General features: G+C 41.8%; 1 protein-coding gene across 2 annotated transcripts; it reads left to right on the forward strand.

Moving 5' to 3' along the window:
• The first annotated feature begins 14,502 nt into the window (after window positions 1-14,502).
• Window positions 14,503-56,213, forward strand: sfswap (splicing factor SWAP). Of its 2 annotated transcripts, none has more exons than XM_070850329.1 (19): window positions 14,503-14,857; window positions 16,364-16,527; window positions 18,727-18,861; window positions 20,741-20,817; window positions 23,500-23,725; window positions 23,909-24,009; window positions 24,873-25,011; window positions 27,401-27,662; window positions 27,807-27,962; window positions 28,120-28,213; window positions 33,118-33,199; window positions 34,132-34,235; window positions 34,324-34,453; window positions 37,957-38,153; window positions 44,178-44,590; window positions 45,997-46,128; window positions 46,460-46,600; window positions 49,766-49,838; window positions 55,480-56,213. In XM_070850329.1, exons 1-19 carry the CDS (start codon window positions 14,658-14,660, stop codon window positions 55,543-55,545), a joined length of 2,892 nt encoding a protein of 963 aa, XP_070706430.1. In that variant the 5' UTR covers window positions 14,503-14,657; the 3' UTR covers window positions 55,546-56,213. The 2 variants fall into 2 exon arrangements, with proteins under 2 accessions (XP_070706430.1, XP_070706431.1); XM_070850330.1 differs by having other exon boundaries at window positions 27,810-27,962.
• The last annotated feature ends 15,876 nt before the right edge of the window (window positions 56,214-72,089 follow it).

Consider the following 72,089-nt stretch of genomic DNA (forward strand, 5'->3'; position numbering starts at 1 on the left):
CTTTTCAGAAGCAAAGATCAATGCAAAGTACAAATTCCTCTGAGGTCTCTGCTCTCCTGTACACACACACACACCCGTACACGTGCCAACACACTCACAACATGTGAATTACTGAGAATAATGTCACATTGAACATACATTTTCAAAAAAGCAATGAAAGCGCTTAAGGATGTGGAAGAATTTGTGACAAATGTTATCTTTCCATAAGAGAGCAGGTCTAGACCAAACCCTCTGATTAAGATTCAAGAGTTCACTGTGGTGGAAAAAAAACTAATTACATTTACTCAAGTACTGTACTGAAGTACAATTTTAAAGGTACTTAATTTGAGTATTTCCATCTGATGCAGCTTGATACTTGCATGCGCTTTTATTTGACAGCTGTTTGTTACTGGTTACTTTTAAGGATCAAGATTTTAAACAAAGAAAACCTGAAAATAAAATGCATTGTTGAATATCAAACTAGTTGCTCCTGGACTTTTCTGCTTGTGACTCCTTACAAAACAAAAACAAAGATTATACCAATTTTTTTTTAAAAAGAGCACCCGTTACAAGTGATCACACTCACTTTTGTTCATGCTGTTCTTGACTCTTTGATAGTTTAAAATACTTTTTAACGACTGAGGTTGTGCGTGGTGAATGTTATGTCTTGAGGGCGTACAAAACTATGTGTATTTGTTTTCAGGCTCTTCTCAATATAATAATACACTGTTTCAAACAAGTAACCACAATAAGTTGAACATAAATGTGGTTGTACAGATATTTCTTCAAGCAAAGTATAACAGGGTGTTTGTTTGTGTGCTCATATATGTGCTTCATAAATGTTTCATGACCACAACACAGCTGTAAGATAAAGTAGTGAACAGCTGTGCGCTCATTTAAAAGTAAATCAGAGCATCATTAAACTTTTTTTATCTTATACTTTTGTTTTTCTGCTAAACAAATAGAGAATAGCTCGCTGTGTATTACATTTTCATAATGCATAGCAAGATTGAGCTATTTATGAGACTTAATTACACCATCAAAACCAATTAAAATTCTGCTCTCCGTCTCCAGTAATGAGGTGTGCCTTCCAAAAATGCATTATTGACTACAGACAGAACAAATTGACTCATAAATCAGCTTCTGTGGGGGGGCCGCTGCCATCAGCTGCAGGACACGTAAAACACGACAAAAAGGATCAGGACAACAGGTGCCACAAACGCAGCACAGGAGGCGCATGTTTTCTGCTGCCAGGCAGCTCATGTCATTATGTTGTTAGAGAATTGACAGTGAAAAGCACTAGAGCTTGGGACACGTCATTCTCTAATTCTGAACTTAACCTCCACCCACCAGTCTGTTTTCTGATTTCTGAGTGGAGCAGCATGAACACGTTGTCCACATGCTTGGAGACATCCTCTCTGCCGCCCTCTCTCTGGACCATCTATCAGATCTCAGACTTATTAGGTGTCAGATACCGTGTGCTTAATCATTGCCGCTAGTCTTATTTTCTCTGTGTCAGTTTGACAAATGAAAAAAGGAAAATGCAGACTTTACTTTATTCCAGGTGATTAATTCAGCTCTTGCTGTTATGCTATGGGCTCAGGATTTGCTGACTGATTGAAACCCCTGTAGGCAGTAGTGATTACAGTATTTACACTGTTTGCTCGCTCATTATATGTGCACACTTCACCTCTCAACAGTTTCAGCGAAACTACAACAAAGGTATAAATTAAATGGTAACAAAGAGAAATTTAATGTTTTACTCAAAGTGTCCAAAATGCCAATTCAGTGCTAAGTGGTGAGGTGCTTTGTCAAGCATATACAGCAAATAGCACGTGTATATCCCATAATCCCAACTGTAGAAAGGAAATGATGCAGGAAAATCTACCAGCTCCCTCCCCTCCACCCCCCCGTAGCCCCGAGCAGATGCTGTTTCTGTTGCCTGTGGGTCCAGATGGAGCCCGGGGACTCTCCCCTCTCTTCCCCTCTCTTCCCCTCTTCAGCCTAAGTGCACTGTGGTGGAATCATATCCTCATTAATGTTCATATGGCGGCTCGCAGCATCCAGTCCACACAAGTGACCATTTCTCACAAACTGCTGGGGGAGGAAAAAGAAGAGAAATGAGTGGCGCAGAAGAGGGTTTAATGCTTTCCATGTGTGTAACATCTGTGCCTATCGGAGCTGATAGAACATAAGAAAAAAAGTATGGTGCTAACCACTTTCACAAAGCAGTGACACAAACAAACAGGCAACAATTAAATGCTGTTCCTCTACATCTAATTAAAAAGTTGAGCTTTGCAGCAGCTAAATGGTAATTTGCCAGATTCAAGTCATGGTAGTGTGTTGCTTTTTTTCCCTTTTGAAGCACATTTAAAAAGGTGTGGAGTTTTGAGTGCAGGTTTGTTGTCATTCAGCATTTCCAACCAACACACTTGAGGCTCAGCAAACATGTTGAATGCGTTTCCTACCTCGTAAAACATTTGCAAAGCCTTGTTTTCATCAGCTTGTGGCTCATATGCCTCTGCTTTTACTGACAAATTAAAACTTTCATTGCTGCCACTGGCTGTTGACAAGCATAACATCCACTGAAGTCAATCGAAATATGTATCACATAACCCATTACTTACTAAAAACAAGCCTTACCACTAATGGCCAAGAAAGTGCCCACTGGGAGTCTTTGGGCTCTTGTACTGCTATGGAGCAGATTCTTTTTTATTTATTTTTTGTCTCTAACGTGCTCAAGGACACAAGAAACACAGCAATGCACCAACAAAGGCAGAGAAGAAGAAGACTTAGTGAGTAAATGTGGTTGTAAACAATGCAGGTTTTAGAATTTAAAGGCTCTGTAAATATCTTGTATAGAGGAAAGAAAAGGATTCAGCGTATTTGTTAGATCTCAAGGATCCACATACAGTGTACACAAAATGTTAACATAACGTTTGTTTGCTGACAAGAACCCGCAACCACATATGAGAGTAAAATGAAATACATTTATTTCAAGTATTCAATCGGTATAATGTTGACCAGCAAATCAAAATCCAATCGCTGACATCTGTTTAATGCATGTGATTGATGGACAAACAAGAAAATAAATGAGGACAGATCAATACAAAGTCCCCTGTCAAATCCATCTCGGGGAGCAACAAATTATGGCGACCGATGGAAGACACCTGGTCATGTGTAACAAAGTTTGTTTGCTGAGCAGACTGGCATTTGAAGGAGACACACTGTGTAATAAATTATCCAGACGCACCGAGCTCTAATTTGCTCTGTAGGATGAAAAACAAAAAAGAAGTGGAAGGGGACTGAGGACGCACTGCACACAGAGCAATTGGTTTCAAGTTGACTAGATCTGAGCAGGGACCTCATCGCATTTCATAAAATCAATTTGCAAAAATCCATTGCAGCCATTCGATAGTTGCCTTTAGAATCTTTTACACTGAGGTACAAAACAAGCTGTCAGGCCTGTCACAGGGAGTTGAACCAGAGTGGTGAATTAATTCTTCAGCTAAATATTCCCAGCAGCAGCAGCTGTGCGGAGACACCATGCGCTGGCTGCTTTATACAAACTGTGTAATAGAGTGTGGGTGCAAGACAATAAATCATTTTTCATGACACTTTCAACAGGTAGCTATCCAGAGTTGTTTGTGGAGGAGGTTGTTTCTTCCACTCCTTGTGTGTCCTCAGAGGAGGTATACTGCTCATTCCACGGAGTCCAATTGCTGTTTCCTTCCATGGCTGTACGCTGCTTCAGACCATTAGCAAGCTTCAGTTGTTATTGGAGATCTGAAAAACATTTCTTTTACCCATGGTTGGTGTGAGTTTGCAGGTATTCAGTGTGTTCACTGTAAAAAAAATGGTTGTTTTTGAAGAAGCACTGGCCTTCAGCTTGCTTTCAGGCCTGTGAATGGCCACCTACATCTCCGAGCTGAATTTTAAAAGTCTGTGGGCTGCACGACAAAGCAAGCTCAACATAGCCAGGCTTTCTTAGCTTGAGCTGGCTTGATAAAGCCTAAACTCTCAGTCAGAGATAACAGGTATCACAAAGCCGCTTTCGCTCTCTGTGTGCTCTCTCTCCCATAAAAGAGGCATTTGAAGCATCATTTTATTCCTCCGAAAAATTACTGACTCACTGAATATTTTCTCAATTTAGACTGGAAGAAAATAAAAGGAGAAATAAGTTGTGTGCCACTACTTCAGTCAAGAGGAACAGGTCGTTCTAATGGAGAAATATGAGGAATATACAAACGAGAGGAGGAACTCTCAGTGCATCCTGTTTATGTCTAACATAAGACAGAAATGACAACTCTTAAATGTATTTGATCAATTAGAATATCCTTCCTAGCAATTACTACCACAACTAATGCTGCCACTCTGTGAGCACCACAGCGAGAGCCTGTGATGTCCAGCTTCGCCACTACTTACATATGCTGATTAAGATGTAAACTGAGTGATTGAATTATCCTCAGTGATGTCCAGTATTTGAAATATGCCACCGTTCTGCCCTCTGGCGCGCTCTCTGTCAGAGGCTGTCAGGCCGCCTTTCCATTAGGCTCCAACCAGGCCAAGATGAAGAATGAGTCCTCTGCAGTGCCCTGACCACAGTCCAGTCAGTGCCACTGAATTGTCCTATTCATCATTTGCCGAGGGAAAGGCTCGCCATCTTTCCAAAGATTTCCCCCCAGAAATACTAAGTCACATCTGAAAAGAAACACATTTCCCCAGTATCTATCTGCTGGCTGTTGCAGTCTGGTGATCACCTTTTGGCTTCTCTCTGCCCGTCCCTGCCTGTCTCCCTCTATTTAGCCCTGTATTTATGTCCCTCCTACTTATATTTAAGGCTTTTTGACAAAGGCTGCAGTAGAAGAAACTTTCTTTCTCAAACCCATTCATAACTCTCTGTTTGTGTATCACTCCACATCCACTCCACAAAAATTAAAAAAAAGCTGATTTGGGAGTCATGACTGTTTCTTTAATACTTGAAGACATAAAAGCAGCATAATAATAGTAATTAGGCACAAAACTGCAAAACTAACTCCAACAACAACACAGCCTTAACAAAGCATAACTGTCTTACCTGTGGGAAAATCTCCAGCCAACTCTGTTTACAAATTTTGACAAAAGTTATGGGGATGTCTTTTGTTTTGGTCTTAAGTTTCGGACAAATCGATATTTTTGAAGTTTTTATCCACCAAAATGATCAGGATTCGTTCTTCATGAAGCCAATCCATCCTGAAATATAACTTTGATCTGCTGGTGGCGCCACTAGAAAGTTCAGGGGATGAGCAAAGTCAGTAGGGTTTATCTTCTGGGGACCATGAATGCTTGCAGCACATCAAATAGTTGGACTGACATTACCGTCTCTAGAGCATCAAAACTACTGTGGCTGAAAGTGACTGCTGTCCATGTTCTTCACCGTGCTGCTGCTCTGTGATCAGTGCCAGCGGAGGTGTTTGGTCTCGTGTGCGGTCACAGATACTCCCTGTGATTAAATGTCCTGGTCTTGCATCTCCGAGAGTGAAATGCCAAGTCTGGCTTTCATGGAAGCATTTATATATTCTGAGACAGTGGTTAGGATAAAATGGGCTTTACTCTGCACTAATTTAATCCTGGAGAGAGTTGCTGTCACACAGCATTTCAATTATTCATGGGAAAAGGCCACAGGAAAAGGTCAATTTGCTGAAAGAAAGCTTCTATTGATTATTGAAATGTTAGCTTTCAATGGTTAATATAATAATACGTTTTGATTAGTCCTGAGATAAAATTTTAAAGTTCATGTTTAAGATCTGCGGTGATTTAGTTAGAATCAAATCTATTTATTTGGATGAAGATGATGTATCTGATTAGCTTTGAGTTTGTGGCTCTCGCTCCAAATTATCCAAGTCCAGCAGGAAATGATAGTTAGGGTTGATTTTAGTGTGTAATTTCACTCTTTTGAGCAGGTGTGACATTCTGTGACATTAGCATTACTTAAGAGTCCTGCTCAGACCAATGCCTGGTGCTTTCCAATAGTTGATTGAAGTGCAAATCATGTTTGGTAAAATCAAAACAGCTTGATGATAATGGTACCCTTGTTGACTCTGACCCTGAGGTCCCAACTGTTACCTGATTCTGAGAAAGAAAGAGCTCCCAGAGCCTATTTTGGATCTAATTTGTTCAACGGGGTTTAAGCGGCCCATGTTTATGTATGTGTAGTGGTCTTAATAATCATGAAATCGACTTTTTCTGTCGCTTCTGCGTGAGGACGTGATCAAGAAGCAGGAGCTTCTGTGAAATTATTAATGTATCAGCATTTTTTCACAAAAAGAAGAAAAACTCAATAAAAAGTTCTGCTTTGAGTTGTTAGAGACGAAAGAGAGAAACTTGGAGAAAAAACACAGAGACACTAAATATGTGTATAAGGTTTATATGGAGGTATGGAGGAGTGGATTTACTATGGACACACACACACAATCACACACACACACGCACAAAACAATACACACAGAGCTAAGTTGCAGGATATTGATTTACCCCCTCGACAATCTTCTCGTCTTCCTGTTTTTCATCTTCTCATTATGTGTGAGTTTGTGTCTGTGCACACGTACGCTGCCTTCAGTGTGTGTGTGTGTGTGTTTATGCGCACCCTGAATCACCCGAAGACAAATCATAACCACCTTGATGACAGGCCGTGGTGGCTAATAAAAGCTAAAAAAAAATCTGTCTTCGGTGAGACTTAATCACGGCATTAATCACTCAGATATTGTGAACAAAGCAGATAAACAGCCCTAAAGGTGCCAAGCTCAGAGTTATCTCATCTTCACCATTCTCACAAAAAATCCTGATGGATTAGCAGTGCTTTCTTTGAGAAGGCCATAAATATTCATAAATTAATTTCATACTTTGTTTAACCCCACCTGGAAGGGCTGGTTCTGTGTGAAACAATGATAAGAGCCCAGGGGTCCCATTAAGCCTCTGACTAATCCCAATAAATCCACTTGCCTCTGGAGTACAATCCAAGTTGACAAGCCAGCTCCTAAATAAAAGTGACAACTGCAGCACCAAGACATTTGTCCTTGTTGTCTCATGTCCCGTCCAAGCTGTCACTCATGGAGGAGATCACCTGGATTGATTGCATTCATTTTGATGTGAGCAGCACGTGAGACATGCCTGTTGTCCCCTGGATGTGTAATAGTGCACCAAGCAGGTGATAATGAGAATCAAAGGGTCATTTCTAACAGCGGCGTCTGACATCTGACTGGAGAAGTGCTGACTGCGCTTCCAGCTGTTGCCGCTGGTCATTGTACCAGTAAAACACTCTGGATTCACTCAGGATTAGTCATAAGAATTTGTTTTAAACGCTGCTGGATCACAATGAATAAATTCAATTTTCATATTCAGCATTTTTACGCAAGGCTTTAGATTTTACTTTCCTGTCAGGCTGGTGAATTTTGACACGTTGTGCCAAGCATAACAAGAAAAAACAAAGTGTCTAAATGTAGAGCGATTTGCATTTTTCATTCATGCTGCCGTACATTCGCTTGATACAAAAGGTTATGGATCTCACAGTGGGGAATTGGAAGATTTATATTATTCTCCACAGAGGCGAATCTATCTAATATGACAGTTTAATCCTCTCAGAGAACTATTCAGCAAGATCAAAGAATAGACTTAAAGCATTCAAGTTTCCTCGTGTTGTTGCTGCAGTCTAATGCCCAAATTCTGTGAGTTGATTACTGAGGCATTTTCCTTATTAGGTTATAAAATGTTACTCAGGAGACATTAATGCCATTGTTTCAATTACATTCTTCAGTAGTGTTAAATATTAACATTTTGTCATAATCCGCTAAATCACACTCATGCAGAAAAGACCTATTTGATATGCAAACTAACATTAGGAGACAGCAGGTGTTTCATAATAAACTCTAAATGATATAGTGAAAGTAATGCATCTGTGTCTGACCCGTGTTCTTCCTCATAGTGAGAAATACTGTATACAGATGGCAGAACAACAAAAAGACAATGAACAAAGCAGTGATCTCTTGACTTGATGATTTGAGAAATACAAATAGCAGTAATGAGACTTTGTACTTCCAGTTTTCAGCGTGGAGTCACTGCAGAGCCTGGCTACTGAGGCTCTGCACACCGACTACACAGAAGAGGCACTTGGCTGCATCCTGAAATGTCGCCACTTTTGAACAGTACCATGGGACCTAACAAGAGAGAGTGGAGTGAGTGACTTGCTGAGACAAATGTACTTTTATTTGAGGAATATGAACGCTACAGTCGATGCTGTCATCCTTTTTCATACATTGTGTGAACCTCTACAGAGGCCCACTTCAGATGACATGTGAATGATGTACTAACCAGTAAGAGGAAGCCATCACACAGGAAGCATCATTCACTTAGAACCTCTGCATGGTGAAGTGGTGAGTGTTGCACTGCATATACTATCGGTCAGTATGTTAGTGTTTTGCCATTGCAGGTGTGTAAACGGCTGCATGAGAGGCAAACAAATGCTGTGTATAGATCCACTCCTTTTCACCTCCCACCTTTCATGGCCTCCTAAACTATGGAAAGTCACATAAGTTTGAAATACTAGAACCTGGTCTTTTGAGGTCATTTGAAAATAAGATAAAATAAATAAATAGTGTAGATTTCATGGTGGAATATACATCCTGCTTTTAGTCTGTCAGTCTGTGTTCTGCTGTCATCAGTCCACCCATATACATACTACATATGCTGTGACTTGCTTTCATTGACTGGCATCTATGTATGGGGAGCGTTTTATGTTTGTGAACTGTTTGCACAAAGTTGTCTTATCTAATATGTATTTCCATTCAAATCAATATTCCCAATTTTAAGTGTTGCACGTTCTAATTAGTGATGATAGCTGATTTCCTCTGATATTCCTGCTGATTTCTACTAACTATGACCTCATGTTCTTTTCAGTATTGCTTTCATGTTTATAAACTATTTGAATCATTTTTTCAAATTGTAGTCTTATATTCTGTTTCAGCGTGAGTATGTCCAGAGACCGTAGATTAGAAATAGTCTTTTGGCCAGAGAGGCATAAATTATCCACATAAATGCCATAAGTGTTTTGGGGCTTCGTTTCCTCACTTACCATCTGCCAGCCAGCCTTCAAATGGCTCTCTCACTCTCATGGTTGGCTCTCTGGCCCTGAATGTGTGAAATCAAGTCTTCAAGGTATTTAATTACCACCTAGTGATTAAGAATAGGATATTATGATGCCAAAGAAAGAAGCCAAGCATGACCTTCTCACCATTCATGTTGAGCAACACAGTGGTAATTTGGGCAAATTTGTGTTATTCCATGGTTTCAAATGTGAGTAGTTAAGTATGACTTAACCCAGGTAAACATGCCAGTCTACTTCTATAAGTGTACTTATTAAGTATATCAGTTTACATTCCCTCTCAGCTCCTGCTGTTAAAAACCAAATGACTAACACACACCAAGTACATTAAAATCTTTTATCTTTTATTTTGTTTCAGTGAATGTGTGATTGCACTGATGTCCACAGGTAAATCTTGAATATGAATGTGCAACTGGATGCACGTAGCAGCAGAAACCTCACTAATATGCCGTTTGTATTTGAATAGAAAACACCTCCGTTTCCACTACAGTAGCACAGGACGTTGTCTGAACACTGTGACGCTCTCTGTCCTACTTGTTTCATCCTCTGCTTTCATGAGTGTGTTAGTCTAAACCCATGGACACATTTTAACAAAACACAGCCACGGCTTGTAAATAATGGAGGGGGGAGATAAAAGCTTTGTGGCAAGAGCTCCAAAGCCAATCTGCTCCATCTCCTTTGTGTGACTGCCTGTATAGTTCTCCAGCTCAGTTGTGTACTTCATTAGCTGTAATGAGCTACTCAGGTTTTCTTTAATGCATAATTCGACGTTACATAGAACTTCTGTTTGTGTGAATGCAGATAACTCTAATTATAGTAAATTAAACTGAGTGTATACACACAATCATTGCAATATGCACCACCATTTGTACATACTCATTAATATTCAACTACCACATGGTGTGATGCCACATAAGTGTAGTACATTACATCTGACTGGTATCAAAGAAACAACTATTCGAAGTCCTCCAGCTTCACAAAACTATAAGAAACTTTCGCTTTCGATATCTGTAATGTTTGAGAAATCAGTTACGCTTTAAGCTTTTGCTAAAACTACCAGAAAACAACTTGAGCTATGACGAATGAAGACGATAACTCTCCAGTTCACCTCCACAGTAACTGACATGTGAAATTCTGTTTAAACTGCTGTGATGTTCATAATTTAGGTGATGTCGTCAATGAAATAGCCTCTAAACCTTTGAAATGGTTCTCCAAAGAAGAAGAAAAAAGTTAAACTGCTCTCCCCCCCATAATTTTCATCATTTATACACACACTGACTGTGAAAATGTGATCTGAGGTGGTGACCAAGACGATAGAAGTGCACAGTTCAAAAGGACAAGAGAATCTTCACTGCTGCTGAGATGCTTTTTAAGGTCTTTATGAGTCTTCATGGATGTGTAGCCATTGCATCACTTGTGATCATGTGACATGCTTAGTGCTGCTGTACACTCTCGCTACAAGCTACGCTGAATTGTTGTCTTTCTAATCGATAGTCAATTAAAAATGACAGATTAGGGGGTGTCTGTAACGAATATCTGATCATCATGCTTTCACATCAATAGCAGAATTTCAGTGAACATTATGGCACAGCGCCCTCTATACGGCAGATATCTAAGTTGCAGGTTTGACACCATCATCTCGTTGGGCGCCGATATGGATTCTTTAACAGAAGTAACATAACGTCACTTTTTTAAGTGTGCATCTGCAGGAGAGACCGATCACATGCAGCCCATGTGTCTGCTGGATGACATGTACGACCAGGTGGAGGAGTGTGGCATCAGATTTCTGTCAATAGAATCAAACAAAACTTTTTAAATATCAAACAAAAATAAGAATTTGACAGAATAAAACTCACTAAAGCAAAAACAATGTCATCTTAAAAGTGAAACTTATATCTTCCAAACTAATTATTTGTAAACTATTGTTATTATTCGTGCAAACTATTGGTCCTTTGGTTCACAGATTCCTCTGCTTCTTTCTCTGTGGTCACACTTTTGCCCTCATGCCTCAGCTCTCTCGTTTGACTTTTTATTACAGCTCTGACACAAAACTCTTGCGTGGGTGGTTTTTTTTTTTTTTTTAGGGCTGCGTCCCCTTTGGCTAATGAGTTTTGACAGCTCAGTGCCCTAGACTTTGTTCAGTGAAGCAAGCGTGACTTTTGGTTTTGGCAAACACAGACACACTTCAGAGCAGCACTGGGCATTCACAACCCACTAGTTAACTTCACTGGATACTTAAAGATGAATACAGTGGAAGTATTGAACATGTACTGTATGTGGTCTGTGCAGTACTACACGTAGAAACTCTGCACCGTGGTGGTTCCCTCACAAGAAAATCTGCACCATATCCTGTTTTATCATCAACACTCTCTGTCCCATCAGTCATCTACTCTTGAGGAGATTGGTCCTCTTAATATAAAGTAAAATCTTTCCGATTATTCACAAATTCATTTATAGGCGTTCACGATTTATGTCATAACATCTATTTAATTAGTAAAAATTTCATTCTGAAGATCTTTCTCATAAGATATTCTCAGTCTTTTTTAGAGCATCAGTGTCTTTAAAATATGGTGCTAATGGACCAAACCATGCTCATCAGTAATCATTAGCATCCTCTTAAGACAAACCACCTTCTCTCTGCATTATAACCATTACCTGCTTTGAACTGCTTGTATCTCGTAATCATAATAGCTACTCTGTACACGATCAAACACCAAGTACGATTCCCACAAATCAAAACCCTTTTTATTCCCAAAGCATTTGCAATCACAGTGAGAGATAGGTCACACAGCTTGAGTGTCCCTGCAGCACCCCTTATTAATTGAATCATTAGATCTTACTAGAATGTATGAGTCTCTTGTCTGAGCGATTGGTCACTGAATTAACAAAAGCAATGTTACTATCAAGACATGATTTGTGTGAGAGTTCAAAGACGACAAGATATTCTCTGATCAGCGGTTAACTGTATCACAGTCTCATCATGCCAGTACCCTCAGTCTCATCAGATGTGGACTGACAGTGTCTTTGTTCAGCTTCTGGCTCTCCACGCCAATATCAGTGGGTCGGCTTCATCAGTCCGAGCTGCTGCCACTCTTCTAGCTGTTGTGCTATCGAGCAGTGTAGATCTCCTGTGATGGGGAGGCTTGGATTGAAAGAACAAGGTTTTAGCTTCAAATAATGAGGCAGAGAATGGAGAGAAGACAATGATGGGAAAGGAGATCCTTAGAGCGCTTGGACTTCCAGCATTTTCTTTTGGCTGCCTATAGGGTGCATCTGTGAGCATGCAGAAGCACCTAATTATAGAAGCAATCTCAAGTAAGTAGTGATAAAGAAGAACTGGGTCCTGACTAGTTCATTTTGAGAGACCAGAAGGCTTGGAGCAGTTATCTTTTGCCAATGAAGAGAAAGAGCCTAAGCTCCTGGAGCAAAGCCCTCGTTTGTTACAACCTTGGCTCATGATTGGACACACACACACCCCATATTAATTAATTCAGGGAAAAAATGATGGGATGTGGAGATATGGAAGTAGTCAGCGGTGTAAGCCATGTATGGATGAATCACAGTATGTGTGAGTGTGTTGTAACATATGTAAACCTAAGTGTAAGCCCTTTTGTGCCTGTTACCACTCCCACCTCACAGGTGCAGCTCCTGCAAGACAAAAACAGCAGAGCAGCACAAGAAGTCAGAAGAGTGACAGCTGTCACAGTGCTTATTCAGACCTCTCCTGCCTCTCGCCTCTCTTTTGGCAATGTAGGTCTGATGCTGCATGTGGGTTTGATACCAACGGGAGGGGCTGTGGATGGTGAAATAAAAAGTGAAAAATTATTCATGCTTGTTCCAAATGACAAAAGAAAACAGGCTCCCAGAAGTCTCTCCTCCACTCTGCTAATTCCCACATATTTTTGGCGACTCCATGGAAGGTGACTGCTTCATTTCCACCATCTGTCCTGACAAATTTGTGCAAGAGGTTATTGGTATAAAGGCATGCTTGAAAAGCACATGAACAAAACTGGGATCCCTTGAAAATATTTTCCACTACTGATCTTAATTTATCAGTCTAAAAATATACCTGGTAATGAAACTCAGTGGTTTACTCCAAATCTGGGACACAACTAAATGAATCTACATCTAAATAAAGCTCCACATCCACTGTGCTGCAAAATCCGCTTTAATTTAGAAATGTATAGAATCTACAACTACTACTCTTTTCTCCTCTCACATGCTGAAATAATCCACACAGTTTTGGATGAATGACTGACCCTTTATGATCTAAATCATAACCTGTAGATCTATGAACTTCAACAAAGAAAAGGAAGATTGTTCTGTAATATCTATTCTTTGATAACTAAAAGTTATTTTAAGTTAGTTTCAAGTTTCTGCATGTTATAGAACAGCCCAGTGACATGAACTGACACAACGGTGCCTGAGAGACAGAAAAACCAAGGATGTTTTCAACAGTGGATGAAGTTTTGAAACAGTGCATAGCCTATGCCGATAATATATCTGTTACCTCTTAATGTGCCAAGAACGCCTGCAGTTATTTTACACATGAACTGATGCCTCTTCCAAAAATACTGCATATGATGAACAGCTGCACAACAGGTAAAACTGCACTTTACAAAACATTCGTTGCACTTCATTTAATGACACCGTATACCATCTGTGCCCACTTAGGGTGCCACATGACCTGCAGTTCTGACTTTGCCCACCAGCCCACTCCATAGATACAGACTGCCTTGTCTTTCGGGTTTGGAAGAAAGAATCATATGAAAAAAACCTAAAACAATTACGTGGATTATGGTCCATAGTAATGAAAAGTGCATGATTTGCAGTAAACATGGTTAAAGCATGTAGAACAATATGTATACTAATGAGTAATTAGGCTATTTTCATCACTGCACTGGTGGATGAGCACAGGCCTAATGACCATCACTACTTCTCAGATTTAAACCTAAAGCTTCCTTTAACCAACATTATCTTTATCTGGAGTAGAGGGATAGTTTTTAAACCGTAGTATGCTTCAGCTTTTGGCCCACAATGCTCCTATATATAGATCTATACACGATAAACAGATATAATGTTGAAATGTGGCCTTAAGTTCATTGTGATGTGAGTTTTCAGTTCAGTTCCGCTTCAACAGGACAGTAACGCTTGGGTTCATTCACCACCAGCATATTCGACAAATCTGAAAACGACCACACTTACAAAAATACCCACATGTATATAATTCCTACCTTTTAAAAAAATACAATAGATACAAAAATACAACTTTAAAAAAGTAGTAGATATTTTTAAGTGTAAATATTTGACACTCTCGTTGGTGAGCGATGTGTCGAAACTGCGGAGCGGAACACGAAGCTGCATTTACTTGCTTTCCAACATGGCGACTGACCCCACGTAGAACTCTGTTTTTGGGTACAACATTACGGATTATCTTAATATTTGGACCGCCTGCGAGCTATTTGGTTGTCTAAAAGCCATCGCTGTGCCGTCTTTACTATTCTCTCTTGCAAATTAATTTGTTTTCACGAGTAATCGGGAGATGTATCGTCGCGGAGCGGCCAAGAAAGACCACAACAACAAACCGGCGAAGAAGGATGTGAGTGACAGTGATAAATACGCCGACCTCTTGGTGTTCGGCTATGCCTGCAAACTGTTTCGAGACGACGAAAGGGCTCTTTACCACGAACATGGAAAACATCTTATCCCATGGATGGGGGACAAGAGCATCATGATTGATAGGTCGGTTGAAAAAACTTAGACCGAAACATTATGCTAACCATCTATGCTGTCCGTTAGCCTGTTTCAAAATGCAAGGGACCTCTTGGAGTTTGTCTTGCAGAAGCTTGGAAATACCTGCAACTGGCGACGATTGTTGTATTTCTTGCCTGCTAACGTGTCTTTGGATGTTCTGAACTTGACAACAAATGGTATCTGAAGTTTCTAGAAGAACATGCGAAGATGCAAAGCCCTGCTAGCATTAGCCCTGATGCTGAACTGTCCACTGACTAGCTAAAAGTGCTGCAGCCTAATACAGCAACATGGCTACAAGTGGAGTGGACAGTTCATTTAGTACACCCCTTAAAGAGAGATTAGATTTACATTTCATGACCTTTAGGACAACACAGGTTAGTTTAAGTGGGCAATGCATCTTGGCATGTTGGAAGAATTTCCTCTGGAAACTTCCCCACCAGGACTTAGTTCATAGCTGAATAAAATGGCATTTAAAATTGAGGATGATTCAGAAGATGCTTCTCAGTCCTTTTTCCAAACAGAAGTTTGCCGAAAATACCAGCGAATGACCTGAGACTTTGTCATGCTGTGCTGATATCCACAAGGCCAGAGCAAATTCTAACCAAGACTTAAGTTACTGCAGTTGAGGTGAATCAAAATGAAACAGTGGGGTTCAGTCAGTGTAAGGTGTAAAGAAGCTCTCAGCCTTTCTGCAAAACGTTGCTGCATCAGATGGAGTAATGATTTATTGCCACCGTCATGCAGAACACGTAATGAATTACTCTAACCTTGAAATTAGTGTTTTTATTCTTTTTGAATCACCTCAATCTGCAGTGGCCCAACTTGTGTTTTATTTGTACAGCCTTTGTATGTGTGTCTTTATCACATAACAAGTTTTTTCCCCAGCAAGGTAGGCTAAGGGGTCCTGCCAAACCCCGAATGCCCACCACGGCACCCCATTTCTTTGCCTTCATGAAGAAACTGCAACTGAGAGGTGGCGTAGAGGGACGAACCCTGGAAAATGTCGTCCATTTGGGTTCTTACGGATAGGTATTTATGTGCTCGGGTTTGTGTGAATGTAACTTTCTTTGCAGATGTAGAAGTAATGGTGGGTGTTACAGGGGGGGAAATGAACCCTGTAAGGTAAGAGGCGAGTTGCTTTGTTTGTTTTTCTTTTGTTTGTTATTTTGATGTAGGGTTGTTGGTTTCATAAGACTTGTCCAGGGAGGAAATAGCAGCAGAAAGCTTGCTAGGTATCTTAAGAGCACTATCGACAATTAAGACCAAGGCCTTGATTATCAATTCATTTTGTTGTCAGTATTTTGAGAAATTTCCTGAACATCTAGTATGTCAGAAGTAGACTTCCTCTTGACAAACTTACAGAGGCAGAGCATTGTTGTTGTAAATGTTGGGTTTTAGGTCCCCCCCCCTCCCCCCCCTTGGTAAGTAGGTCCATGTTGTGAATGAAAGTCTCGGTCCACTTCCCTCTCTCTAATCCTTTTTATTATCCAACAGGTATGATGGGCGTGGTCACTTACATGACCTTTCAGAGTATGACAGTGGGTCATGGAATACATCCTACCAGCTGTCGGAGGAAGAGGACAGGATTGAGGCCCTGTGTGATGAAGAGAGGTACCTGGCGCTGCACACTGACCTGCTGGAAGAAGAGGCCAGACAAGGTGGGCAGAGTGCTGGTTCTGACACTGGGCAACCAGAACATTTAACATTACAAAGGTTTTACCAGCACATATGTCACACCTTAATGTGATGTAAGTCTGACTGCCTGTCGGGGATCATGCTAGATGATGATGAAGTAAATTCATGGGATTTCACACGCATGATGTGATGTGGTAATGAGCCACAGCAAGGCCCCAACCAACCATTAACACCCTGCATGTGTTTTAAGACGTGAGGTAACTTCATCACCCACAGTCATGCTGTGGCTGTGTAACTTTTGGCATGGAAGTGAGAAATTTAATAGGTAGGTTGGTTAAAAAAAAAGTAAATCTGACAGAGGTTAAGTTGGCTGAGGTCATGTGTTTGAAAAATGGGAAAAATGCTGTTTGCTGTGTGCAGAATATATTTTTGTATTCCATGTACATACTTTTAAAGCATAACTTGCAAGAATGTGTCTTGAGGCTTGTGTTGTTTCAGTGGCCTATAATAGTAAACATTGGCGTTTATCACTTCTTTCCTGCCGGCATAATATTGCAACACTTACAAATGGCTTGACACTTGTGTGACACTGACAGATATTAATTCCCATTGGAAGCAGTCCTGAGCCTTGTATTTTACTGGCACATATCAATCCCTGCAGGCAGGCAGGTTTGAATTAGTGTCCAGAAAGGCTTTAATCTCAGGTCGCTGTCCTCTTTCAACTCCTCTCTCACAAGCCAGCACTTATATAATAAGCCTTTCTCTTACTATTGCTATGTACTTTAATCTAGTCCTCTTAGAAAATCTGGATTTTTCCAGGACAGATCTTCAACGGTTCCATCCCCTTTAAGGCACGATCAGCTTTCGGGCTCTTTAAAAAGGACTGGCTTTGACTCTGAAGTCAGGAGCTGCCATTTCTATGGAAATTATTTTGACTCTAAGATACTAGCATTTCAGTCCTTTCACATTATAATGAAACAGGCTGTTTTGATGACAAAGCACCCTTGTGAAAGACAGACTTAATGACTGTAATTGAATTAATAAGCCACAGTTTTAAGTGAAATATGGTGTCTTGTGCCCAAACTGACAGGACAGAATGAGTCAGCAAATGATTTGTGTCACACATACGCTTGTGCACTCGCTGCAGAAGGATCATCCCCCAGGCTCGTTTGCCCTTGAATTTTGAGGCCTGACCCCATTCACTCAGGATATTGCCCATCTGTCCAGTGAAAGGACAGCAGGAAGGCATTAGAAATATTGATAGTTTTAGTGGGAATTTTGCCCTTGCTTTCTTTATTAAAGGTATCGTCGCCTTGAATTTCAATCGGAAGGGGTTGGTGTCAGGGGCCTTGTTTATTTATCTGTCAGTCCATGTATATTCATCCAGCAATCAGTAATTAAGTTCTCTTTCTGTCTTCTCTATTGATCAGTGTGCTTGTAGAAGGGCATGCTATAAATTAGATTGGAAGCTATTGTTAATCTAACCATTTAAATGCCAGTAGCCAAACGTTCAGGGCTCTTACATTCAGTGTGTAATACTAGAGAAATGTGCCTTTTTGAATGCTATATCAGATTGATTTCAAAATAAAGGTGCCTACCAAACCTGTATTGCTTAGTCTAGTTAAATGGGACTCTGATTTCTTTGGCCAGATCTGAACACAGCTAATGTACTTGCATACAGACTAAAACCACCACCCCCTCAAAGGGTCTCTGAGTGGTAAAAAAACAAATTATAACCAGTTCCATTATGTGTGGAAACAACCCCAATGTGACCCAACTACTAGGTGTAGTCTAGAGGTTGGAGCTAAATGGTTCCTGCATACAGGGATGTGAATGATAGAAAGCAGTACTTGCTGGCTGGAATGAACTGTGGTCTGACCTGGACATGCAGCACAATTATTGTTGCACTCCTGATACGTTGGCAGAGATGATGCCTTTCAGGACCTTCTTCCTGTGTTTACTGCGCCTCACACACATCAAACCAATGAAGTGTTAATGAACTCATCCACTGATTTGGAGCAGAGAAAACAAGCTACGGATTTGAAAACACCCCAAGAATGAATCAGGCATTTGGTATCAACTTGTGAACCTAATTATTACAATTGATGCGTGATTTGTAATAGTTGGATATTGTAAGCTATCCTGGGCAACACTGAAATGGAAAATCATGGTCTTTCAGTTCAAGCTTTTCTTTATTGTGTTTTTTTTGTTGCTGTCTACAGAGGAGGAGTACAAACGTCTGAGTGAGGCTCTGGCTGATGAAGGCACCTACAATGCAGTGGCTTTCAAATACAGTGCTGACTACTATGACCCCTCTCAACCCACTGAGGAGGAGGACGCCGCCAATAAGGAATTTGGTGAGCATTGACATCACTCAAAAACATGCTCAAGTAGTCAGATATTTAGCTTGTCAATCTCAGATAGGTATAGAATTAGTTAGTCAGGCATATATACTCACAAACACACACTCAGTTTGTGTGGAGGAACAATGTGACAAAAACAGGACAACACAGATTTTAATGGCGGAACTGCAAAGGACAGGAGCTTGTGATTTTCCTTCTCTTACACTGTGGCACAGATATACTTCCTGTAGGTTACCGTACATTCCCTCTGGACTTCGTGTCTTTCAAAGTTATCACATTAGAGTGTACTGCTTCAAAATCTTGCAGCTTTGAAAAAGATCAGCTGCTTCTGTGAAGAACACATCAGCTCTGTAATCCATTTTTTTTTAGCTATTCTAATCCATGCAATCATCTACGGATTCACACCCTCCTGGGGTTGCTGAAGTTGACATTTTGCCTGCAGAGCATACAGCGAACATATCAAACACAGTGGACATTTTATATTTAGCTCAGTTGTAGACAGTCATCCTCACAACAAGAAGGTTCTGGGAACATACTAGTGGCCCCACAGTTATAGCATAAAAATATTTTTCATGTTGTAGCCATGCGTGGAAGGAGGTTTGGTATTTAGACTACTAATCACCTGGGAACACCAGCGTCAACTTTGGCTGTCATCCATCCATATCTGACTATACACACACACACACACTCACACACATATATGATCCTGCAACTTTAAATATTTGATGCAGAGTTTGCTGGGAGCACTTTGTCCGCCTCTCTCTGGGGAGATTGTGGCGCTGATTCCCGGGTATGAAAGCATCTGACAAACCACCAGAAGCCAGCAGAATTTGTCTTTTGGGAATACGTCAGTCAGGGTCATGTCACGCTGGCCATTAACAATCTGGGCTGATTTCAGCTGAATCCATGCTACAGTTAGAGGTTTTTACTTCTAAGGCAGATATGTAGACACATTATCACAATATTAATCAAATAATTGTCACTATTATTAGTACCTGAGTGAAAGTTAATCACAGTATAATTTATTTAATTCTAGGTCTTATTGTTAACCTTCCAGTGAAACTCCACACTAATTGTTAACCAGTCAATTCACAATACACCCATTCATTTCAAATCCTGTCAAAATAAAGTTCACCCACTTTCCCTTCACTGAAATTCTGAACTCCATAAATTTCTACTCATTTGGGACTACTGGCTGTCCTATTCAGGTGTGTACATAGAACATCCTCTGGTCTCCTGGTATGAGGCTGCTGAGTAAATCCATTCTGAATTATCAGACTTGTCCAAATACAAGCTAATCGACCATCATAATCGTGTTATGTAACTAAAGTGATGATTAAGAGCGTGGCTTCTTTCAAAATTGGGGCACTGTTTGGAGGGCCTTTATACGCTCACTGAATTGGAGTCGAGAGTTGAGACATGACATAAGGTGGAGTGAACACATGGGCACTGTGTGGCGTTCAGGCCCTGCCAAAAAAACAGATTTCATAACTGAACCCATGGTACACCTTACATGCCAAGCCATGTGAAAACCACTGATGTTATAGATAATCTTAAATTAAGGGGCTTTTCTCCTTCTTTACTGCCCAAACTCCCTGCAAAACAACACTGAAGATGTTCATCTAGTTCCCAGCTGATCCATACATACAGACAGGAAGAGTGCAGTGACCTACTGTGATCTAGTTACATAGTGGCTGGAGTGGTGGAGGACACGTGGTTCACCCACTTTTTAAGTGTTTTAGGAACTCAAATTAATCTCAAAATCCTGCTCAACTGGGGCACATCAAGCAGCCTATATTTACTTTTTGTTTTAAATGACTAACAAGAGGTCGTCTCATTCTTTTTGTGCAAATATGTGGATTCACCTGGACAGCAGAGGTAGAGCCTGAGGAGAGTGAGGAACCGTTCGTCGCACCCCCAGGGCTCGCTATCCCTCCTGATGTGGAGCTGGTGAGTATCCCGATGGCTTACTGATCGATGCCCTATTATGTTGTAAAACACATGTAATTCAACACAGATGGCCTCTGATAAATACTGCCATTGTGAAGCCTTTCATGTTAAGATTAGAGTTGGGACGGACCCGACCCACTATCCTTATCAAGTGCCAAGACTCATGTGATTCATTCATCAGATACCGGACTGACGTCACCAATCCAGATTCTAGAGGCCTAATGATGCAATTTTAAACCCATAGACAAATGTTGTAGCACAAATTAGTTAATGAATGACTAATTAACCAGTTCTACAAAGATATGAAGTCGCGCCCCGATATTTAATGTCTAGTAGTACTCTGTGTTAGACTATGCAGGCGGAGCTTGTGTAGGACCACGAACTTTAACATAGTTAAATGAGATAGTGAAATGGTAACAGTTAGCTAACTGAACATGTCCTTAGTTTGGGAGTTATGTTGAAAGAAAAGCACTACAGCAACTAGTAAAGCACACCTGTGTTAATGTTGGGGCACCTGTTTACATGTGAAGCCACCTTAACCTACAGTTCAAATAAATTGGAATACATTTTATTTGAATACATTTGTGCTGGCCAGATTATTTGCTCTTGCTATAAGAAGTGCTAAGTGGTTTACTACAGCGTCATGTAACCTCACATATTACCAACAGTGACAGTAATAATCATGCTAGCCTGCACAGAAATGATCACCTGTTCCACTTGATTCTCACTAGCTTTGACATACTGTAGCTGTAGACAACAAGAAGCTGCAGTGTGCAGTGCAGTGATTGGTTTAGATGCTGGATCAATAACCTGACGTGTAATTACAATTCTTTCATCTTTTTAATTGAAGAGTATTTTGACTGGATTCATTTTTTGAATTTAGCTTGAGAGGGAGAGGCCCCCACATTGAGGTCTGGACAGCTAATTGATATGCAGCGATGCACCGATATGACGGCCTGCCTCACATGAGAATTCTAGCTATCTACATCAAATACTCAAGTAAAATGGGTAAACGCTGTTGTGGTGATTATAGATGGCCTATATGGAGTTTTAATCTGCTACCCTGTCATGGAGAAGAACACAATTATTGGACACTGAGAGCAAGCAGAACAGATTGGCATGATAACATTTAATTAGAATCAGCATCAGATATAACAGGTTATGAATATTTCTGGGACTTCATGTATGATCTGTCCATCTTACAATCATAGAAGACTAAGAAGACCATCAAATATTCATATTTTAAACGTTTTAAATGATTAATCAGTTTTCAAAATTGTTGCCAATTAATATTCTGGGGATAGATTAAAGCAGCGCTTTAATAGAAATACCTGAAAATGTAGACTGGCTTGATTTACATGGATGCTACTGGGAAAGCAGATTGTGATACGTTATTAGATGTCCGTCTAATAGATTGCCTTTCAAGCCTATGCTTGCCGCATTAGCACCTCTTCTTCTTTCTGCTTTAATGTTTTCATGGACTGTGTGAATATTCAGTTTACATCGTGCTGGGTATAAAATAGCCGAAACACCCTTGTGCACTACATACCGTAGCTGCAGTACACCATATGCATGTAATATTAGTGCCCACTCCCTAGATTTGTTGAAAGAATATCAATCTCTCTGAATACATTTAAATAGTATATTTCACATTATTAGACTGTTCTTATTGGATTTTCCGCTTTATTTGACAGTAGTAGTAGAGAATGACAGGCAGCATGGGGAGAGAGCAGGGGAATGACTTGCATCAAAGGCAGGAATCTCATTGTGATGCATCTCAGACAGCAAACTCACGAGTGTCCAAATATTAACCACTTCAGTGCAGTTTACAATGCAGAAACAGGTTATTATTGATATATTTATTTATTCTAATGGAATTTTCTTTTATTAAATAGTCGACAGTGGTCACAGAAGAAAATACAATACGTGGAAAAACGGGGATAATATGCCACAAAGGTCCAAGATCAGATTGGAAAGGATATCTAACATTTACTTTACACATTAGTTGTGCTTTGCTTTGGGTCATTGGCATGGCTGCACTGTCGCTCAGCTATCAGCGTGGTGGAGGATGGGTTTCATTGTGTATATCACGTCAACATGAAATAAGTATTCCACACCCCCTTTTTACCTAATGGATAAGTCCTTTAATCAGAGTGCAAAAGGCCTTTGTATGTCAAGAAATCCTTGGCAGCTTGGAACACAATAATGGTCTGTTAGTGTTGGACACTGGCATCTTTTTGGCCAGTGTCTTGAAAGGGAGTATTTATTATGACTTTCATCTTGATGAGATGTGTGTGTTCTTTTGGAGATTGCTGCACTTGTCTGTACTCTCTAGGTAATGACAATGATTAATCATTGAAAGCACACAAGGGGAACAATAATGAATGAATAATGGACCATTTCTTGTTCCACTGATTTCTACCCCTTGTGTATTTTAAGAATTAATGTCATCACAATGAACATAAGAGTGTCTGGCATGAAAATGTTTCAGAGACTAAATTGCTTGTGTCCTTGGTATGAAGAAGCCATTCATAAACTGTGCACTGCATCATAATGTTATGTGCAGCAGTCAGGACTGCTCACTCTTACCTGTGGCACTGATGCATTTCAGTGTCTTTTGAACTTGAGCTTCCAAATGAAATATCTCCTGAAATATGTAAATTTCTTGACTTTATCTTGCAGCCGGCAACCATCAAGACCCATAACATCATTGAGAGGACAGCCAACTTTGTATGTCAGCAGGGGGCTCAGTTTGAAATAGTCCTGAAAGCTAAGCAGGCTGGTAACTCCCAGTTTGACTTTCTTCGCTTTGACCATTACCTGAACCCTTACTACAAACACATCCTGCGGGCCATGAAGGAAGGACGATACAACCTTGTCTCAGCCAGCAAGCAAGAGCAGTCGCAGGGTGAGTTATACAAAGCAGACACTGGATCCGTAGCTGATATGTCCCCACACGGAGCCTGTGATCAGTGCTGTAATACATGATACACACATTAAGAAAGATTAACATGCTGCTTTCATTTTAGTGTTAAACATTTGTTCATAGGTACATTTACTAATGTTTCTCTTTTTTGCTTTCTTGCTGTAGAATCCCACTCTGATGACTCTGATGAGGATGGGGATGGCAGCTACCTCCATCCCAGCCTGTTTGCCCCTAAAAAGTGCTCTCGGCTTGAGGAGCTGGTGAAGGTAATGTCAGCAGAGTATAGGCTGCCCAGTGCGGAGCTTTAGCTGCTCGACACAGTTGCTGCTTCACATTGAAAAACACGCTTTTCCAAAATGATGCGTTCTAATGAGCTTCGAAAAATAAGTCCAGTTTCCGTCTTTGAGACAACACATTTTCCCATCGGGCTTTAAAATGACTAAAGTAGCTTAAGAAGTAGAAGAATGGATTTTCATTAGAGAGTGGCTATATGCTTCTCCTCTAAAGGATTAATGGCTTTATTATGTCCTATATTATGTCCTATGCACTGGTGGTTGACCACTGCTTGCCATGTGAGGTACATTATTGTTAGCACTGCCCACGCCCATCACTATTCTCTCTAATAACGTTTCTATTTCCCTGCCTTCATGCTGTTGGAGCGTTTGGTTAGTGCTTTCATGTGCCTATCAAGACAGTCATTAGTCTGTGACAGAGCAGCAAGAATGGAAGTCTGTCTTTTTAAAGAAACATAATGAGCTCCTTTTAGCAGCGAGCTCTCTGACAGTTGCCTCCCATCATGAAGGATTTCCTTTTCAAATCAGCAACTTTAACTTTCGACTAATAATTCATATTTAATATTTTATGGGGTTAGCTCTTAAATTTTGTACATCTTTTATGGTGCATCAAGAGAGATTACTGCATAAGATTACTGGCAGAGTGATGCTTCACTATTGCACTGCATTTCATGGTTTCTGACTTCACAGAGCTTTGAATATTTGACATATGTATTATGTTATTACTATAAAATAATTCTGTCACCTATGATATGCTTGTGGTGTGATCTTGGTCGCATTCCTTTGCTAAAATGAATACAATGATCTGATAAACTTTCTGTTTTACTCCTCTGCAGCCTCTTAAAGTAATGGACCCAGACCATCCTTTGGCAGCGCTTGTACGAAAAGCCAAGCAGGAAAAAAATGGCACTGCAGCAGTCAAACCAGAGGAAGACCCAGCTACATCCAGCACACCAGCGCAGTACACTAATGACCGTGAGTATAGATCGATTTTTCTGAAAGTTATTAAGACTAATTTTGTTTTTCACTATAAAACAAACAGAGTCTCTAAGAGTTCTGTTGACTACAGCACAGACTTCCTCCTTTTGGACCACTTTCTGATTAAAGTGTTCTGCCACTGCTGGTTGTTGAAAGGCTTTGAAAAGACCTTCACATCAATTATAGACTACGGCCATCTGTGTAGAACAAAGTAATATTGAGCTTAGAGGTGTTCTAGGGCAGACCAGACTGACCTGAACCAGATCTCAGGTTGGCGCTTTTCTAGTCCACCTCAGTTCTGGGTCAGGTCAGACTTAAATAGATGTGTGTCCTCTGTGTGTGCGACATTTTGATGGGACCTGACAGACCCTGGGAATGTTTGACAATCCAAGGTCATACCGTGTGACATTATAAGCTAAATTACAATGACACTTTTAGTATGAATGCACTAAAACAATAGCACCTTTAGTTCAGAAGAATGCCCGACTAGTGTACGTACCGCATGCAAAGCTGCATGCGTATCCATCCATGAGTCCCGTCCTCTCCCACTCCACATTATTCATCTGACTGCTGCTAAGACAATTTGTACGTATGTGTGTTCATCCTCCCTTGAAACAGTTGCTTAAATAAACCCATCGTTCTTGGCCCTGTCTGACCCGTGAGTGTTAACTTGTCCATTACTACAATTTATTCATCCCTGAGACAGCTGTGGGGGGAGTCCTTTGACCTGATCCTTGCTGCAGAAATAGGGCTCTTGATGTTAGTAAATGACCGAGCTGCTTAATTCTGTTGATAGACCTTGTTGCTCAAAACTGAGGCTGTTAGGAGGCCCAGCCATGTATCTATACAAGGTCTGACCCAATGAGATCTTGTCTCTTGGACATTTTTGTTTTGACAGTTATGATGTTAAAACAGGGTGTGGATAATAAGTTGCTCCGTTACCTCGTTTATACTCTCCATCAGTTCAGTGTATGTTATAAGTAGGATCTATCAATACGAGCAGCTCCAAGACCTCAAAGTTAATGTAATGTAATGTAAAAGGATGTCTGACCGTCTATCTATCCGACCCAACATTCAACTAAATTTACTTTTTGGTCTTCCATTTCCACATCTAGGGTCTTTATCTCACATGTAACGCATGTCAAGTTTGTGAATGAAGGCTCCTGCTTTGGTTTTCCATTTTCCTGACTAGAGAAAATTGGATTTGCTATTAAAGTCCAACAGCTCAGTGACTAATGTCTTAATATCACACTTTCTCCACTTTGACACTGACCATTTGTTTTTGTCCCAGCTCATGTGTTGCACCACTCTTCTTCTCCTCCCTCTTCTCACGAAATAGTACTTGTAATACATTTTTACGTGTTGAACATAACATAAAAGCAAAGCTGGACGGTGAACAGGACGGTACTATACGTGAAACAACCACAACACAAAGCAGACTTCAGCAAGAGAAGAGCCATCACAGCCGTAGAATGAACAGCCCTGCACTCAGGGTCTGACCACAACAACCAATTTGATTCCAGCTGCTTACACTTTGCCTTGGCAATTACAGAAAGTCTTAAAGCAAGCTCCTTAAGTAGCACTTAATCAGCCCATTTTGATTCAGATGCCACTTATTAGTTATTTAGTTGTTGATTTATGTTGAATTTACAGACTGATTGCCAGTGTGTACAAAAACCCCACGAATAGCAAATAGTTCACATTAATATTGTCTACAAAAAGAGACAAACCACAGGCATGGGATCAATTTAGTAACTCAATAGGCTCTTGGAAAAGTTTCTACAGCGATGAAGGGTTATATCTTAGCTTTTCAATTTTTCCTACCTTGGAAATGGAATTTCAACACAGTGACTGAGCCCAAAGATGGCATTATTTATAGGCTCACTAAACAGTCCAGGTTCTGACAGTTTCCATTTCCAGTGGCAGATTACTTTTCTCTGATCTGGTGATGTTCTTCACCAAGGTTGAAAAAGAAGAACCGCCATGAAAAGACTGAAATTAATTAGTAAATCATCCTGTGACAGTTATGACTGGAACATAATCTCCCATAAGATCTAAATTGTTTCTCTGTACTTTCACGTTTCAACTGAACTGAAGGGTTGACACAAGAGGAACACCCTCCACTGTAAAGCATTACAGCCCCACACAAACTACAGCCTTAAATGTCACCATAGAGCTGAGACAATGATTGTGACAGTCTGAACAGAAACTGAACATTATGACCAACTCAAAGCTATTATTTATTGTGTGGCTGTGGCAAAGGATGGCATTATATTGTGCAGTTGTCAACTTGAATAACAGTTAATGCTTATGTCCTTTGTCTAGCATGATTGAAGCATTTCTGGGAGGAATTGCATGTAGTAATTTCCTCCTCGTTTCTTTTCAGCAAATGCAGCAGCAATGTACTATGGGTACTACATGCTTCCTGATGGAACGTTTTGCTTGGCCCCGCCTCCCCCGGGGATCGATGCCAGCTCCTACTATAACAATATGCCCTCAGCTGTCATGGCCCCCTCTACGTCTTCTGGGGCTCTCCCTAATCTGGGAACTACACCCACCACTCCTGAAACTATCACCATGGCACCACCAGCTGCAGCGGCCGCTCAGGTCACCAGCACTGTTGCTCCTGTTGTCTTACCAGAAACCAGGTATGAAGTGATGGATATCCCTGTTTTAGTCACAATTAAAATTCTGTTGAATTAGTGAGAGCTCACCAGACCACATCAGAGTATACCTGCTTCAATGACTGATGCGTTTTTCTCAGCTTAACATCTTTACATTTCTCCTGAAAGCAGTTTGAAAGCCGAAGCTCAAGTTTCAACACAAGCACCGGCGGTCATCATTCCCCCACCACCTGACATCCAGCCAGTCATCGACAAGCTGGCAGAGTACGTCGCTAGGAACGGCTTTAAGTTTGAGGCCAGTGTCCGTGCCAAGAACGATCCACGGTAAGTGTTCTTACCAGAAATAAATCTGTTGCCCTGGTCAACTCTTATCAGTAACTTTTCCTTTCAGATACTGCAGAACATCTTCATCATCATCATTTTTCATGAGTGCTCACCTGTCACCTTATACTCAATGTGGTCTTCCCTTTGTCTGCTGTAGGTTTGACTTTCTGCAGTCTTGGCATCAGTACAACACGTATTACGAGTTTAAGAAGAATTACTTCATGCAGAAGGAAGGAAAAGGCTTTCCAGAGGTATTATTGGCTTTATATACATACCACATACCAGCGAGGAAGCTTGGAATGGGTACTCACAGTCTACCGATTGTTTTTAACAGGTGCTACAGAATTATAAATCCTAAATTCTTTTTTTGACCCACATAGGTCAATAAAGCTTTGCCAAGTGGGACATGAGTAACAACATTTTACAAAACCAGCTAAGTAAATTTTCAAAAAGAAAGGTCAACATAGCAAAAACAGAAAAAAAGATAATTGTATTACGTGAAAATATGGAGAAGTGAAACAGTTGGAGCTGCTATTTTACTTCTTTTTGTGAAAATAGGATTTTTCCCACCAGTTGAGGACTTGTTTGATCTTGTGAAAACACATCTGCTCTGAACCACCGTGTTGAAAAAGTCAGCTGTAGGATGCACATATTCAAAACTGTGTGTTACAAGAGTAACAGACTTTACTTTTGAGCATGCATCTCTACCCCAGTTTTGCAAACTGTTGGCTAGTTGGTCTATAAGTTACAGAACCATAAAAACCTTAATTGAGACGCATATTGTGAATGTGCTGTGTACATGTTCAAAGAAAGCTCCTAAAGCCTGAATAATATCAGCACAGCCCACATGTCTTAGACGGAAAATGCTACACTCGGAATAAGGCTTAATTTGGAAAATCTAAGCTGATTATACTGTTTACGTGACCTGTAACAATTTCAGAATATTGTCACATTGGGGATAATAGTGGAACATTAGTATACACAGTCTTTGTTCTGCCATTTGTCTCCAACTTCACTGGTCTCCAAACATATATGTAATTTTTATTTTAAGTGTCAACGTGTGAAAAGGTTCTCCAAACATTCAATGCATTTACAGTGAAATCAGCTGCTGTTGTTGACGCTATAATAGAGCCTGTCATGCTAAAAGTAAAGGTACCCTGATCCAAAATATTCAAATCAAGGATGAGAGTGACACAGAGGACAAGGAGGAGATTAACTAGTAGAGTGTTGTCAAGCAGGTAGATCCAGCCATCTTACTGGGCACCAGACTGAAACAGCCCCCTGTGTTTCAGCAGCTTTATACAATTAAGTTTCAGCTGCAAGGCCCCTATACCTGCTCTCTGTCTCTGTCTCTGTCTCTGTCTCTGTCTCTGTCTCTGTCTCTGTCTCTGTCTCTCTCTCTCTCTCTCTCTCTCTCTCTCTCTCTCTCTCTCTCTCTCTCTCTCTCTCTCTCTCTCTCTCTCTCTCTCTCTCTGTCTCTCTCTCTCTCTCTCTCTCTCTCTGTACCTGCATCAGTTCTGAATTCCAATCGTGGTGTATCTGGACCCTTAATGAGGCGTCTCACCCAATTAGCAGCAGTGCTAACGGACGTGCAGCTCTTCTAACTGACCCTGCTCCCCAGTGGCACATGCCTTATATGTTATATGGTATATTGGTTAACCAGTAAATAGATTCCTTGTTGTTAAGAAAGGGATGATTGTTTCCAGGGATACATTCACCATGGCACCTTGGCGCCTCTCTGCGCTGTGACCACTATGTCCGTGGGTGTTATGTATGCGGGGTGCGATATCTCAGAAACACCTTGAGGAAATTTCTTCGCATTGAGCACGAATGTAATATAGTTGAGTCCGTGGACTCAAGGATGAACCGACAGGCTAAGGTCACTGTGACCTCACAAAATACATTTTTGGACATAATTCAAGAACTTATTCTAATCAAGACAATATTTCTGTCTAATTGGATAAAATGATAAAAAAATATGCCATTTCATATCCAAAGGCTCAAAGGTCAACTTCAGTGTGCCATCAATAATGTTCTGCAGAAGCACTCAGGCGAGGGAATTATACGTGATTTGAACTGTGAAATTGCTGGGTGGGTAGATGGAGGGAAAGAAGCTTCTTGCATATTTACATGTATACATCGCATATGTATACTTGCATATATTCAAGGTTTTCTCTGCCCGCTTGGTATCAGCAGACGGGAGAAAGCAAGGAGTGAGTGAGAAAGTTTTGCATGGAGCTATTTGTCTCCTGATGAATCAAATCAATTAGCTTGTCAGAGTGCAGACGAGTGTGGCCCATTATGTCACAGCACAGGCTGCTCCAACAAGCAGCTGCCTGGCTTTTCTATCAAGGAACCTGTCTTATGTTTGTGATTGGTGCTGTGGGTAATGGGATGCAGATATCGCTGCTCTCAGACTGTGCCATTATTTATATTTTCATAGTTAAAGGAAATGCAAGAAGAGGCTAAAATCAGTCAAAGCAGACAGCAGCTGCAGTTTCTTTGTACAAGTATCAATAGAAAATTTAAAATCATCACACCAATCTGCTTCCTATGTGGAGAACTCTGGCATATAGAAAGTCATGTTGCTATGCTTGGTTTAATTCTCCACCCATATTCAAAGTATCAAACACATCCTTTCAAGAATTAAAATGATGCTTTCAGTCTGCTCGGCGTCTAATAGAAAACCACTGGGAACACCTAGTCATTTAAAAACATAAATTGGAGATTGTTTTGTCAGCTTTCAACAGCACTGGGGCTTTGGATTGTATTTTGGCCAATCAAAAATAAATAATGAACAATGTGAAGTCAAAGTCATGAAAATATTATAACAGGCAGACAAGTTGAAAGGTTCAATAGAGGTGTTATTCAGCTTAAGTCTCAACAAGACAGTTGAATTTGGACACAGCAGTTTTAATCCTCTCTACTGTCAGATTATCCCTAATTGAGTCAGTTTAACACGAGCGCAACTATTTCTGACTGGACTTATTACTGTAATCTGACAGCTTTTCTTTGGCAGGGAACCCTTTTTATTTTTCAGCATTTAACAAAATGTAACAATGACAGTGTTAATTGTTACATTTATTTTTGAATTGAGCCGACAATTTAACATGGTTTGGAAGTAAGATTTAAACAAATCTGTGAACTGAACCAAAGCAGAAGTGTCGTGCGCAGAGGTATAATTCAGTTGTGTTGTGGACGGGTCAAACATTTCACTTGGCTAACATAATTCAACTGCAGCAAAAAGAAAAAAAGAAAGTCTGACTAGTCTCGGTTTGCAAAGCTCATGACCTCCAGCCAGCCTGTGAAACACTGATGCATGTTCTCACTCAGTGTGAACATTTATTGTCATCTGAACTGGCATGTGTCTACGAGGCACGTGAATTAAGATATCTAAGAAGGTTCAGGTAAACCTCAACTGAAGCCTTCCCGAAAAGGTTTAGAGTGAGTTTCCTCCTGCTTCTTCCCCTTTGAGCTTAGATTTTTTACAGTTTATTTAGGAGTTCTATTCTCCTGTGTGAGCCTGTGTAAAGTGCTTTGACTGTTGAAAGCACTGTTCAATTACAGCTGAATAGTCGGAAGCTGCTTTTGAAGCGTTCTTCAAACGTGGTAAAATGCACCTCATGAGGTTAGGTTTTTTTCCCCCTCATGTGGCACGGGCCTCACCACCACTCTTTCCTTTCATTCCATCAGCGGTTTATATTTGGGATAGTGGCTGAGAGCACCTGCTCCACAGGTGTTACTACGGGGGATTTCTGGTCACACTGGGCTGTGAACACAAGCCACCTATAAGGGCTTTGTGACGGCGGCATGCTTTGTTGATGTAAGGAGTGATAGATCATACAGCGGGATATCAGAGAGCCAATTAAAGAAGTTTAAAGTTATTTAAGAAACTGATTATACAGCCAGATAAGTGAGTGGCAGAGGCAAGACAGGAGAGTAAGAAGTAAAGCAAATAAGAACTGATCCTGGACATGATGACATGGCTTGCCATCTTTCTAATCCATGGCACAGTTTGCTGCTGCATAACGAAGGCTCTTTGAGTCAGGCTTTTAAGAAGAAAAGAAATGCTATGACAGTATAAAAAAAGATGTTACATGTTGTAATGAGTACAAAGTAGTTTACTTTAAAGAAATTAATATGTTGACGGTCCTTGTACAGTTCATTGTAAATTTCTTTTCATCATTTTTTAAACAGAAATCATGATCTGTGTTCATGGCCAAGTTCTTGCTTAAATGTTGTTTGTTAGAATTTTTTTTTTCCCTCAAGTTGGATTCGAACACCAATGACTCTCTAGTGAGTGCTTTTTCAGTCAGGTGTAAGAGGAGTTCATGTTGACGTCTGAGTGAAGGACAAACCCGTCAGTTACGTGTTGGCTGTGCACAATCTGAATTGCAAATGAAGAAGCAAAAATGTGAGCTTTCCATGACTGACTGCTGTGTACGTGTTAATCTTTCCTATCGTCTGTTATTATTCTTACTTTCCTTGACTGTGCAGCGACAGTAGTTGAGTGTAAGTTCAGATTTTTCATCTTCCCAGATCGGTTCAGCTCTAAAGAGTCTTCTGCTTGTATTAAAGGTCTGCTGACCTTTTGTATTCTGCTCACTGGCCCCACATGCTTCCACTGTAGAAATGTAGAAGTATTGAGGTGTGTCCATTAGGCCATGGCCAGAAGTTTCTATGCTTCACAGTTACTGTTAGTTCCTCTACTGCAGCATTTACTTTAGTGTATAGAGATTAAATGCATCAGTTACAGTTTCATTAGAAACTAATGCAGAGTGTTTTTTATCTTCTGGTTTTTTATTTCTCGACAAACTAAATGGCAGGCGGATTGACAACCAGCTCTTTTCTAAACTTTCCCACCACCAACTTTTTGCACACAGTACCGCTCTTCTTCCAACTCATTATGAAATACATGATGTAAAAATGAAGCTGAGTCGGTTTTCTCGGAACCTCATTTTCAACACCATCTGTCTCTTGTCAAAGTCCTACAATGTGGAAACACTGTAGAAAAATGTAGTCAAGTTTCGATGGCGTGGCCTCTGCAAAATGTCAGTTTACGTTTTAGCAGCTCACACTGGAACAAGGAAACTGATTCAGATGAGTTTACAGTGTGTATTTCTCTCTCTCTCTCTCTCTCTTACTCTTCATCCAGACTGCGGCAGCAGATGATGATGATGATGATGATGATGATGAGAAGCTTCAATCAGACGTCAAGGAGTCCAAGCTGACTAAAGGTCGAACACTAACACAAGAAAATATGCACAAATACACAGAACGTATTCTTACTTTCACCTCCTCTTCTTTAGTTCATTTGTTCAGTAAATGAGAAACAAAGCCTCTGGGTAAATATCTGTATGTGAACATATGTGCACACATTTACTCCAGTGTGAATGTGTCTTTGCGTCATAAACTGGTGCTTATGCACGGCTGCCTGTGGGTCCAGTAGTATTTATTCTCGCAGGTTCATTTGGTGATATCAGCCTGGAAATGTCTGTGTGGAGATGAAAGAGTGCGCTTACCACAATGCTGACGGGGCCCATTAACATGCACACATATGCAAATGAAGGCATGTATTCACATAGACTATTTGGAGGCGACAGGTCAGTGATCAGGAAAGGGAAAACTAATAACTAATCTGAGTAGTGCACAAGTAAACTATCCTGTTTTCCACAATGAGGATCAAGGTCCTATATTGAGGTTATTTCTCTGGGGAATACGGCACACTGCTGTATATAAGAGCAGACACAGTTTATTTGCAAAATAGAAGTCAGTGTGACACTAATACTGCTTAATATGTTATCAGTTGCTTTGTGGCCAGTTCTCTATTTCTCTGTTTCTGTCTGTCTGCCTGCCTGTCTGTCTGCCTGCCTGTCTCTCTTCCTACATTGTCCTGTTTGTTTGCCTTTCTGTCTGTCAGTTTCTTCTTCTGTAAACTCTCTCGCATTCTTTCATTTTCTTGGCTCCTCTTTTCTACTTATTTGCCTTCCTATTTCTCCCTCTCTCTATTAATGCCTCGCTTTGTCCTTTCTCCAACCTATCCTTTCCTCCATGTCCCTTTTCCGCCAGTCTAATTGCTTTAGTCAGTGCATTTCTTTATTTTACTGTCTACCAGAACATATACTCGTCTAAATCACATTTCTCTTCCTGTCTCTCTCTGCCTTTACAGCGTCTTTTGCTCCCATCTGTTTTGCCATCAAGGCAAAGGAAAATGACATGTTGCCGCTGGAGAAGAACAGAGTCCGATTGGATGATGACTCAGACGAGGACAAGGTATCACTGCGTGTAGATTTAGGCCTGAGAAGCTGCACTTTTAGTCCCTTGCCACCAAGAATTAATGGTCATACATGTATGTTTAAAGTTGCTAGAGGAGCAGAGCCTGGAAGCTGTGATGGGCGGAGCCGAGACGGTTGACAAGGAGCCTCCTCCAGTCAGTGCACCAGAGGAAAAGAGACCCTCCCTCAGTTTGGAGGAGTTGGAGGCAAAACAAGGTGACATGAAAAAAGATTGTCTAGATATTGTGGGAAATATTTCTGTAAAAAACATGCTGCTTAATGCAGAGTACCTCTGTGTCATCAAGTTATAAATTCAAGTTGCTACCCTCAAGTGGAAAACATTAAGTTTCAAATTTATTCTGGCTCCTATTTTTCTGTTTCTGTCTTGAGTTTTTGCATTCAGACAATCGACGGCCTCATTTATCCCGTGCGATTGATGAGGTTATCAATAAAGCACCTGATGATGGTTATGATGGAGCTCCCTTTCTTTACTTCAGCTCCACGGCTCTTTTAAAGTGGGTGTTTTTAGCGGTTGAGTGTCAGCACATATTTACAGGTGCTTACAAGACATCTGTCACACCCACTGGCACGCTGTTACTTTCTGGGAAGGTTGGGATAAGGAGGATAAAACAAGAAAGAGGAGATGATTAAATCCATGGAGTCTCAATTATAAATTCTGTCAACAGGGTGTACCTTGTAGCAAGAGACGAGAAGTGTTGTACAGTACAGCAAACACCAGCCATATATCTCCCCACAGGCCTAACAGAGATGAATTCTCTCTAGTTTTACTGCTCGCCTTTGTTCAGTCATGGCTGTAGAATATTACACACTACATCTTCCCAGTCTATCCTAAGCTAAAGTAATGCATCACTGAAGAAAAGCACATCTACAGTTATACAGCCAGATCCCTCTAAGTCAGATGCATGCACTCACTGTCCATCAATGGGTTTACACTCTGTTTTCTCTAATCAGGATTTCTAGGACAGACTAACTAGGCTGATCTAATAAGATGATGATTTGCCTGGTGGCTTTTTATAGAAAACTCGTAGCGTAAAGGACTGAAAAAAATGCTCCTTTAGCCTCGTGCATGTTACCAAATTTATTTTCAAGGTTGGAGTCACTTCTCTAAAATATTCATATATTCTGAGGTATCACTGGCCATTAATTTCAAAAGTAATAGCCTTTTTTTTTTTTTTTTTGCTGTAAGCTGTTGTACTTGAACTTGATTCATTGCATCTTGTTATAATCTGCAATTGCACCCTCTTTAGTTTAAAAAACAGCCTCCCTGGCAAGCGTCTTTGCAAGCAGCTGGAATATAAAATGCTACTCAAAAAAAGACATGTTCACATTTCTGTCAATCAGAGACTGACAGCCAGAGATGCCGTTGTAATTGTGAATTTCAGTAACCCATCTGACATGACTTCTTACCCACATGCACAAGCCCTGGTCTTGTGGCGGCCCCCGGCCCTGCATGTGTAGATGTTTTCCTGCTCTAACACACCTGATTTGAAATGAATGAGTTGCATCAGGCTTCTGCAGACATGGGTGATCAGCTGATCATTTGAATGATGGTGTGTTAGAGCTGGGAAACATCTAAAACATAGAAAGCAGTGGGCCCCTAAGATCAGCACTGGTGAGCACTGTTCTATGTCCAAGATGTGAAAAGCAAAATTTGTATTGTCATCTGAAAAATAACCGTCATGCTAATAACCAAATGGTCACTTGAGCACGTGCTGAGACGTCTGCCTCTCAAACCCTCCTTCATGTCCTTCTCTGTGCCTGTGCTGGAGGAAATGATATTCCCTTCATGCCCTCCGTACCCACAGCATGGTGGGTATGGAGGAAATATCATTTCTGAAATAGGCTGCTTCACAGAGACACATGATCGAGGTTCCCGTCGGTTCAGGTCCTTTTAAAGAAGCTGATTTCAGCATTTCATGAGATCCCAAAGGACAAAGGAACAAAACTGGAGTAATCTCTGAAAGACCAGTGAGACGGCTGCAAAATAGAGGCAGGAAAGATGGACAGACGGACAGTTAAGATAATTGTGCTACTTTTCAGCATCAAGGGGGCTGACAGGTCTAGTTTAGGTGCAGTGGAATAGCCCCAGAGTCTAATGTTCTCTCTCTGAGCTGACAGAGGGCCAGAGAAAGAGGATGGAAAAGTCTAATAAATAGCTGACTGAATTGGCTTTGCTGTGGGGCAAAGTGGCTGTCAGTCAGAAGGCGTAACTTGATCAGATAGCAGGAGAATCAGTGACCGACAGCAGAGCGCTAATCTGTATTGATGGGCTCGGAGACAGCCACACGCACTAAATACGGTTTCCACTGATGAGTATATGAATAGTTAAAGTCACTGCAAACATTTCCCAGTGGATGTGCATCTTTAATAGTGGTGGTAGAAGAACTTGAAATACCATTATATTTGAAATCAATGTGGAGTTTTTATTCAGATGTCAGATATTCTGTGAATACGGATGTACTTTGAATGATAATGTTGCTCCGTATCTGAATGTGTAAGTAAGTAACTGTTTGCTATCAGTTCGCCATATCAACTTTATAAGGTGATGCCCTGAGGTGTCAAAAAAAAAACGTACAGCAGGTTTAACTATTGAGCAAATTCTTACACAAGCTGGAACTGGAGAATTTTGCGCTTTGCTTCATAATGATAAATCAGAAATTAACAATCAAAATTATATTGAATTCCATTTTCGGTCGATTGACTCTATATTGAATTGCTTACCATAAAGACATACTGGACAAAAAAAGTAAAACAAGATTGTCCGTCATGATAAGTTGCAACAGATGAGTGTATTAATACAATAGTTGGCGTCAGCCTGGCCAGGATTAAGCATTGTGTTACTGTCTGGGGTACAGATGGATTCTGCTCTACTTGGCTATTGTTCACACTATACTCAAATATGATTTGCCTTGGCAGCCAGCCTATTTTTAATCTTCAAGAGATAACAGTAGCCTCGGCGGTTGCATAACTTAAAATTGTTCTCCACAAGCATTTGCTTTATACTTCACTGTCTTGTTTTCTCCGTCTCACTCATCCTTTTGCTCTCTGTGCTCTCTATATCATTCTTACCTAGCTGGCCCCTACTCGTCTCTGCCACTTCATCTCCTATCCTCATCTCTCAAAATCTTGTACATTTTCCACCCCCAACTTCAATCAGATGCCTGTGTCTCCTATTCTCCACCCACATGTTCCCTCCCACTTAGCCTTTTCTATAGAAATCTTGAATTGGATGATTTTACCTACCATCAGATTTAGTCAGGCCTCATCATTTAGAGCAGGAACTCTGTCAATCCACAGCAGTTTAGTAAAAAGAAAAATGTTAAGTATGATGAGTATGAGCTGCTATTAAAAGTCCTTCTTTTACGTCTATCTTTCATTCTTCCTCTTGTGTGTCACTGATATATATATATATTTTTAATCTCCCTCATTTCACTCTTTATATCTTCATCTGTGTCTTTCCTCCCTCTCTTTCCTCTCTTTTAATTCTAAGACCATTTACTTATGGTCAGGAAAAAGCTGGCTGAATGAAAAGCAGAGCATACCCACTCTTTTCCTCCTTTTCTCCATCTTTTCAGTCATTTTTTCCTCCCTTGCAGCAGTTTAGCTGCAAAGAAGGAAAAAACAAAGGACAAGGAGTACAGTTGTTTTCATCCCACCACCTCTCTCCTGTTTTTACCCATTCTTCTCTCTGCCTTTAGCCAAGCAGAAACTTGAAGACCGTCTTGCAGCTGCAGCCAGGGAGAAGCTGGCCCAGGCATCTAAGGAGTCAAAGGAGAAACAGTTGCAGGCGGAGAGGAAGAGGAAGGCGGCGCTCTTCCTACAGACCCTCCGCAGCCCCCTCGCTGGAGAGTCTGATGCCAAGAGAGCTGAGCTAGACTCATCTGCACAGCTTGAGGTATGTGAAGGGGCGATAAAAGTGGCAGAGAGTATTTGTCATGTGTTTATGTATCTACATGTGGTTAGCTAATCAGATCACCCTTTCTCAAATCAAACCCCCAATTGTTGATCCTGAATCACAAGCAGGTTTAGTTCTAGTCACATGTTGGAACAGACAATGTGTTATATTGCATATAATTCAAGAGCTAAAACGGTGTGAATGAAGTAGTGATAATAACATTCCCATTACTGTACCTTGTAATTAACCTCCACGACCAAACGTCTGCATTCATTTAAAACACAGACATCTCTTAGGCATTAAAACCATGGACGCCCCAAATTGCATCGATGAATCACAACTTATGGAGGGATAGACTAAACGCTGTAGGTGTACATAGCACTGTTAAAGAATAGTGCAGTAATGTATGTATTCATTACAGTCCTATTGTTTTACTTAGCTCTTGATTGCTGCAGGAAGGATACTGTGTCTGCAAGAGCTGCATTTTCAAGTTGTTCGACAAGGTGAAAACCTCACGACAGTGTCTAAGTGACAGGACAGAGAAGATGGTTGTGTGTTATTCCAGACAAATTAAACATATGTAGACATGTCTTCCTTTCAGGTATATAGTCTTAGAATTTTAATTCACATTATATCAGTCTAAAGAAATATTTTGAACTGATGCAAACAGCCTGTGGGCAACTTTTCAACCCTCCCACCACCTCCACAACTGTCACCACTGCTCATTTTAGAAAGACCACCACAAGAAAGCGTGTTCCTTGTTTAGACTATCAAAGATGGGATGAAATATCTGGTTCTGTTAACGAGGAGATCAGGTTACTGCTCGAGTAGATAGAAGCTGTGATGTATGGTGGTTCGGTTGGCACTTCCTTTGTGCTGGATATTGAGTCTTCATGGTGAAAGCGAGGCGTGTAGGGAGCCAATGTAAACATGACTGGTGTCATTATTGTAAAGCCATTACACTGTGCTTCATTACTTCATGATGACGACACAAAGAGGTCGGCTGCTTCTACATCAATTTTCACGTAATGTTTGAGATGCATTCACCACATGCTCTTTAAAACTTCTGAATGTAAACGATATAACTGATTGTGGGGACGAATAAGCACACATTCTGTCAGCTCAGTGAAACATTGATCTGGACACATCAAAAAGTAAAAGTCCAAACATCCTGGCGGCACCCGTCCAACCTGAGGTCACATTTCTTTACTCGCTTTGCTTTTTCTTTTCAGCCTCTTTATTATTATTCTTTTTTTACAAGTGGAACTGTGTTCACATCTTTGATCATAGTAGAGGTTCAGCAAATGGAAAGTCCCATTTACTACAGCTGGCACAGTAAACCCACACTGAAACAGACGCCATCTTTTTCTGAGTAGGATTAGAACCGTCCTGACTCCAGGTGGTGTAATGGGAAGGTCATTCATTGAATCATCTTGTTTGCACAGCAGATATCGCACATAACTGCTGCTGTTGAGCTGAATCTTTGCTTAATTCAGCTCAGCTTAGACCGAACTCGACGTGTAAGCAGCCTTGGACCTGAGTTGTGACAGAAATTCCAATCAATTATTTCTAAAAGAGGAGCAGGGATTTGTATGCAAAATAAGTTCATCACTGCGCAGCTGCTGCCACTGATAATGAAGTGCAGTATATTAGACTAACCCAGAAGAAGAAGCTTGAATCTTTACATGATTTCATCCCCTAGAAATCAGTATGTTCATGTGCCTTCAGGTTGTATGGTACTGACTAATGTATGTATATGTAATTACTGTTTATTGTCTATTTGTGTATCATGTACCTGGTTTATATAGCTTTTGATTTTGTATGGCTGCTACCTCGGCCAGGTCTCCCTTGTAAAAGAGATTTCTAATCTCAATGGGACTTCCTGATTAAATAAAGGTAAATAAAAAGGTAGAAAATCAACCAACGTGGCCCCAAAGAAAGAAAGCTAGAAATTGCATCATAGAAAACTCCCTTTACGCTTGCACCAACTTCCCTGGTCTCTGTTTGGCTCCCGCTGAGATAGCTCACGGTATCTCTGTTTTAAAATTCTACTTATGTGTCATAAGAGCGCTGCAGCGATGAAAAATTTAAAAGCCTTTTTTCTGTTATATTAAACATGGGCACAAAAGGCAGGAATACTTTATAGTGTAAATAAGAGTCTGCGGTGGTCATTTGATGTGTAGATTGCCTGTCCATTTGATGGATGTAGCATGTCAGCTCCTCATGTGATGCGTGGTGAACGGGCCTACTGCCTGTCGGACCAGGTGGCAGCGGGCGGACTCCTGTCACTGCTGCACCAGCTCTGTCACTCTTCTCCAGATGTTCTGTGACTTCTGCCGTGGCCATCAGAGCGTAGGCATCCCGAAGGAAACTACCAACGATCAAGTCATTGGCCTACGACTGAATAAACGGGTGTTGTAGTTGAATGTGGGCAGTTGGAGGCTTGGAACTGTTGGTGCTCAATCTACAAAGCACTGCATGTCTGAAAGGACTTAAGTGGCATTTTCAACACTGGTAATTGGTAAACACTGGCCGTCTGTGTTGAGAAGAGACTTTCTAACAGGACAGCTGGGAGTGCAGTATGTGCTGGGGTGCCACAGGAACATGGTCAGCGACATTAAAGGATCGAAGCAATTATGTTAAGTATATTTTTGTGACCCGCATTTGAAAGTTTCAAGAGAAATATTGCCCCTTAATTCCAAGACTGCATCAGGTGAAGATTCTAAGCTTGGAAAGCTAATGAGCATTCTGCTATCATGAGGGGGTTCAAAATCAATGCTGGAGTCGGATAAATAGGACAGTGCAAGTCTGTGTAATGATTTGTTCATTAGAAGAAGCACTTTGAAGAACAAACTTTACTTGAGTTCGAGCTTTTGAGGGAAGATTAGAATGGCTTTAATGTGATTAAAACATCTAGTTATAGCTGATATTCTGGCAGCAGCCCTTTGTACGTTGATGCTGTATCTTGGAAGTCTAGAAAACAGAATGGTGCTGTAGCACAAGATGTTTTGGGCTTTGAATTTAGTTTGGGGACGTATGTGAATGCTGATGCAATGTTTTTATGGAGTTGGCTGGCTTGGATCTGTTGATGTAAGCCCTCCATGTTTCCCATAGTACTCATCATGTTGTTTATGCGACGGCGCTGTAGTAACAAGAGTAAGCTGTCACGAGTAAACGGAACCTGCTGAATAAGCTTTACAGGCCCAGACCTGTTTGCTTGTGTAGGACTCGTTCTAGCTGTGGTTCTGTAAATGATTCTTGGTCAGTGTTTCCCACAGGTTGAGAACTATGAAGGTGGTATAAACACTGTTTACCCCTCGCAGGGATTCATCCAGTAGATGAATAGGGTGTCAATATGACAAAGTCTTAAAGGGCAAATTTACATATTAAAAACACATTGTAAACATTATGGCCTGTTTACAGGTCTACTGCATGTGTGTCTAAACTTGTGTTAATTATTTTGTGGCTTCACAAGGAGCTGAATGAATTGTGATGTGATGCAAATGCGTGATGATGATGGTCCACCACATGTGATGCACGTGTACGTCACAGCGAAGGACTTCGTTAAACAGCCCATGTAGCTGTTATTGTGTGTCTTATTTTGAAAAAGCAAAATGAGGACAGAGAGAGAGAGAGAGAGGGTGAGGCAGGTGGGGAGGGAGAGACAATCAAAGGGTCCGACTCTGAACAATGATCGATTTTGATCTTTCTTTTACATTGTCCATCGTGAATCTGAAACCGTTCTAGGAGTAATACTAAATTGGTGGAGTACTCTTTCAAACCTTTCTCAGTTATGGTCACTGCTGGCTTCATCCAGCCAATGCTCCTTCATCTTATTACTCTCTATACCGTTGCTGTTCTTTGCAGTGCCGCTGCCCCCCTCGAGCACTGGGGCTCCTTCTGTTGCCATCAGTGATGGTGATGGTGATGGTGGTCAGTGATATTTTGCAGTTGAAGCCTTAATGTGTGACTTCTGTAAGGATGAGGGAGGCTCACCTGCTCCTCACAGCAAACCTCCTAATGCATTTCCTCATCAATGTCCCTGTTAATTAGAGAGATTTCTGCTGCCCAGCCTAATTTATAATGGCCAACAGTGCACAAGCACAGTATGACAAGAAGTGGAGTTAGAACTCTTCTTTGTGCCTATTTGATCACATGTTGTAAACTGAAAATAAGCAGAGGGGCTGCTGGTCTGTCATTACTGTGACCGTGTGAGCAGTTTGTGTTTGTTTGCTAAACTAATCCGACATGAAGAATCTCATTAACAATGTAAAATTGTCTCCTTCACAGTGATTCATAGCTAATTAAACTGATTTGATCTTGAGCATAGGAGATTATAATTAAGTGATAAATGTATTACCGTGATTTTAATCAGGCCAAAATATGTGTTTAATCTCTCTCTGCTTAATTTACTTTGTGCTGCTATAGTTTTTAATGTTAATCTGACGGCGTTCATCTGACTCTCGCTGTGTTGCAAGTAACACAGGAAAGTCCAACTTTTTCCGTAAAAATGTGTTGGTACGTCAGCGCTCCTTTTTGGAAACTAGATAGTTTAGTTTCCACAACCTTGTTTGAATATGAGGTTGTTTTGGTTTAACAAAAGCCACCAAGACACAACTGAGGCTTCTCGCTAATCAGTACAGAGAGAGTCACTCCGGTGTGTTCCTCCTCTCTTCTTCTGTCCTCAGTATTCCATCTTCTTTTCTCCTTCCCCCTCCTCTTTTTCTCGTTACTCCTCTTCCTGTCTGAACTCCCGTATCTTGCCAGAGCAGGTGTGAGAGGGCAGACATTTTCTCGGCCTGTTGTTTGGATAAGCTTCCCATGTGTCAGGCCTCATTTTGAACCAAACTTTGCTTCCTATCATTTCATTATCTGCCTTATCCCAGACACCAGATAGCGTGCAGACAGATAGGTGTAATAAATATTCTTCCTCTCTCTATTTCCCTGCTTGTTTTAGATACTTATTGATTGTCTTCTGTCATGAGGACTTTCTCTTCTTTCTTTCCTGCATGCACGTCTTTGCCTCACTTGCCTCCTGCTTTCATCATCATCCTCTCCCTCCCTCTCCTTCTCCTTATGCTCCACCCATTTCATACCAATTTTAACAGATGGGTAAGAGGTGGAATGATTGAATTGGAGAGACAGAAGGGAAAAGCTTCAGTCTCCCATGTTCATTACTTATCACTCGGGTAGTCATATAATTTCTTTTAATGCCAGCACATAAAGTATTCCATCTGATGTCTTTCTTTATCCAAATGCCTTTATAGTGTCATGGATGCATACATATGTAACATGGGCGGTCCCAGGAGCAATCTAAGACCTAACCGTGGTAGTTAAAATCTGACCTCGAAGATTTAGTGTCAAGTTTAATCCACTGATGGACTGAAGCCCTCTTTTCAACGTGAATCCAGCAGCTCCAGGCCAATCTAATATAAGGAGACAGACCCACATTGAAGTAATTAGAGGAACTATGCAGCTAACAGTTGTAACTGAGTGTGTAGCCAGAGGCCTGCACTATGTTGTGTAACCCACACCATTTAATCAGCGGAGTGAGGATTTAGGTAGCTGGTTATGATCCCATGCCCCTTTTTAGTGCATATATGATTTATTTATTTATAGTACTTGAACAAAAATCCTCTGATGTACATTATTTTCCACCACTCTTCCATTTCCCTCCATTTCTCCACATCTGAATTGTATTACTCTTTAACATTGACAAGGAAGGACGGACAGGGCAGTATTGCATAAATAAATCCCTCATCTGTATACACAGCCAACCTTGTGCATCATCTGCATCTCTGGACCCACATATTGATTGTCCACAGATGTACAGAGGTATCAAGCATTTACGAATTCATTCAGTGTCCCTAAAGAGGGAGGCTGACTGTTTAGTATGATCAATACATTGTTTGTTTTCTTTTTATCTTGAAACCAATTAAAAAGAGCATCCAAATGTGTTTGTGAAAACGGTGCCCTCACTGAAAACAGGGCCATCTGTCCCATTCTGTCTACCTGTGTCTCTAGATGCAAGAAGCCCTCTCTGCTCTGTGTGACCCCGCACCTCCTCAGGTGTCCTCAGCGCTACCTGCATATCCTCAGGATCAAAGACCCACCGTGGAAAACCAAGGAGCTCATCGAATCAGGGAGGCCCCGTCCTGCTCGTCGTCCTCGTCCTCCTACACTACCTCCAGAGGAGCAGCCAGAGACCGAGACCGAGACAGAGACCGAGACCGAGACAGAGAGAGAGAGAGAGACCGAGAGAGAGAGAGAGACAGAGACAGGAACATAGCCAGAGATAGAGATAGAGAAAGAGACAGGAATAAAGGGAGGGACAAAGACAAAAAGAAGAAAAAACACAAGAGGAGGTCAAGATCGAGATCAAGGTCCAAGAACAGACACTCCCTTCCAAGTGCCTACAGGAGAGCCCGTCGGTCCCGGTAAGTCAGCCCGGACACGGCGCTGTACTCATTCAAAGCTGTCAGCGGTAGGGCCCGGATGTACATATTTTTTCTTACTGACTCTTTTCCAATTCAGCAAGAGAAAATGAGCCTTTTGTCCTGCTCAGTGCAGCTGTCCAGCTCAGATGTTTAGTGGCCTCGGCTGCCTGTCCCTTTAGAAACGGCACCTCGGAAGGAGCACTTTTAATGTCTTCTATTGTTCGATTGTGTTTTTCTTCTTTCTTTGCTGGCTTGTTGCAGGAAGAGTTTCTTTTTGTGAACCATTAAAGGTCTGATCTGAATTGTGTTGTCTTTGAACTTCTTTGAATCGGCAAAGCAACACATTTCACAGTCCGTCGGTCTGGCTTTAATATCTCCACAAAGAATAAAAACAGTGCTACTTATCTACAGTAGTGGGAGAAGCAGGTGTGTGATTGGTACAGCTGCTGTTGAAGGTATGAGACATGTTATATGGCAGGCTGAGAGCGTAACGATTAATCACCCTCTGTTTTATATTCCCCTTCAGCTGAACCTTTAGTGCATAGCGCACAGCACCAACGCCAAAACCAACAAACACATTAATAGAAACGCATCCTTCTACCTCTTTATTTCCTGTTGTTATCATTTTGTTTTGCCCCACGTCTCTTGATAGAAAAGGGTGAAAGTGAAATGAATTAATGAAACAAATGCAGGAGTAAAAGGGGGATGATAAAAGAATGTATGAGAAAGAAGATTTGAAGAAAGAAACCACACAAAGCGGAAGCGTGACGACGAAGAGCTTGGGCTGCTTTTGAGCATCTGTTGAGCCGAAGTGAACAATATTGACCGGACACCCATTACATTCATTCAGCTGGCCTGTCCTTTCAGGCTTTGTTTTTAGAAAAGGGCTATAATTTCCATGTCCAACTCTGGCTATTTCATGTGGTTGTAAATGACATGCATGCTCTGCATATTAGCCAGTGGGAGAAAATGAATTTAGCCCTGGCTTTTGTGGAAAGAAATCTGAGAAGTGAATTAATCTCTTAAATTATCTATGAATATTTAATACTGTTTTCTTTTCAGGCTAGATGAGAAAAACAGTATTTACATATTGGGAGTCCATGTGATATAATATTTATTAAAATAATTCATATGTGTTTTTGTCCTGTGGCTGTGTTGCACAGTACTTAGATCTTTAACTGCCTTAGTGTTAATTGTGCCACATTCAGGTCCAGTAGTTTAATGTACTCACGGCGCACCTTGCTCACACTCTTAATGGCACGTTGCTTCTATCGGTGTCTCATCGCTCTCGTTTCACCCTCTTCTGGGCTCGTTATTTAATTCAGATTCGTCAGCTAATCTACCATCCTCCGTCTTCTGTTAGTTTAAGGCTTTTTCCCCTTTCACTTTCTTTCTTTCCATGCCAGATCCCGCTCACACTCCCCGGGGAGACGAGACCGGAGGGGCCCCTCATCAGAGAGGAGACGTGACGAGAGAGAGCGGGAGCGTTATCATCCCAGCAGCAGCTCCGGCCTCCTCAGGGGGCATTCGAGATCCAGGTAGACCTAACAGCAGGTGTCATGTGTCATGTTTCTTCTTTAATACAGTGTGTGTGTGTGTATTATACATTGACGAATGTTTGACAGCATGTCCTTAAGGATGGCTTTAGCCAATATATCTACAAGAAAGACACTTGCAAATGGCCAATGATGAAACATGCAACGCACAGCTTGTACTTGTGTGAATTTAAAGTAGGGCTTTGCTGAACAAATAAGTGCATCCTTTAGAGAGCATTCCACACCCTTGATATATTGTGTATTCTGTGGCGTTGCTGCCTGAATCTGAAATGTTTCAGTTCCTCCAGTTCCCTTCTCGCTTTTTTTCTCCCAGGTCTCCCCCTGAAAAAAGGAAGAGCTCCTTGTCATCCTCAGGACTGATGCAAACTGCGGCTTCCTCTCTCTCTCCATATTCGTCACCCAGCAGACTTTTGTCCCCATCCGCTAGTCCCGCCTCCAGTCTGGCCCACTCCAGGTAACCTAGAAGACTGTCTGTCGACCAACTCAGCATTTAGATTGCTTTCCTTTGTGAAACTGAAAGTTTCCTCACTAAACATACAGAAGGTTGTTCTGTTCTACTACTTTTTGTGAAGTGATGCCGATAATTAACCGTTTTACCGAATTAATTCTATAACTTAAATAGTTAAAAACATTGTGCTTGTACAAAGTATCGTTCACAAACAATGAAAAGCGACAAAAGTACAGTGTTACTGTATTAACACGAGTTAAATTAACACGAGAAGAGTCGGAAGAGTCGGCACCCTTACCTCGCCGGCTTTACCGTCGGTGATTGAGGCTGCGTGGTATTTCAGTATGGGACTGGTGACAGGCCACTGTGGCGAGTGCCCTCGGTGGCTGCAGCCAGCAGGGATGCACAGTGGGACTGACACATGTAGAGGAGAGCGGTCAGACACTCGTCCATTCTAAATAATACATTTCAGTATAATCAGCTAATTAATTATTGGTTAACAAGGGTCAGAAAAAACAATCTGAATTAGTCAATCACTTATTCAGACCGATTGATCGTCTCCTCCAGGCATGTTAAGTTTCTGTCTCTTATCAAAGAAACATAATGACTCACACTCAGACACATCTAATGAGTCAGTACTTGGCTATTATAGCAGCCGGGCAGAACTGGGCTGATACACCCTGTCAAAAGCTAAACTGCAGATGATATCCCGTTAATTCCCTCTGTTTGAAGGAACCCTAACTGTGCTTTAGACACTACTATAATTTTATTATTTTTCTCAGTGAGTCAAAAGTATTGATTGTTCCCAAACAGCTCCTAAACAACAGCTCCTGTCACAGTTTAGCAGCTAGCTGCAGCGGACCTGTCAGGCGTCGGCTTTCTCCACATACTGAAGAGGTGTGCATGGGAGTGAGAGCCATTCTCAGAGTTTAAAGAGTTCGGAGAATGGCGTCTTTTTGTTTAGCCTTTCCAAAACAAGGGGGAAAGGGAAATGAATGGATTAAACATGACTGTTTATCTACTCTGTTGCAGGATATTAAGTATATGGCCATCATATGTAAGTCTTGTTTAATGGAGTTATGTCCTCCAGAGAGGCACCGGCAGTATTTTCAACCCAGCTTTTTTAGCTAGGTAGATACAACTAGCTGATTCAACTGGGTGGATAAACCTAAAACTCCACCAGTGATGAACTAAAGTCCATAACTGAGAAATGAGAAGCCTGGATCTCTTAATGCACCGCTTTCCTATCCAGAGTTCAGGAAGCTGCGTCAGAATGGACATTAATTTTTGTCGTCTTGTAACTTTCATCCGTATTTAATGTGCCATCATCACAAACAGAATCAGAATACAACTGTAATGTTTGCTTTGTGAATATGAAACTTCAGGGAGTAAAACAAAGCCCTGGCCTTGTCCGTGGTGTCCAAGGAATTATAAATCCAGTGTGGACGGCAGAGACTTGAAGCGTTAAATCTAAAGCGCCATTGATATGATGGCTTGGAGCCAACATCTTTCAGCTTCAAGGCCTCACGGCACAAAGACAGTCAGTGCAGCAGACTCGGTCTCTTCTGATGTCTTGGGGTTGTTGTTGCTGCTTTTTTTTCTCAAACAAAGAAACATTAAAGCCGCATACATTAACTTTTGAATGCTAGAGGACAAAATGTCGGGTAATATGGACTGCACAACAAACTCACAGCCAAATCGCTCCCCACCTTCCCCTCGCCGTCTGTTCCCAAACAAAATGTACACCCACTGTAGTACAGCAGCTAAAGTAGGCCAAGCCATTTGCAGCACCCGACGACTGTGGATAAAAGTGAAACATTCCTTTTGTGTGCACCAACAGCGAAATCCCTGTCATGTGTTCAGCCACGACAAGTGAAACAGCACCTAGTTTACTGGAGGAGATTAGGGTTAGTTCATCTTTGAGTCAAACTGACATTTCTTTTTTTAGAGACTAATCCAGTAGCATACTTTCAGGAAAGGGGCTGTGTGCAAAAAGTTTTTGTCAAGTGTGGGATGGTCAGTGAGCAGAGGAGGCAATGAGTTGAAACAGAGCTCCTCATTAGTGCACTAAAGAACATACTTTAAGAAGGCACGGATGTGACGGTGAGCCAGCTGCCTTGCAGATGAGTGACTGACAGAGACGCAGACATGCTGCCCTTTTAGATTGCATTGGGTCACATCATTTTGAGCAAATCTTAATTGATCCGGCTCTCAAATACTGAAACGATCCTCTGCAGAGCAGTGGTGTCAAACGTTAGATTGGAAATGCAAACCAAGCTATTTCATGAAGCACAATTTCATGTTTTTTTAAGCATCGTTTTTGTACATAACCATCCAATCTCACCCGTACATCAACCAGGTGGTGCCACTTGTTAAGGTTCCTTTTATTCCTTTGCTTTTCGTGGGCCGTATGTAGTAATTGGCCTGTCGTTTCACAGAGCACAATTATTAGAGCAACCACAGGAGCAGAACTGTTAAGGAGGAGATTGGCTTGTATTTGAAGTTTTTTTTTTTTTTGTTACCAAAAGTTCTGCATAGCCTGCGTAGGCGGCTCGCCAGTGAACTGTGCGTGTGGATAGAACTGGTTTCTGTCTGTTTGAATTTTGTGGTTTACTTTCTACAAGCGATGGAATTGGAGCAGCACGCGGCACGTAATAACCCCAGGTTATGTGTGTGGAGGGGTGTAATAGCCACAGATTGACTGACACAGACAGATGCACAAGTTCTAAATGTTCCCACTTTTTCGGGGGATTGAAGCCTGAAAACTTCATCATCATCATCAGCAGCAGCAGCAGCAGTCTGTTGTACCGTTTGTCTCCTGCATGACTTTAAAAACCTCTTGATAAAATGTTTGACTGTAGAGAGATTAAAAGCTTTGGACGGAGCCGTGAAGTTGAATTTGCTCTTTTGGCACGTTTGCTGTTTGTTATATGCCTGGCCGTGTTTGACATTGTTGGTGTGGTGGTTAGTTTTTACAGGGCACACGCCAAACGTCTCTTACTGCTCTGTCTTTTCTGTCTCCTCTCCTCTCCTCTCCTCTCCTCTCCCTTCTATGGCTCTCAATGCCTCTCCAACTTTCAACATTTCAGAAGACATCATGAATATTGTATAACCTCTCCTGTTAACATGATTGGTTTTTTCTTTGTCTCTCTCCATCTCGTCTCTCTACAGGGGTGGTTCTCAGGAGAAAGACAAGGCAGTGTCCTCATCTATAGTATCCTCTGTTCAGTCCAAAATAACTCAGGTATTGTTCTTTGCTTTTATCCCAAATATGTCCTCTACTGAACGTTACAGCCTGCTGAATATAAGCACTGAGTGTTCTGCACGTCCATCATGGAGAGAGGGAGAGAGTGCTCTTCATTTTCACCAACAAAAGTACAGCCTTGTTTTTCACTTGTCTTGGGAGATGTTATTTTAATGTATTTTTTATTCTGTCTACATATTCTGCTTTATTAACTGTGTGCTTTTACAGTTTTGAGTTTTGTCAAAAGTTTCTGTCAAACCAGCGTTCAGTCAGCTGGAGGCTGAGTTTGAACTGAGTTTCTGCTGCGCATGACATCAATGAAAGGTGTTCCTGGTATTTTGTCCACCACTGCAGAGTAACGTGATGTCAGTGCCGTCATTAGGCAACACTAGCTGAAGTAATTCAACTCTAGCAACTCATCCTGACTGAATGTGTTTTCATCCCCTGCACTCTTCCTGGGAGCACTGCCAAGAATTTAGGAAGATAGAGGCTAAACATGGCTGTTGATTGATGTCAGTTGTGCAGCAGGAAAACTTGGAGGCCTTGGCAAACTTGCCGTTGACTACAAAATCTCTTTTGGATGTGGGATTTCACCTCTTCGCTGAGGAAGGAGCCAGAGCTAACTTGCTGTCAGGACGTTGCTTGTCTTCTTGCACAGCATCAATTCAGACAAAAAGCAGAGTTACAGTTTTACTGCAGTTTAAGTCCAGTAAGTTGTTGAAATTAAAATGTATTCATTAGTCAAACTCTCCTCTTCACAGAGGCCAAATTCCCCCCTGAGACATTGGGTTATCAGATGTTTTCTCATTCACCAGGTGGCCAGAATTACACTCTTAATTTAACGATAGTGTTGCCACATAACTGCATGATTGAATAAGGAACTTAAAACACCATGATATGTCAGTGCTGTGTTCACGACATCCGCCCGCTGCCCCTGTGTTGATGTGTGTTTGACTGGATGGCTGCCACTGTCATCACAGAAGCCACAGTGTCCCGTTGAGTGTTAAAGACAGCGTAGACACTGGCATCCATAAAATTACTGTAATCACCCACTAAGCTCTGCATGCAGCCACTCTCTCACAATGACGATGCTTTCTGCTTTGTACCTGACACACAGGCGCCCTGCAGGAGTTATGTCACAATTGTACTTGTATTCAAGTCATTCAGTGTAACACTTGCATGAAATTATTCCTGACAGTCAAACTTTTGTTGAGGTAACACAGACTCTGAACATGACAGTCATCCTGCAGCAGCTAGAATCTCTCCACCTGGAAACACTTCCCCACGCTGTTACTAAAAAGTTAGCAGCAAACTGTTGTCTAATATCTAACCAGACCGAAGACAAAAGTAGACAGTGGTGTCATATGCTTGTTTACTCAGTATGTTTCATTTAAAATTACATTTAGCAAAGTGACGGGCTGTGTCTGTGGAACAGTGTGTTCCTCATTTGGGAGCTCACGCTTAAAGAAATACTGCATCTGTATAAGTGGCACACATCACACATGCACATTACTCGCACTATAACCTCACACACACCTCGCCAATAACTTCTGACCCTGGTGCACATTCTATCTGCTCCATCCTGTTTAAAATGATTGTGGCTGCTATCGGGCCGCTCGTAGAAATGCACCTTAATCAAATGCATGCACACGCACCAGTTCTGGAAAAAGAAAATATGTTGTATCATTGGCAAAAAGCTATAAGCTTGATGGAGGACTAGACTGAAAGAACAGCGCACGCATCACTAGATTTTTTTTTTTTTTTTAAAGATCAAAAAGGCTGTGATCATTACTAATATCAGCTGCAAGCTAGTTATCACTTCAATCAGTTAGTTACTGCTCTCATCAATTTAATTTCTTTTTTTTTTTAAGCTTGCTTCCCTCCTCCAGCACTTAAGTGTAATATTATGACATACCGTTCATTTACTTAATTCTGACTGCCGTGGAAACATCATGGAGAAACATTCCTTCAACATCAATCACCTCGATGTGTCAAAAGTCCTAAATGTATTCCAAGATGAAAGACATTTCCAGAACTCTCTCATGACTTAGATTATGCGCTTTTTCGTATTTTCAGCCTAGTTCACATCTTTGCTTAATAATCCTGAAATGTCACTAATATCATTTAGACTTTACGCTGTTTGGTAAAGTGATGCAATGCTCACGCAACTAATGTGCAAGTAAATGTGTTAAACGTAGAGAGTAGGGCCCAGTGTGTGTGTGTGTGTGTGTGTACTGACAGCAAACGTGGACCGTCGCCTCAGTCGTATCTTGAAGGGAAATGATTTAGCACTGAGAGTATAAAGCGTGTGGTGTTGGAACAGTTACACCTACAAGAAAACCAGTGTTGCTCTGAGTGTAGAGAAGCTGCAGTGTAAGCCAGAATGCAAGAAGCACTGGGACTCTGCTAATGGAGGTCAATAAAGTGTGAATGGAGAGGCGACACTAGCTGTTCTGTGAACACTGGTACAACGGAGTTTGGAAAGTTCTCTCTCTTCTGGCCATTGGCCTGCGTGTGTGTGTGTGTGTGGGAGAAAGTGACAAAGTGTGTGTCAGAACGAGTGTCCGCCTGGTGTTTACTCACCAGATGCACTGCAGATACCAAACCACACATTTCACATCTCTAGATGCTTCTCTCTCAGTCCCATGAACAAAACCATCTTATTTCTCTCTCATTGTGTCACATAAACAAACACTTTCTCCAACCTTCATCTCGACATACTAACATGAGCACCAGAGCATGCTGTTTGCTGCTGTGGCAGCATGCACAGATTCACAACCACTAACTACTTATACCCCATCTGTGATGTTGTACAAACACATCTTGAATAATTCAGCACATCCTTATCTGCCTAATGGTCTCTTCTTCCCTGAGGGTGCCTGGTTGCTATTCGCCTTGTCCCTTCTCTCAATTTTCCTTCTGTTTGCCGTTCCCCCGTCTTCTGTCCCTTCTTCGCCTCTGCCGTACATTTGTTGTGGTTTATCCTGTTTGATAGATGCTCTCTGCAATTTGAGAGTAGCTTTTAGACTTGCATTGAGTCTTTTGTAAAATATTTTGGATCTGCAGCAGTGTAAAAATAACGGAAAGGCTAGGGCCAATTTAACTTGTCTTCAAGACGTGACAATAGATAAAGGTAAACGTTGAGGAGGATTTATCAGTCTGGTGTTTGAATGTGTGTGAGATGGAGGGGAAGCTCAAGGTGTTGCATCGCTCCCTAAAGATATTTCAGTAAATCATAGTGATATTGTGTAACCTTGCAGTGTGGACATGTTTGCATCGCACTGGAGAGAGAGATCTTCTCTATCACTGACACACTTAACATAAGCAAGCAGTGCTTCCAAAATACTGTCTGAGGTAAGAGGAACACCTGATAACTGACCTTAAGTGTATTTACGCTCACTGGAGTTTAATGCTGGATTACATGCCACCCAATCCCTCATGGAGGAAGGCAGCTTGTATCCCAGGCAGGAATGAAAACTACTATATTGAGGTAATTACAGAATGTAACACCAACCATAAGTGGTGCTGTTGTCACGCCACTATTAACATGTCATGATATCTGTGAAAACAAAGAAAAGACTCTGACTTAAAAATACAAATGCTGCAAAAGACTAAAAGCTGCAGAGAGGAGTCGGGTGAACTGCCTGGTGCCCGTTATCACAGGCCTTTTCCATCCAGCTGTGGCTCAGTAGCAGAGCGGGTCATCCACTAACTGGGTTCGATTCCCGGCTCCTCTGGTTCCACGTCGAAGAATCTTTGGGCAAGATACTGAACCCAAACTGCTCCAGTTTGTAAAAGTGAGCGAACAGACTGATAAGAGCCATCAGTGTTTGAATGGGTGGATGTAGTGTTGAGCGCTTTGAGCGGATGGAAAGGCGACACAGGCACTAAACAGCTACAGCTACAGTCCATTTAGCACTCCAAGCTATGTGTGTGTGTCCCCTTAAATTAGTGACACAAGAAAACTTTGCTGTTACAGAACCTTCATGGGTAAAATGTTCCTGCTCATCACGTTTAACTGTGCCACTGCTTGACTGACTGTGATAACACATCTGTGTTAGTATGTCGTCCCCGTCAGGCTGAGCAGGCAGCAGTGGGTTTGCTTTATTTATCTTCTGTTTTCATGTGTAATCTTGTGTTTCTGTTTCTGATAAAATGTCAGATTTATGAAGGAATATTTAGGTCCCATGTGTTGTTCACTGGTGTTCTCTAAGTGGCCTCCTCCTTCTCCAGTGTTGTATAACCGTACTTGTCCCATGTGTGACAGCTGTAATGTGACCTGTGGTGATTTATTTATTAATGTAATACCATTTCCGTTGTTCGCTCATTTGCCAGCTGACCAGAATGCATCTGTAATCCGGGGAGCGTTCCACTCGGCTCATAATAATGTGGAGCTTTGTCTGTTCGTCGCATTCCTTCTTTGTGTGTGTGTGTGTGTGTGTGTGTGTTTGGATCCACCAGGGTTTGGAGAGAGAAAAGGCCTTTTGAGTGATTTGATGTGACAGCTCCTTCCCTCTGTGATTACAGCTGTTAATTTGTCTCATCTGTCAGGGGAGCTCAAGGGTGGATATTTGTCCATGCGTGTATGAATCACTCTTGGGGTGCAAATTAACACTTCCCTTTCAGCACTACAAGCATTTGCCCCCTGGTCAGCAACATTTCTGTTTCTACCTGGAGAAGAAATGAACAGAATTTTGCATTTTGGCAGCTCTCTGCTTGTTACAGTCTACTTTCTGTTTCTCTGTTTAGCCCTGCGCTCTCTACAAATTAGATATATATTTTATTATATTAGATGTATATTTTTTTACATTTTCTGTTGGCCACTGAGCAGGTCAGCTGCTGAAATTGATGAGTATGTCCCTGCAGAGGGTTTTAGTGATGCATCATATTCTCACTGCTTACAGGGTATTCTTACCTAAAATATGTCATGTGGTTAAAGATCCACGCTCCTTAATAAGCTAAGAATGATTTAATACAACAGTATATGGAACTGAAACACGACGAGGTGTTGATGAGAAACATGTCTGGGTCTCTTCTTTCTGCCGTACTAAGCAGAGGGACACAATCACACAGGGGCCGGCAAACTAAACGATGAGCCAGAAGCATCTGAAGGCTGCAGACTGGGGAGTTGTTTCCCAGTGGAAATAGCAGCTCTTTCTCACTACAGGGTGCAAGTTTAATTATTAATAATTAGAGGAAGGTTTCCTAATTGAGGATCTGTGATTCACTGGGAATAGCCCAGTGGATTTCCAGTTAATCCTATTTGTCAGTTACTTCAAAATAAGATTACTTGCTCAGGGCTTTATGGCGCCGTGTTCACCGTCAGAAGAGAGTACGGTGTAGAGGGAGAGCACACATCCCCGGGGGCTCCGGTGCTAATTGAGCCGGCTCAGCTGGTCCCCGGCTCAGTTGTTGGTTCGAGATCAGTTGGATTTTTTTCATCGCAGTTCTTTATTAGAGCTGGAGCGGGATCAATAGATGGGTGTAAGGCGAACCAAAACGGAGGCATTTATTGGCAATAACTCGATCGTGGGTTCGCTCAGGGTTTCCAGTCATTGCTGGCTTCAGCAACAGACGACGTGATGTAAATGTCCCTCATGAAACTCATTGCTCTCTTTCTCTTCTTGTCTTCTTGTCTCAGGATCTGATGGCCAAAGTGCGAGCCATGCTTGCCACCTCCAAGACCTTCCAGCCCCCCAATTCCTAAAGAGGGCACTGCTTTCCAACCAGCCACGACCACTTCGGCCAGTCAGTCAGCAGCATTCTCTGATTTATTTGGCCTGGATCTGCTTCATCTCCCTCTGTTTGTCCTCAGTGTATTATTTCTTCTCGGTTTGAGCATCAACAGATTCACTTTGGTACATTATGTCTGTGTGAGAGTGACACGAAGGCACTTATTGAGCTGAAATATCTGGTTTCACACCTGACCTGAGAAGATCATGTCAGCAGCCGGCACGTTTTGGTGCAGAGAGAATCAAATGTGGCAGCGATCCATGTGGCGTTTTACATCCTGCTTCAAAACACTTCTCCCACATGGTGACGGTCATTGTTTGCAGCATTACCTAAAGCTGCAGGAGGTCTGTATTCTCTCCTTCTATGAAGGGATGTGTTATTTTGATCATTACAGCCCTCCCCTCCCTCGTCTTCTATTCTCTGCCGCCTGCCTCTCGTTCCCTCCACCCGCTGTCTTACCTGTCCGACACCTCACCCTGCTCACCTCCGGCCTACGTCTACTTGAGAAGCCGTTTTAATTTTCTCCTCTGTCCTTAAGCTCTAGTGCGTGGCCTTGTATTTCTGTTCCTTGTTTGTACTGTAATGAATTTAAAGCAGAACAACTTTGTAATCCAAACTGTCAATAAAGTTTCAATTATGATGTAGTCCTTTCTCCGTTTTTATTTTTCTGTGCAAAAACACAACTTGTTAAACAGATGAATCTGTTTAGGGAGAGAATAACTGAAAATGTAATATTACAGGTGGTTTCTCCAAATTCCACTTTTCCACTCTCAAATCTCTTCAACCGCTTCTTGATGAGCATCTTTAGTACTTGGAGCATCGTTATCAGACACCAGGTTCTGACAGCGTTCCTGAGGAATCTGAGTCCATTCCTCGTGGGCAACAGCCTCCAGCTCCCTAATATTCTTGGGTTGGATGCTACAACCGCCGCCTTCAAATCCCACCAGAGATTTTCAGGGATTCAAGTCAGGTGACTGTGAACGCTGCAGGTTTTCAGTGCCAGAAGGAGCAAAGCAGCTCCAGAGCATCACAGTTCTCTTGACTTGCCCATATTTCTAACTTGCAGCCAAGCGTCACTGAACAAACCCAGAGCCAGTCCAGGTATGTGATGTGTTCTGTCTTCAGCACACCTGATGCCACTAATGAGGCCCTTGATTAGCTGCATCAGGTGTGCCTGAGACAACACCTGACTGCTAATGAGTGCTCTTTTTAAGGATCGTGTTCAGGGGGTTGAATCATTTTGAGACTGCACAAGTCATTAAAGGTGACATTTTGTGTTGAATTGAGAGAAAAAACAAAAAGCACCTGTAATGTTAGTTGTCTGAACATGTGACCAACATCAGGTGAACTTTTCGTTGTCGAATCAGCCTCACATGTCCTGACATTTCGGTGCCGGGACAACAAGAACTTCTTCACTGTCAGTTGAACAAAGAGTCCATCTTTGGCTCCAGAATACCAAAGAGGGAGCGCAGCAGTAGGAACTGTAGAGGGCTTCAGTTGCTGCTCATCCTAAAGAAAGTCAGCGCACTCCTTCCCTCAACACCTTTTACAGGTGAAACATCAAAAGCACCCCGACAGCTCTGCTGACGCCGACGGCTCAACGGAGGGGCGTTCAAACACTAGACCCGTCAGCCACCAACAAATTAAAGAGCTGCTTCAGACCTCAGGCCATGAGAATGCTGAATATCCTCTCGCTAACAAACACAAACAGCTGACACAAACACAGTGGGCTGCTGATGTTATGTTTTTTCTAGCATTATTATTTTCCCACACTATATTGAGTTGTCAGTAATCTAGTTGGCAAGTTGGAATTCCATTGTTGTCGTGCGTTCACGCCACATAACACTTGGCTGGTGGACAGAGAGACAGAAACCGCTCAGTATAAGAGGCACTAGGAAGGTCTGGTGGTTGATGAAAGTCATTCTTCTCACCAGCACTGCTTCATTAAATCCATTCTGCTGGTGCAGCTGACGGCATTTGACATCAACACCGTCACTGTGACCCTTGGGTGCGTCCGTTGACCACTTGTTGTGACCAAACACACTGGTTCTGGCCAGCAGTCTTATGCTGCAGCACCTGCAGGCTGTGTGTCATGGTAATTTTAGAGCCCTCACTTTATGTTTTTTTCCTTGTGAGGCACCACTTTGAAGGGATGGGGGTGAACATCTCATAGAAAAGGTCAAAACTGCTGCTCTGTTGGAAGCCAACAGCAAGTCTTGCATTTGCCAGCACTTTTTCTTCGCTCAGGGGTTCTTCAGGGCACGCTGAAAGGTTCTTTATTGATTTTGCTTTGCACTGCTGAGTAACCGCTGAGCTTTAAGTATTTCAGAGTGGGTCCAAGTGAAGAATGAGGCACCCTGTACCAACTAAGTGGCTACATGTCCTCAAGACAATAATGTTTTTAATCACAATGACAAAATACAGCAAATGCATCATTTATGCAAAACCGTAAAATGTATGTAAAGTTGTGAATGCTGGCACGGCTGATAAATAAACCCTAAGCCCTGCGAAGACAACCTCTACTCTTCCCATACAAGGCCGCTTTGCACCGATTTCTTCCAAGAATCTCTGGCTGCCATTCGGCCTCCCAGAGACAAAACATCTTTTTTTTTCTGCAGTGTTTTTCTTTATATTAAATGAATAAATTCCTGTTTGCAGCCAGCCAGCCCTGCTCAACAGATATGTTGATCGAATCAAAATATCAGCTCAGGAAATTGGTGCTCTTGGGCGATGCCCTCTGCTCTTCCTGCTTTCCTGCTGCTGCAGCAAGTGCTGTGTGCGCACCGAGCTTTTCTGTGCTGAAAGCAAGCAAACCTGCACAGACACGCGATGAGTGTGATGAGTTACTTTCAAGCAGACATCAGGTTTCATAAACCAAACACCTGCTTTCACATAAGCGGTTATGCTGCAGTGAGATTTGCAACATCCTTGAAAGTCTGAGTAGAAAATATGCCAAATATAACACTTGCTATGTGTCATTTAACGCGTCTTCTACTCTTCATATGCATAAGAATGTACAGTGTTGTGGCTGGCTAACAATAAAGGTAAAAACTATTTTTTAAAACATGAATTATATGGGACAAATGCAGTGTTTCCCCCAATAATAACTAACAAACAAACTGGCTCCCTACATGTAAAGTTTTAGTTTGACTTCGTGTTCTACAGCATGGCCCAGACATGTTTCTCCACGTGATTAATTATTTGTAATATTTGGTGTACGATGAGGAGCCTCCACAGTACGTAGTTATGAACTGATAAATAAAATAAACCACATTTTTGGCGTTCCCTCTTCCTATCCTGAGCGTCTCGCCTTGATACATGGGTCAAAAATTCAGCAAGCAGTTCATCTGGCCAATCCAGCATGTGTGAAAAGACACTTATTTGATTATTTTTGCTCTTTATCTGTCCGTACAGCTGCGGCGGCTTTGATAAGGCAGGCGAGTGATGCCTTATGCAGCATTTTTCAACAGGTAATTGTGCGCTACCACCGAGGAATAGATAAGTGTGAGTCAAACAGAGTCTGGTGAGAAAGACTTCCATGGGGGGTGAGCCTGTAACCCTTTATTACCAAGGCAGACACTCCTTCTAAGCATGTACGACGTTAAGCAAAAGGCTGAAGCAAACCGACAGGAGTTTATTCTAGCAAGACACAAAGAAGGCAGTTCTCTGTTCTTCATTTATCGAGAGTAAAGTTTAACATGTATGGAGAATGTCGTTGTCGTTTCAAATCATAGAAAGCTCTCGAACGCAGAGATTCACCTTTTTCAATGCCGTTGTTTCCACTCATCCTCAGTTAGCAGCTGTTTTCAGTGTTAAACCTCTAAAAAGCCACCAGTGGAAAACAAAGTTAGTGACTAGCTGGAGCGTTCATGCTAAACGGCTATTTATTCCTCAGGAGTTGGTGGCAAACCAGCAGAGTTAGACGGAGAGTGAATATTGGACTTTGATCCATCAGGTGGCCAGAAACACGACTCCAGATGAATCCTAATGTTGCCTGCTGGGCGAATGAAGAAGCAAACATTCACTATATTGACTCTGAAGTGATAATATGTCAGTGTTGTGTGTGCAGCTCGTTACACCGCCCCCACGTGGCCCGTAAATCAATTGATGGTGGTTAAATGTTTTCCTCCCTGCAGTTAGGCTTTGCCCCTTTCTTGTACCCATTTTTATATCAAAACAATGAACTAGACTGAGGTCATATTTATTTTTTAAGCTGTCACATCCTTAGAAGACTTCAGACGCACCATAAATGTAAATAAATATCACACCCGAGTGCCAAGAACCCAACAACACACGAAAACAAATCAGTCATGAAAACAGTCACTTCCATCTTGCCTGCTACGCCCATCAGTGGTGACTATAATAACCACAAGGCCCCCGCCAAACATTAAATCACAATTTTATACATAATCAAATCGAGCTCATCACATCTGCACTGATTGATTCTAGACTAAATTGCTGCCTGGCATTTGCAATTTCATTAACTCATACTGGCAGAGAGAGTTTGTGTGCGTGTGAGTAAGACACTGAAGGCAGAATGGGAGGGCGGCGGGCAGGGAAAGTCACTCTGGGAAGTAGTTAGAAAGAAACATGAGGGCAGGGGGGTGATTTGTTTGTTTTTTACGGGACCTGAATGCATCCTAATATCAGCGAGACATCTGAGGAGGTGACGGGAACACAGGAAGCCTGCGGTGAAGAGGTGAAGGGTTTCCGTCCAGACTGCGACGGGTGTGCATTAGAAATAATAAAGCTCTACTAATGAATTAATTGCCAAACATTAAGGTGATCTAATCCTGGGGAAAGTGTTGTGTGCTTTAATTCAAGTGACACAACGGTGATGATGCTGATCTACAATAATAGTAATAGGAATCATGCTTCCTGGCTCCACTATACTTTCAGGGCCCTGAAGTGGCTTTGACAGATGCAGTCTTACCAAGTAGAGGACCGATTGCATGCGAGGGCTCAGGGCACCTTGGCCACAGATCCAGACTGAGACACAGTGGTCTAATTAAGACATGTGGGGGGAAGAAAGAGAGCAGACTGGCTCAAGTCCCAGTGGTAAACAGTGTAGGATGAGACAGATGGAGAGATTTCCTCTATCTATCTATCTATCTATCTATCTATCTATCTATCTATCTATCTATCTATCTATCTATCTATCTATCTATCTATCTATCTATCTATCTATCTATCTATCTATCTATCTATCTATCTATCTATCTATCTATCTATCTATCCATCTATCCATCTATCTGATAGACGCTGTGTCTGATCCTGTTTACGTCCGCTGAGAGTCTGAGACGTCTTTTAGATTCTGCCTTGTTGCCACTGCTCTTAATTAGACCACTACGTCTCTGTCTGGGATGAAGGTGCCCTCAGTCTTCACTTCATGCAGCTGCTGTAGTTGGTGGCTTAAAGTCTGTCTCACTCACACTGAACAGAGGAGACGATCTGCTTCATGGCCTCCGTCAGACCCAGTTAATGTGTTTACTCTCCTCGATGCTCTTCGTGCATTCAGGCCCGGACGTTCCTCCATGATAGGCCGAGCTGAAAGAGCCATTTTATCTAATGTGCTTTTGATTGGCTGCAGTGTTTGTCATAATCATTTTAACTGATCGTTTTACAAGAGGTGAATCTTTGTGTGGATTACAGCTCTTTTGGGTTCAAGGTCATCTTTAGTCCACCGTAGCTGCGCCTGTGCATGTTCTAGTTCCCCCGCTGATGCTGGAGCAAATGATTTCATAATCTACATGTAACTCATGCTGTCTTTTAGTTTTTCCTCATCTGAATCCTGTTTAAGGACTCGGTGTGTCGTATGTTGCACTGATTGTAAAGCCTTGAGGCAAATTGTGATTTGTGAGTTTGTATGAAATAAATTTGACTTGACTTGTGACCTTGCCTGCCAGTTTGGTGTGAAATTTCACCTGTTTTACACCAGACGTGTGTTTGTCAGAAGGTGCACTATGATCATTCCTGCAGAATCCTGACGCTGACTGCTGGAGGTTCGGTGTCTGGCCTAATTCCTCCGCCTGCCACTTTCAGTTTCTGTTTATAGCTTTGTTTCTCTGCTCAACTTCTCTCTCTTTTCGTTCTTGCTCATTATTTTCCCATTTTCTCTCACCAGCTATCTGGTAGCATGTGAGCCTGCAGACGCACATGGTTGTAACGTGGCAGCCTGTGTTCTTAACTGCTGCTTCAGTGTGCGTACGAATCTGGTGTCAAGGTGTAGATTAGTATTGACATAGTGATATAGAGCATGGCGTCAGACAAAGTACCTTATAATAGGTTTTTGGCCTAAACCAGTCACCTGTGCCCACTCAGCCTGCCCTCGTTCCCTCGTCAACCTCCCAGGATAAATGGAGCCCGGTGTCTGTGCCGTCTTCTTTCTGTCTGCAACCTGCTTCCTGTCTGAATTCTGTTTAAACTGATTTGATTGTGACGCCTATCTGCTGTTCTCCAATTAACCAACTTGTGTTACCAAGTAAACAGCCTTTAACTCCAGCTGCAGTGTGGTTATATTCTCATAGATAAAATCTAAACACACGTGCGTTTAATACCCGGCTTCACTATCATCAAGATGTCATCAAATGCACAACACAACTGTGTATATATGGACATATATGGACACATAGAGGTGCACATTTGAAAGTTGTTTGCAACATCTACATAAAAGCCGGCTGTAGATATTTATTAATTTTGAATAAAAGTCGACATTCACCGAATTCTGACCAATAACCATGAACAAAAAGACGTGCACACACATGGTGAGACACCCACTCGCTGCTGTGCCAACACAAACCACCTCACGCATCGATCTCGACTGTATTTGTATCAGTTGTGTCTCATGTCGTGTTTCTTTGTGTGTACACATCAAACACTGCATCACAATGTGCATTGTGAGCAATGTGCTCAGGAGAAAAGGGTGGTATCACGAACAACACTATACTGACCACTTTCTATTGTATTTGTAAGAAATGAAATAGCATTTTGTTAGAAATCAGTAACTCAAATATGTGCAGAGATGCAGACGTCTGTGTAGATTATGTATCTCATCACCTGCAGGATGACAAACACTCACAAACACACCTGTCGTCACTGCATTTATATTTAGTCACATCACATCCCTGTCTCCCTGCAACAACAACAGGATAATAGCCTCTGGGATCTGAAAGTCAACAGATCTTTTTTTTTTTTTTTTTCAGATGGAAGATTCAGAAAATAGACAGAAAACCACAATCGTAAAAAAAAAAAAATGGAGGCAGTGCCAAGAATCTCAGTCAAAAACTATTGTTATCTTTGAATGGGGGATTTGGAGGACTGTCATCACCGACACACTTGAATGTTCAGCATAACTACTATAACTTGAATCGTGTCCTAAGTCCCGTGATCTAATCTTGGCTCCTCCGGTGCTGCAGGCTACAGTTAGCTGCTATTGTCCGCAGTGACAATTGTTATCATTACAGCTCTCTTGTCTGTCTTGTCGGCGAGCCGAATGCTACCTGGAGCGAACTCTGCCCGCCAGTTATCATCCAGTTTTATGTTGTTAGCTCAAATTATGATCCACTGGTTTTACTGCACTGTAGCAGCAAAGGGAAGAGCATATCACACACATAATAGATCTTATAGTACTTATACTGTTAATTAAAGTCAGGGTGTGCAACTTATTGCTGTGACAGTTTTTGTTATGTTCGTTGAAACTCTCATAACAGCTCGATAGTTAATTGTTAGTTAATAGATGAAATGGTTTGACCATAAAAGGAAAAACATCTGGTGTTTGTGGCCGTCGCAGGGCTGTAATAAACCTGTCACATTATTTACTGTATGTGAATTTACAATATACACTTATATATGTAGCAAATTACAGATTCTGTCGAAATGTTGTTATTGTGCTTTCTGTAAAGGCAGTTTAACAAAACAATACGTAAACATGTATTGTGATGATGCACCAGGCCTCCTTAAGCTCTTGAACTCATTTTTACAGACACCTGATACTTGCAAAACCAAAAATAAAGTTGTATTTGAATTAAAATGTTCAATATTGTACATTTCCCCGCCGTGGGACTAATAAGGGAATATCTTATAAATACAACCTGTAAAAAGATGTTGGTGTCTCTTTCAGCCTTGAGAAGTGTCTGCAGGTATTCCCTCAGGTTGCTTACATCCCTCGGGGAATACCTTCAACCTTCAAAGCCAGTGAATCTCAGGCCAAACATGTGTCCGTGGAGCACTTGCTGCATGCAGCTCATTAAGCTTGTTGCTGTGAACATACGATAATAATTGAAGGCATCAGCTGAGATCTTCCTCCATCCCCAGTGGAAATCATGCAGCTGAGCAAAGCAGAATTTATGTTTTACAAGGCTGGAATTCCCCACAGGGGTTGTCTATAGATTAAGTTTTAAAGTTCATTCTTGACGTTTGCTATAGTACTTGACAACATCATCAAGATCTACTTAGTAGCGGCTCCTGACCTTTCTGTTGTATCACATGATCTTCCTCAGCAGATGGAGGTCCATCTTTCTGACCGCTCTAAGGGCTCCATGACTTGTGGTGAGATTGTTGTGAAAACTGTTGTTTTAATCTCAGTTCTGAAACCAACATGGAAGAGATGTCTATAAAGTGGAAAAATGGAAATCTGATCATCTCCGTGACAAACTGCAGATCATGTGATACCATCCAAAGGATCCAAAGCCCCAGGAAAGCTCCTGATTTGACCTTGAAGTCGGATTGTGTTGTCTGCCATATTCTCCACGGTGTTCAGTAATCCTATAATCATAGAAACATGGTGTCCAGTGTGAGATCTTTGTAAGATCCGTGTGATGGAGGCAGTTCCACTGTGGGTCACCGTGCCGGCCTGAAAGAGAAGAATGAAAAATCCGACTTTCAGTGAACTGAATTTTCGCAAAGGGCCGAGTCGGTCAACAGCTTTTTGTTTTCTGGGCCACATTTACATTTCAATGGGTTTGGCAGAGGTCCCAGTTTCAGAAAGGTGAGACGGTGCTCAGGGTTGATGAGCAGGAGAAGCGCTGGAGATTTGCTTGTTCTGGTCCTTGCTCACATTTCATTGACAGCAAGTAAGAAACCAAGCGCGGGATTAATTTCGTTCAGTCGTTGTTTGACCTTTTGTGGTTTAATTTAAGTCTGCGAAGAGCTATCCTTTGCAGACACACTCTCCTGGTTCAACCATATGTGAGACAATTAAAGATACAAGGCAGACAGTTTCTCTCTGCTGACGAACACTCAGTCGTCCCCATCTGCTACTGAAAAATTGAATCTGGTAGGGAGATATCGAAGAGAGCTTCAGTGCCGTTCACTGCTGAAAGGCACCCGCACAGAAGCACACTGGTGTATGCGGAGGGGACGCTAGTGTTTACCGTGAAGAATGTTTTGTAATGATACTTGTAGGGAGAAGATGGAGGTAATCTTCTCTTCACAGTCACTGTTTTGAAGGCTGTCAATGAATACATAGCAGCCTGCTATTTGGGAGCACGGGGGAGCAATAAGTAGGGGCGTTTGATCTTGGCCTTGCTGTGAATGAATGAAATGACGGTATGGATTTTGTTATAATACATCATCAGTTTTTGTCAGACGTTTCTTTGAAAGTTGCTCCTGCTGTTGACAATGAGATAGCCATCCAATTAACTCGCATTCTTTTTTTTTGCACAAAGCTTATTCATTAAAACTTTTCATTATAAAAAGGCTCCAAACACACATGAATACAATAAAAATAACCCCCCGCCCCCTCTTTTCTCCCTCAGCCCTCCCTTCAAGTTTTTACATTCACACAAGCAACTTCAGATTGTTCTATAACAGAACAGAGGTCACATTGAAACCCTAACATTTCCACATGCATGTTGCAGGGAGGAAGTATGTTCAGACCATCAGTACTGTACAGTTTGTGTTTTGTCCTACTGATTTGATCACTTACAGATTCGAGCTACAACAACATGTTTGTTGGTTCACACATATTCTTTATTTAAGTTAAAGTGAAGTTCTGCATTTGAAATCCTACCTACCCACAGAAGTGTTACTGCACAGCATTAATAGTATCAAAGTAAAAGCAGTCAAAGTTAAATGTCCCCTTGAATGACAGTATTAGGTCTGATACATCAGTGTGTGAACAGAGTTGTAGCTGATTGAGGTGAAGCCACTTTTAACTTCTTAATACACTGTAAGTAGTTTAGTCCTCTCGGATAAATCTGAGGGGTCGATTCATGGAAAGCAAGTGTTTGCTTCTTTGGACATCTTATAGCTTATTATAGAGATAATCTGACCTCTTTGGACCCTGAACATATATTTAGATGGTGAAATTGATAACAACTCCAACCTTTTTAAGAGGGGTCACAAGCCAAAAAGGTTGGGAAGGACTAAATCTTTAACAATGCATTTTATCTTCTAAGTTTATTATATGTTTAGAATACTGATTTGAAAAGTTACTTGTAACTGCGGCTCTCAAATAAATGTACAGTTGTGAAGTAAAAGTGCAACAGTTCCCTCTGACCTGCAATGAAGAAGAAGGATCAAGTGGAATAAAATGAAAATGCTCAAATAAAGGACCTCAGAGTTGTAAATGAACTTTAGATTATAACACATTAGTGCTGTAAACCGCCGTATGTTTATCAAGCATGGACTTCTTCAAATAGATAAATTGATGAAGTCACTATTTGAACAGATGGACACGTGGACACATACAAACCTCCACTTCCATTCGAGAGAGACGGTTTCAGTGTACAGGAAACATTATTTCTGCTGTAGAACCCTCTGATAAAAATCATACGTACCCACTCAGCATCACGTCTTTCTCTCTCAGTCTGTTATCCAGACACACGCACACATCCTTATGGGTACTATACATGCAGACAACAGTCATTTCAACAGAAAGGAGTGCTGATTGCAATGCAGAGTGACACCTGATTTCTCCTTGTTACGGCCCCAGAGCCCGGGCCGTTTCTCTCTCCCTGGCTGGGCGGAGCAAGCGATCGGCTAACCTGGCACACCTGGCCAGTGCACCAGGGTATATAGGCCGGCCTGGAGAACCAGATCTCTCTCTTCTCTTTCTCTTCGCACATCCAGCCACACATGCTCCTTGTTATTTGGAAATGAAAGGGTTGCTGCTTGCAGTGGAGCTTGTTGCAGCTCTTCCTTTGTCGTGGCCTAGGAGCCAGCCATGACAGCCTGGAAATGCATACATGGCATGGATTATCCTTTCGTTAGTCAGTGAAGATGGCAGGAAAAAACAGACAAAAACAACAAGAAAGGCAGAGGAGGGGGGGGGGGAGGTGCAAGACACACAGGACAGGAATAGAAATCTTCCAGATATGAAAGAAAGACAGACATAAAGAAAATCCACATTAGGCTCATACTGTACCTCATTAATCAAAATCAGTGTGATGCCCAGCAAATGTACCTCTACGTATATCTGTACAGTAGAAGATGGACATAATAACATAAACACTACAATATAATGCAAACAGAACAAATTAGATCCTCTAAAAACACCAGAATGATTTTTTTTAGGTTGTTTGAATTATAGAATAGCTGCATTATGAAATAGCTCCACTCCAGAGACGGAGCACTGAAACAAGAGATTAACACTCATTTTGGGATTTTTCTTGACTACCTGGAGTAACAGTAACGTTGCCAGGCAACCAACTCCATTGTACACACAGTCCTGCCCTGTATATATCCAGGTTTGTAGAAAGTACGGGGATGTGTAGAGCTGCCAGGACGTCTGCCTCACCTGCACTTCTCTTTCCTTACACCTTTGCCAAGGCTTGGCATCTTCACCTGCCCCCTCTCTGAGGCATGTCGGCTCTATTCTCCCTCCTCCAGCCTTTGACAAACAACAAGTAAGAAACCCCAGCCAACGTATTGACAGTGAAAAGGTGTTGAGACAGCTGCCTGCAGAAACACCAGACTTCTGTGTAAATGTACTGCTGTGTTAAAATCAGTGTTTAGTCACTTTGAATATGTGTAAATATTTCCCCAAGGTATTTTGATGTGTATGATTTTTACTGTATATTCCTGTTTTGTGCAGTGGTTAGTTCCAGGTTCCAGGTTCCAGGTTCCAGGTTCGGATCTGCTGCCCGGCTGGTTTGTGGTTTAAACCTGGAGCCCTTCTTTGTGGAGTCTGCATGTTCTCCTCATGCCGGTGTGGGTTCTGTCCCGGTACTTCCTCCCACAGTCCAATGACAAGCAGGTTAGATTAAGTGGTGTCTCTGAATCACCTGTAGGTGTGTGTGTGTGTGTGTGAGTGTTTGTCTGTCCCTGTGATTGACTGACGACCAGTCCAGGGTGTACCCCCACCTCTTGCCCAATATCAGCTGGGATTGGCTCCAGCCCCCCCTAAGGATAAGTGGTGTAGACAATGGATGGATGGATATTCCTGTTTTGACTTGCTGTAGCCTCATGTGGGATAAAGCAGAGCCAGTTGAACCCTGAGCGGCGTGGCTTTTGGCCGCAGGTCACTGAGCACCAAATCCTCATGGGGGCAAACACAATACACTGAAAACAGACAGAAAATATGCTCAAATAGACACATTCAGCCTGCGCACTGTTTCACATGCACGCCCTGATACATTTATTTAGGTAAAGCTATGGACAGTGTTCAGCTTTACCTTCTCTCTCTTCAACATCCATTTTACAGGCAGTTGAAAATATCTGAGTGCCTTCGAGTGCATGCCTCAATTGTTTCACTCCACTTAGTGGAGCTTCACAGCGGGGAGACATCTTCCCTGGTGCTTTCAGAACCACTCACCAACTTGTGCACTTTACTGCATCACATATATGTTTTTTTAACTCTCATCATGAATGAACTTTTCTCTTTTTATAATGTTCACTTGCTACTTTTTCTAACTTGTGTCTTCTTTTTCTTCGTCTATCTCAACGCGTCTCGCGTCACACTCTCTGTTTGCGTCTTCGCTCCTTTGTATTCTAAAGGAAGATGCAGTCCAATCCATCTAAATATGGTTCTGGATAGCTGCAGTGTGGTTTTTATCTCAGAGCATTTTTCTTAACAGTTGCAGCAAGATGTGATCTTGCTCTGCATCCTATTTTTGGAGGGCTTTTGTTGTCTTTCTCCATCTCCTCTTTCCCTCCCCATGCAAGAAGGACAATCAGACTATGGGAGAACACAGGGGGGGAGGAACACTTGGGCTGCTGCCTGAGTGTGAGGACAGCAGCAGCATCAGCAGCAGCAGCAGCAGCAGCGGTACTGGTCCTGTTTTTAGCCCACTTCTATCCTCTCCCGGTGTGTGTTGCAGTGCAGTCTCTTGGCATGTTCTCACAGACAAACAGCCCTGCGTCTCTGGACCCCACTCAGTGCAGAGCAGCCATTGTTCCCCTAAAACATAAACTCCTTCTCATCCATCCTCTCAGGCTCTAAACTCTGGAACATGGGCAGAGCTGTCTAAACAATGGCCCCTGAATAACCATGATGCTGGACGTGCAGACAGTTTCACTGTAATTGGAAAAGACCTATAATGAGGGGGGCTGAATGCCTGACCATGGACCATCAAGCCTGAAGCCAGGGAATTTGTATTGTCTCTCTCCTCTGAAGGCCTTTGGATTGGACCGTTTTGGCATTGTGCATGTCTGCTTGGATGTAAGGATTTGCTGTGAGAATATTCATTTGGGAGAGTGGGCCATTCCCACAGTGCACATCCTATCCTTTGGTCTTGCCTCATTTGCATTCGCTCTAAAGGCTATACCCCTATTCACCGATCTGCTCACTGGTCTTTCTCTGCATCCTAACTACCTTTCTTGGAAACCACATGCGGAGCCTTTTTTTTAAAAAACATTTTATCAAAGACTTCTTATATTCCTTTCTCTATTTCCCTCCCCTGTCCATGAATAGACGTGGTTAAGGACAGCTTGCTGAGGTAATGCACTTTTTTCATAATGAGCTTCCAGTCAGTGGAACAGCCCGGTCGCATCTAATATCTGCTAATAAAAGGAGAGTGGCTGCTTCCCTCTGCAGGGAATGCTATTCAGCTCACCCCTGTTAGAGTGGTGGGTGACGAATGCCTCTTAATTAGGGCCATTGAAACCCCAGAGGGGACTCTGAGGAGCCTTTCCTCCTGTTGACCTCTGACCCTAAATATCGCATCATCCCATGGACTGTCTCTTGGCTGCCAAATGATTAAAGTGAAACATCAATCCAACAGACTTTCATCCTATCTGTGTTATTACTTCTTTCTTTCACGGCCGAGCAGTGGTGGTCTCCTGCTTGCTCTGATATTACACACCAGTCTTTCCACATTCAATGAAGACTGAGGTCGCAGCCTAAGCGAGCTTTATTCTGACTGGCAGGCACGATGGCCCTGCTGGGTTTCCTCTTAATGGTTGTTGCTTTGATCCGGCTTTTGACCAACCCGCCATGTGTGTGTCTATAAGAGCCTAACCTCCACCGCCTACGTAGCAGCAAAGCAATAACCGAGCAGTGACACTTTGCCCCTGTGTCTTCTCTACAGGGAGTGAGGATTTTCTGCTTTTACTTTTCATTCTCATGACAGCTGTAGTGACCCATTCCCCTGCTGCTCTCTGCTCTTTATATCATTATTGTATAAATACACCCCGTTGTCCACTGTTAAAATATCATGGTTATAGGAGCCCCTCTTGACAAATCCTCAGCGCTGCAGAGTCGGTGACTGAGTGAACGGAGTTAAAACCAGCGTCCCTCAACGAGAGGAGGCTTTCTGCGACCAGCTGTGGTCTCCAGCGGACAGGACCACTGAGAGCTTAACAGCCGTGTCGGTGCTTAATTAGAAAACCAGACCAAAGGAAACAGCTCGTGTTCCTTGTTAAACATGCTGAAGGCCATAAGCTCACTGCGCAGACTGTCTGGGGGTCACAAGGTCAGACTGAGATGATGAAGTTTCCTCTACGTGTTTCCTGATATCGAATGAGGTAAGAGTCCATTAGTAGCATGTGTTATTATTCGCTGTGTGAGGTTATGTCTGCATGAATAAAGTCAATTGGATACAATATACAATAAGGCAAAAATATCACCGTGTCCACATGAGTTCAACCATGAAAATGGTGGAAATCTACTTTACATTATTGCATGTATTTAAATATAGTGAATCTAGTCTGATAAAGCTTTGTTAACCTGCAAACTAAACTTAAACTCTCCTTTGTGCCTTGATCAAAGTCTTATGGAAAGATGGTGTGATGGAGTGAATCATCCTGCTGCTGGATGTGTAGTCCGCCTCCCGGGTCACCTTACTATTAGCCCTACAGTGTTAGTTGTATGCAAAGCAGTAAAGAAGCACTGTGACTCAGCATTAACTCTACTTTGATGCTGATTCAGCTCCATATGCAAATTAAAAATGGAATATATTTTTATAAATTGATCAGAGGATTGTGCTGCTCCATTTGAAATCCATAACTCTTCTCTCTCCACCCTTTTTCAGCTGAGACAGCTCAGACATTTACTATTATCTTCTATTATTTAGGTGAAGCACATGTGTGGTGTATTTTTGTGCCTTTAAATGTTAAGTAGAACGTGAATACTGAAATAGGTAAAACAACTTTACTTGTTGTTTTCGTGTACCAAAGTATTCATATGTAAATGTGTAATTTTATTGACATTTTAAAGTTTAGCTGCTTATTTAAAACCAGTGGAGGAAGTTTTGACAGGAGCTTGTATCCAGTGGGCCAGCTCCCACACACTCCCACACACTCACCACTCACTTTGTTTTAATGACTTTTTACTTTGCCGCTAAACAAACCAAAGTTAATATTTTGGTTACCGTTGTGTTTTTTTGGCAGCACAGTTTCCTTAAAGAGCACAGTTCATGTTCGAGTTCATTAGGTGTTACAGTGATAAAGAAACACGTGCCGACGGGCTAATGTTGTGCACATATTCTTGCTAAAGATTAGCCGTGCTGCACACACACACACACACTTACCTCTGTGATGGCACTCCTGCACTGCAGCTCCACGGCCCAGAGGACAATTGTTGTGTGTAATGACCCGCTGTCCTGTTACTCCTGGCTGATCCCTCTCTACCATCTCTGGGGTGTTTTATTTTGCCAGCCTGATCGAGCCTGTGCAGTCAGTTGGATCCACCAGACAAAGAATCATAAAACTTTAATCTGGGATGAATTGTCATCTTGTCTCTCTTCCAAAAGCACATGCAGGATGTGTTCCAGTTGGTACGGATGTTGTTTAATTCATAGTTAATTGCTTACTGAAGAAAGTCTTCTTAGATAGATGTGACATACCAAAACGTGTCAGATCTATCTATCTATCTATCTATCTATCTATCTATCTATCTATCTATCTATCTATCTATCTATCTATCTATCTATCTATCTATCTATCTATCTATCTATCTATCTACCTACCTACCCTCTTAGGATAATTAATGCCAGTGTTATGGACATTTTGAACATTATTCTGCCCTCAAAGCTGATGTTCATAATTTGTTTTAAACTCACGGTGGACGTGTGTGGTCTGCCAAAAAAAAAGAACATAATTATCTAATTCCTGGCAGGCTACTGCCTTAAATGACATTCC

The sequence above is a fragment of the Pempheris klunzingeri genome, chromosome 19 (assembly GCF_042242105.1).
Source record: "Pempheris klunzingeri isolate RE-2024b chromosome 19, fPemKlu1.hap1, whole genome shotgun sequence".
In the NCBI taxonomy this organism is placed as follows: Eukaryota; Metazoa; Chordata; class Actinopteri; order Acropomatiformes; family Pempheridae; genus Pempheris; species Pempheris klunzingeri.

Coding starts and splice junctions, on each gene's coding strand:
- sfswap (XM_070850329.1), top strand. CDS start 14,658: ATGTATCGTCGCGGAGCGGCCAAGAAAGACCACAACAACAAACCGGCG. Junction 18,862..20,740: donor CGCCGCCAATAAGGAATTTG/GTGAGCATTGAC, acceptor TCACCTGGACAG/CAGAGGTAGAGCCTGAGGAG. Junction 25,012..27,400: donor AGCGCAGTACACTAATGACC/GTGAGTATAGAT, acceptor GTTTCTTTTCAG/CAAATGCAGCAGCAATGTAC.